This window comes from Gopherus evgoodei, chromosome 23 (genome assembly GCF_007399415.2).
Source record: "Gopherus evgoodei ecotype Sinaloan lineage chromosome 23, rGopEvg1_v1.p, whole genome shotgun sequence".
NCBI lineage: Eukaryota > Metazoa > Chordata > Testudines > Testudinidae > Gopherus > Gopherus evgoodei.
In genome coordinates this window covers 2672026-2732973 of record NC_044344.1, presented here as the reverse complement: position 1 = coordinate 2732973, position 60948 = coordinate 2672026, and the positions used below count along the sequence as shown (strand labels likewise).

At 58.0% G+C, this 60948-nt stretch overlaps 1 protein-coding gene across 2 annotated transcripts; it reads left to right on the top strand.

Moving 5' to 3' along the window:
• The first annotated feature begins 4113 nt into the window (after positions 1-4113).
• IGFBP4 (insulin like growth factor binding protein 4) lies at positions 4114-31533 on the top strand. 2 transcript variants are annotated; one of them, XM_030541664.1, is made up of 5 exons: positions 4114-4632; positions 27881-28044; positions 28651-28785; positions 29380-29521; positions 30935-31533. In XM_030541664.1, the coding sequence occupies exons 1-4, from the start codon at positions 4287-4289 to the stop codon at positions 29512-29514; spliced, it is 780 nt and encodes a 259-aa protein (XP_030397524.1). In that variant the 5' UTR covers positions 4114-4286; the 3' UTR covers positions 29515-29521; positions 30935-31533. The 2 variants fall into 2 exon arrangements, with proteins under 2 accessions (XP_030397524.1, XP_030397523.1); XM_030541663.1 differs by having other exon boundaries at positions 29380-31533.
• The last annotated feature ends 29415 nt before the right edge of the window (positions 31534-60948 follow it).

The window sequence follows — 60948 nt, the reverse complement described above, 5'->3', positions numbered from 1 at the left end:
TTCCTGTCTCAAATGGCTGCAGCAGAAGGGGGGTCCCTGTGATCTCAGTCTGGCTGCCAGCTTCCCCCAGCAAGCAGCTCCAAGCCCCTGTAGCCTGTGCTGATCCGGGGGAGGGACACAGAGCCAGGCCCCTGGTGTGCCCTGGGCCAGGCTCCGGGGGATTTTGTCGGCTTGGTCTCTACCTCCGCCCTGCTGAGCGCCCAGGAATGCAGGGAATCCTCTGCCTGGCAGGTGCCCAGTGCCCTGGGGCACGATGGGCATGGCGAGTGGGGGAGTCAGGGCCCTGTACCCCTCTTCCTGTGAGTCACCGTGACTCTCATCCAGCCAGCAAACCACAATGTTCATTAGATGACAGGAACACAGGCCCAAGCGGAGCGGGCAGGCACAGCCAGGACCCCTCAGTCAGGTCCTTCTGGGGGTTCAGGGGGCTTAGACCCCAGCTTGGGGTTCCCTGCGTTGCACCCCCCAGCCCAAGACTGAAAACAAACCCTCCCCCAGCAGCTCTCCCCCCACTCCCCCAGCTCCTCCTCCCCTTTGTTCAGTCTCCAGGCAGGTGTCACTTCTCCCAACCCCGCTCCTGACTCAGGTTACAGCTCAGGGAGCTTCCTTCAAGGGAAGTCCCCCATCCCCAGTGTAACTCCCCTGCGACATTCCCAGGTCAAATCCGCCTGCTCCCTGCTCCGTCCACGGGGCAGCTCCCTGGGCTACTCAGCAGGCCACACCCGGGTCGTTGGCACCATGCTGGGCTGGGCAGGGAGCGGGGCCCAGGCCCGGCTGCTGGACACGGACAGGCCTCTCTGAGCCCAGAGATGGGGCCTATCTGCCATCGGGCCTCTGGGGGCAGGTCGCTTTGCTGCTCCTAGCGCTCCCCCTGCTTGTCGGGGGGAGGCCTGGGAACTGGGGCGTGGAAGATGGGCCAGACGCCATGGTGAGGGGTGACCAGACTGCAGGGTGCTCGGGGTGGGGGTTCTCAGCGGGTGGGGAAGGTAGGGGCTCCCTCGCCATCTGTGCCTCCCATGGGTGCTTCACCCCTTGTTCCTGGGCAGCCCCCACCCCTCATGCAGTCCTGTTCTGTTGCTCTACGCTTCCCCCAGCAATTGGAATGGGACGTGGGGCTGCAGAGGGCTGGGGGGCACAAAGGGGGCGGCTGTGCTCTGTGATCTCCGTCAGCACTGGCACAATCACAGGGCTGTTGAAAATGCTGATAGTTTCCGACTCTCCTGACTGTGAAGAAACCCAGAGCTGGGCTGAGCCTGCCCCAGACTGGCTGCCAGGTCCCGTCTCCCTCCCCGAGATGGGTCCATGCAGCACTCAGGCCAGATTGGGCCAGAGAAGCTTCATTTTGCTTCTCAGGAAGGTTCGTTCCACCGGAATAAACAGGAGCAGCTGGCCTAATCCCCGAGGGCACCGCTTCCAGAGGGAGCGGGGAGGGACAGCACCTGGCATCAGGAGAGAGCCCTTGGCCCGGTATCCCCGCTCCGCTCTCACAGGGAACCTCTCGCCCTGTATAGGCCAAGAATGAAGTCAGTCTTGGCCCAGTGTCTGCTCCCAGCTCAGACTCAATTTAGAGATGAGGGGAATTTGGTTTATCTTTAGCCCTGCCCAGCTGCTGGACAGGAGCAGATGTTGGGGCCCTGTGACCTGGGGTTTGTTGGAGGAGAAATCAGTGATGCAGAGGCTGGGATATACTTAGTGTCACTGGTTTTGTTTACAGAAATGCGCCAATCCCTGAACAGAGGTGGTTACAAACAGCATGCAGGGAATTCCTGTCCTCCAGGAATCTCAGCCCAACGCCACTGTCTGATTCCCAAGGAGCGTCTCTGCCTCCAGTATTGACTGTTATTAGCAAGATGAGGGCAAAGAGCAAACTCTCCTGCTACTCACCACAGCTCCCCCAACAAAGAACCCACAAGAACCAAACAATGCTACCAGCAACACTGCATTTCTTCAATGGCTAAAAACTTGCTCGCACACCGAGAAAAGAACTTGTAAGACTATGTGTAACAGCGCCACCTGGTGATCCCTGCTGTAACGATATATCATTATCCTGGGCTGGGTTATGGGAGCTAGTCTCCAGCATGAGCACCTGGATTTGAAGCTCTGCCTGGGAGTGGGCCGTGGCTCCGTGGCCAGGGGCAAGCAGAGCAGGGGGGCGTGTGCATGTGTCTGGGGGCATAGCAGGCAGTGACTCGCCTCTGGACCCCAGAGAGCAGGTCCCCGCTCTGGTCACAGGCAAAGCGACACTGGTGGAGCTCAGTGTTTTACTGAGTCACCTCAGACACTTTGCAAAACCCTTCCCGATTCCTGACTCCACTTGAAGAGTGGGGGCAGGGGGCTGCGAGTCAGGAGTGAGGGGCACCGGCAGACCTGGGTGCAGAGCTCAGGGCTGACAGCAGGGGGCTGCGAGTTGGGAGTGAGGGGCACCAGCAGAGTTGCAGGGGGGAGGTCAGTGCTGGGATAGCGGGGGGTTGCAGGTCGGGAGTGAGGGGCACTGGAAAGGCTAGGGGGAGCCCAGGCTGGGCTAGCAGGGGGCTGTGGGTCAGGAGTGAGAGGCACCAGCAGGACTGGGGGGAGCCCAGAGCTGGGCTAGCAGGGGCTGTGAGTCGGGAGTGAGGGGCACCAGCAGAGCTGGGGGAGCCCAGGCTGGGCTAGCAGGGGGCTGTGGGTCAGGAGTGAGGGTCACCAGCAGAGCTGTGGGGAGGGGGGGGAGCCCAGGGCTGGGCTAGCGGGGGACTGCGAGTCGGGAGTGAGGAGCACCGGCAGAGCTGGAGGGAGTCGGAGCCCAGGGCTGGGCTAGCAGGGGCTGCGAGTCGGGAGTGAGGGGCACCAGCAGAGTTGGGGGTGGGTAGCCCAGGGCTGGGGTAGTGGGGGACTGCGAGTCGGGAGTGAGGGGCACCGGCAGAGCTGGAGGGAGTCGGAGCCCAGGGCTGGGCTAGCAGGGGGCTGTGAGTCAGGAGTGAGGGGCACCAGCAGAGTTGGGGGTGGGTAGCCCAGGGCTGGGGTAGCGGGGGACTGCGAGTCGGGAGTGAGGGGCACCGGCAGAGCTGGAGGGAGTCGGAGCCCAGGGCTGGGCTAGCAGGGGGCTGTGAGTCAGGAGTGAGGGGCACCAGCAGAGTTGGGGGTGGGTAGCCCAGGGCTGGGGTAGCAGGGGGCTGTGAGTCGGGAGTGAGGGGCACTGGCAGAGCTGGAGGGAGTCGGAGCCCAGGGCTGGGCTAGCAGGGGGCTGTGAGTCGGGAGTGAGGGGCACCAGCAGAGCTGGAGGGAGTCGGAGCCCAGGGCTGGGCTAGCAGGGGGCTGCGAGTCGGGAGTGAGGGGCACTGGCAGAGCTGGAGGGAGTCGGAGCCCAGGGCTGGGCTAGCAGGGGGCTGTGAGTCGGGAGTGAGGGGCACCGGCAGAGCTGGAGGGAGTCGGAGCCCAGGGCTGGGCTAGCAGGGGGCTGCGAGTCGGGAGTGAGGGGCACTGGCAGAGCTGGAGGGAGTCGGAGCCCAGGGCTGGGGTAGCAGGGGGCTGTGAGTCGGGAGTGAGGGGCACTGGCAGAGCTGGAGGGAGTCGGAGCCCAGGGCTGGGCTAGCAGGGGGCTGTGAGTCGGGAATGAGGGGCACCGGCAGAGCTGGAGGGAGTCGGAGCCCAGGGCTGGGCTAGCAGGGGGCTGTGAGTCGGGAGTGAGGGGCACCGGCAGAGCTGGAGGGAGTCGGAGCCCAGGGCTGGGCTAGCAGGGGGCTGTGAGTTGGGAGTGAGGGGCACTGGCAGAGCTGTGGGGTGGGGGAGCCCAGGGCTGGGCTAGCAGGGGCCTGCGAGTCGGGAGTGAGGGGCACCGGCAGAGCTGGGGGTGGGGAGCTCAGGACGGGAATGGCAGGAGTGGGGATCAGAGCTGCAGCTTCTCTCTGGAGCCTGGGCCCCTCCCAGCCCCTCCCTGGGGGCTCAGAGCAGCCCCTAGCCGCTGTCTCTGGGCTGCTTCCAGCCCTGGGTGTTCTCTGCCCCGGGCACTGGGCTGGCCCGGTGGGGAGGGACCGGCCTGGTGACAGCTCCGGCAGGCGGGGAGCCGGGGGAGTGGCTAGGGGCCGGTATAAAGTCCAGAGCCTCCCGGCTTGCACAGGCAGTGCGAGTCTGGATGGCTGCTGGCCAGGCTGAGGGCGGGCTGTGAAGCCCTCTCCTCTCTGCAAGTCCAGGAGGCCACCCACCTGGGACCCTGCTGCCTTCCTTGGCCTGCGCGCTCCCTCTCCCCCCTGCCCTGGGCTGGCTGGTCCATTATTCGCCATAGTGCCCGGTCCGTACGCCCGCCCACCATGTCCTCAGGCGGCCTCTCTGCGGTGCTGCTGCTGGCCACCATGGGCCTGTGTGTCAGCGACGAAGCCATCCACTGCCCGCCCTGCTCGGAGGAGAAGCTGAGCCGCTGCAAGGCGCCAGTGGGCTGCGAGGAGCTGGTGCGAGAGCCGGGCTGTGGGTGCTGTGCCACCTGTGCCCTGAGCAAGGGGACGCCCTGCGGGGTTTACACTGCTCGCTGCGGCTCCGGGCTGCGCTGCTACCCGCCCCGGGGGGTGGAGAAACCCCTGCACACGCTGATGCACGGACAGGGTGTCTGCATTGAACTGGCTGAGATCGAGGCCCTGCAAGAGAGCCTCCAGCCAGCAGGTAAGGGGGCTGGGCCTGTGAGGGAGTGGGGGGGAGCGTGGGAAGGGAACCCCTGATGGGTCAAAGCCCCACAGGCTGGCACCGAGGGGCAGGTATGTGTGGGAGGGGAGGGGTTGGCCGGTCTGCAGGAACTCGCTCTCTGGCATCGCTGCCCAGGGGTGCTGCAGGGAGGGGAGCTGTAGCTAAGGCTGGTCCTTTAACACCCACCTGTGCAGAGGTGCCCCCCCAACTGCGCCAGCGATGGGGGCATGGCAGCCGGAAAGGGCCACTGTGGGAAGATGCTAATGGCCAGACTCAGCTGCAAGGCAAAGCGGGATGGTTTGGGAGGGAGGGGGTTAATGCCAGTGGCCGGTGCTCAGGAGGGGGCGGTTCTCTGGGTACGCTGGGCATAAAGGGGGACTCAGAGGAGCCCGGCAGATCCCCTGCGCCATCCCAGGGGGGCAGAGCTGGGCTGGTTCCCTGCAACAACCGGCATGAGGATCCCGGCACCTAATGTCCAGCTTGCCCAGCCCATGCCAGGTGCCTGCATTTCCCCCAGTGCCAACCGTGGCGGGTTCCTTACCAAGTGAGGAAATCCACCGATTCCCTTGCCCGTCCTTGCCCTTCCCACGGTGCCCAGAATCTGGCCAAGAGGCGGAGCGAATTAACTGGCCCAGCACCGGCCGAGTGCAGCCTGGGCTACGGGCTGTGGGGGCTCCAGGCCTCTGAGCCAGCCCTGTGCCCTAAGCCGGGGGGGCTCCAGGAACGAGACAGCCCCAGGCTGTCTTAGCTTTCCCCATCCATCGCCACAGGGTCAGATTTGCATCCTCTGGCCCTGCCACGGCCCCTCAGACTCCACCTCCTTCCCCAGTGACACACTGGGGGGGTAAGAGACGGGGGCTGTGTCATGCAGCTGGCCGAGACCCTGTTCCTCGGGGCACCCCGTGTCCTCATACCCCTCTCCCCAGGGCAGGCGCTCGGCAGGTCGGCTGGGGGTTACAGATCAGAGGAGCCCATTAAGTTCGTTCCCCTTACTCAGAGGGACACGCTCCCTCCTCCTGTTCCCTGGCGCCCCCACCCCATGCCCCCTTCCTCTGCTGGGCCACCCAGCACCACCCAGCAGCTCGGGCATAAAGAGCCTCCAGGCACAGGCTGCCCTCTGGAACCCGGGTCTGGCCTTGGCCCTGGGGCTGGGAGTCAGGGAGGGGCTGACACCTGGTCCCCACCCCAGCCAAGAGCCTGGGAGTGAAGGATGGACTCCGGCAGCTCGGGCTAGGGACAGCTGCAGGGTGGCACCCAGGGTGAGTGGAATAGGAATATCGGGCATCCACCCACCCATCTGGCCATCCATCCACCCATCCATCCGTCCACCCGTCTATCCATCCATTTGTCTGTCCATCCACCCGTCCGTCCATCCGTCCATCCACCCGTCTGTCTATCAACCTGTTCGTCTGTCCGTCCATCCACCCATCTGTCCGTCCATCCATCCACCCGTCCGTCCATCCGTCCATCCACCCGTCTGTCTATCAACCTGTTCATCTGTCCGTCCATCCACCCATCTGTCCGTCCATCCACCCGTCTGTCCATCCACCCATCTGTCCATCCACCCATCTGTCCGTCCACCTGTCTGTCCACCCACCCGTCCGTCCGTCCGTCCACCCGTCTATCCATCCACCCATCCATCCGTCCACCCGTCTGTCCATCCACCCACCCTTCCGTCCGTCCATCCACCTGTCCATCCGTCCACGGGCTGCTCCTCCAGGCATTCTGTCTCTGCTGCCTCCTCCCCCTCCTGTACTGTCCCCTCTCTCTTCCGCTCCAGTGGACTTGGGCTGGGGACACCGGGGTCCCTCGGGAGGCCGGCTATGTCGGGGCAGTGGTGCCTTGGGGCGTCCTACTGAAGGCTGGGCTGGGAACGATCCCCAGGCCTGACCCTGCTGCATTCGGATCTGGCTGGGCCAGGCTGCAGAGGCCTTGGGAGGATTTCCCGAAGGGACCCGCGGGAGCTCGGCAGGTGCCCAATTCCCATTGCACCCAGGCACCAAACCCTCTTATGCATCTTTGGAAAATCCCTCCCTTGATGCTTTTCCCTGCTGGTGAACTGGACTCCAACGTCAGTGTGACGAACTGGGAATGTTCTTAATGTTTGCTCTGAATACTGTGTTCGTGCCTCAGTGTCCCCATAGCAGTTCTTAAGTATCTAGGTGGTGGAATAAGGGTGTGTGATTGCTGCAGAGCAAAGGGCCAGTGCCCCTAAATACCTGGCACTCTGTCTCCTGGCAACTGATGGCCTGGGCCCCTCCCCTGCAAAGGTGCCAGCTAAAGGTGTTGGAGACTAAAGGATCAGGTGACCTCCTGGCCCGGGAAAGGGGTTGAACAGAGAGGAGGGGCTGGAGGGGTTGTTAGTCTGGAGCTGGCTGGGGACGAGGAGTGAAGGGCAGATGTGGGGTCTGGCTCACTGCCCCCCAGAATGGACCCGGCCGAGGGGTCCGGTTTGCGGTACCTACAAAGTTTGTTTTAGACCATGATCCTGCCATCTAATAAACCTCTGTTTTACTGGCTGGCTGAGAGTCACGTCTGACTGCAAAGTGGGGGTGCAGGACCCTGTGACTTCCCCAGGACCCTGCTGGGGTGGACTCGCTGTGGGAAGCACACTGAGGGGCAGAGGATGCTGAATGCTCCAAGGAGAGACCCAGGAGGTGAAGCCATGTGAGCTTCTTGCCCTGAACAAGTCTGCTCCAAGGGAGAGGAGGCTCCCCAAAGTCCTGCCTGGCTTGGTGGGGAGCAGTTCCAGAGCATCACCTGGGGACTCCGTGACAGCCAGCTCTTCCCCACGACTCTGCCCTGCCTGTTCCAGCCCCCGCTCCTCCTCCGACACCATGGCATTGGCACTCCCTGCCCAGCAAGCCTCTGGCCTCTGCCCTGCCTGGCTGCTGGAGGGTGGGAGTCGGGTGCAGGGGCACAAGAGTGATGATTGCTAGGAAGCCTGCAGGGCTGATGGCATGTTCAGCTGTTGTCCTCTGTCCAGCCCCCGCCCTGGGGCAAGGCTTTGCCCTGCATAATTCAGAATCCCCCCCCCCCACCAAGTCTTTAGAAAACAGCCTTGCACTGTCCGCCGTCTCCTCCAGCATCGCAGGCTCTGGCTGCGGGGAGAGGCCAGGATGTGGGACCGGGGATCTCCAGCCAGCTCCGCGGGTCTCCGGATGAGTCTGGGCATGGAGAGCAGGTGCACTGTTCCCCAGGGAGCGCGCCGAAGCTGGACCCGCCTGGGCTCAGGGCAGCCCCATCAGCACAGTGCAGGTCACGGGACAGTTGGGATCCTTCCGCTGCCCTCCTCTAAGCCCAACCTTCTCCCGGTCATATTGCCTTTGCCACCAGCTTCCCTTCTCTCTCTCAGTGAGCTCACACCTTCTGGTAGGGATCCCCGAGGCAGCCTGGGCCACTGGTAGGTGGCCCTTGGCCAGCTTGTGACTGGTCTGGCCAGCTTTTCTGGTGCCCTGCTGGTCGCCACTCTGAAGCTGTTTGCTGTGCCCACGTGTGGCCATGTGCATAGCAATCTTAACTACTGGCCATGCCCGTCATGGCTGGGAGTGTGCAGAGGCCACCTGGCCACATGCATGCGGCATGGGTGCCAGGACGGATGCCAGCCAGTGGGGAAGTGGTGCCCTCATCCCACCTCCAAATGTCCCATGTAACTTTCTGAGAGCTGAGACCCTTCCTGGACCTGCCCTCAAACTGGCCCGGCCTGGAATCTGGACCTGCCCACAGACTGGCTGGTTCTTGTGTGCCTCAGAGGTGGCAGCCCTGCCCATTGTGTAGAGCTCAGGGCTGGGGGGCAGTAGAGGGGCGCTTAGGTTCTGTTACTGACTCGGATGAACTCTGGCAAGTTCCTGATTCTCTCTGTGCCCCAAGTCCCAACCTGTAACATGGGTGTAGCAGGCGCTAGACTGGGCTTGTGTCACCAGTGGCCTCTACTGGCTAGAGTAAGAACTGCTCGCCTGTGTGTCACATGCCCAGTACCGACAGCAAGCGTGGTTGTTATTCATTATCCATATTACTGCCATGCCTATGGGCCCTAGGCACAGACCAAACCCCTCTGCGCTAGGGGCTGTACAACACAGTCCAAAGAGCTGACAAGCTCCGGAAAGAGAAACCAGCTGGCTACAGCCAGACCAATGGGGGAGTCCCAGGGTGTGAGCCAATGTTATGGGACCAGATGAGCCAGCCACAGGGCGGGCGCCGGGGCAGCACGTGCAGCAGGAAGAAGGCAGTGGGTGGAAGGAAGGTTGTTATGTGGCAGGGAGCGGGTGCCGTTGGAGCTGGATGAGATGAGCATATGTTACTCCCCCTGTGCTTTATTGCCAGGGGGGTCTCTGGGAATTCGGTGACATTCCCTGCCTGCACTGGGGATCTCTGGACTTTCTGTGAGAACTGAGTAGCCCACAAGCCGTAGTCAATAGCAGGTGTCGGCACCGCCCGGCTGAGATCCCAGGGGCAAAGCCCCCTGTTGATGCTGCAAGCTGGGGGGGGGGCACCGGGGCAGCTGGTGGCACCCCGGAAGGGGGGATGGCGGGTGGCCTGGGTGGGTTCAGGGAAATTGAGGGCCATGGCGAGGGAGGTTGAAGTGCTCAGCCTGGCCCTGCAGAACGTCCCGCTGAGCCGCTGCTTGTGTCCTCAGGCAGACGTGACGGGGAGATGTTAATGTGTAGCTAGGACAGTAAACATGGGTCCCTAGTACCAGGAATTGCGCATCCCAGGAACAGGTTTTTCCCCTGAAATCCCTGACGGGGGGCAGAGGGAGGGGGGTTGGATTGCTCTTGAGATGGTAGCCCAGGCCTGGCAATCTTTGCCCTTGACCACAGGGCCTGCGGTGTGACGGGCCGGCACCCGCTGGAGCCGCACCCCTTGCTAGGGGAGCAGACGGCTCCTCCGCTGCCCTGTCCCTGCCCTGATGTGCAGAGGGGGCCCTGCCGTTCTGAGTCTGGGGTGGGAAACCCGGCTGCCTGCCCCAGGCTTGACAGCTCACCAGTGGGGCTGAGGGAGCCCCCAGCCCTGCCCCACGGTAGCACCACCCCGGCTGTCAATGGAGCGGTGTTGGGAGGCAGCTCTTGCAGCTGGGCGGCTGAGCACCAGCCAATGGGCAAGGAAGGAAATGCAGCGTGGGGCACAGGACCCTTCCCACCCATGCTTCCCTCCCCCTCGGGTCCTGACTCCCCTGGGCTTTCCTGCACTTCAGGATCCAGACCCCCGAGTTGGAGGTTCAGGCCTGGTAAAGGGAAGCCAGACACAGCTCCCCAAGGGAGTGGCTCATCTCTCTGGGGGAATCGCTCAGCCCAGCCTGGGAAGGGGGAGAAAAGCCAGTGGGACACTTGCTTTGACCGGTACCTCCACTTGGGCTGCCCCAGGGGGAGCTCACTGGCCCCCCTAGACTCCCGCCGGAGGGCTCCAGGGGTCAGTGGGGCAGGAGGGGGCTGTGGACAGGTGCCACGTGATGAGGCCCTGTGTGGGGCTGGGCCTGGCTTGCGATTGTCCTCCCACTCTCCCGGCTGTGTTTGCGGACGAGATTGGTGGCTGATAACCAGGTGGCTCCCAGCAATACAAATACAGAGATGTAGCCAGGCGGGTGTGTGCCTGCCCAACAGAGCCCTGGGGACGGGCTGGGAGAACATACGCCCACCCACCCGGACCCCGATGGGAGCCTGGCTGGAACTGGGGCAAAGAGGAAGGGAAACCAAGAGGAATCAGCTGGCTGCAGGGTTCAGTGTCCCTGGGAACCCCACAAATTCACTGTTCCATCCCATGAAAACGACATTGCAATCTCTTCTGGGGAGGAGTGGAACTGGATTAAGAGAGGCACAACAGGCCTATGGGCCCTGGCTTCTCGCCTTATATCATGAGATTGGAATATCAGCTTTTAAAAACCAAATGAAAAACAAACGCTCCTGGCTCTCATGGATGACAGAAAAGCTTGAAAATATGACCAGAGCGTAACTGGTGTCTGCCTGAGGGCCTGGAACAAGAGCTCAAAGGAGTGCGATCCCATTCCACTTAACTCAGAAACCTGTTGCCTCTCCAGAAAGGAGAAGGGTGACAACTTGGTGGAGGGCCATGGCTTGGGGCAGGCCCATGGGATGTGTGTTTAGGGTCCTGGATTGGCTTAATTTGGTGACGGAGGAGGATCCCTGTCTGTGCTGGAGGCACTTGGGAAACAAAAATCCAGTCAGGTTTGGATTTGAAAAGATGCACCAGGCAGCTAAAATCTCAAATTTGGCTTCTTTCAACCAACAGCCGGGGCTTCTCCAAAAGCAGCCCCTGGCTGGGTTTGCTCAGCTGCCGGCATGAGAATGATTAAACCCAGCTGCAAGGCCAGGCCATGGCACCCCATGGACTCCTGGGCCGTTCTCAGGAAGTGCAGGTAATTAACCCTATTTCTGCTGCCACCCCCAATTACCAGGCAGGCTCCAGAAATCATGACATTGAAACATAAATAAATAAAAGTCGGGTTCTTTTATTCGCTGTCTGGGTTGTGAGCCTTTAGGGTTAGTGGCTTTAATCTTTTCTCCACAGTCACAAGAGCTAGCAACTTACTGGGTTTCGTTAATGACAGCCAAGATTCTCCTCAGATCACAGGGCTCCAGGAGCTGGGAATATCATGACAATTGCCATAAGCCTGAGAGTTTGCAGCATGGCTGCATTAAGCTAGCGGTGCAAAGTCCGTATGGAGCCAAAGAACGTTTGGTTTGTCAGAGCACAGGAACTGCTGGACTGCACCAGATCCGAGCTCCATCCAGTCCAGCGTCTCATCTCTCTGCCAGTGGGCACCACCAGACGTCTCAGAGGAAGGTGTCAGAACCCCATAGTCAGCATAGGTGGGCTAATCTACTGCCACGTTAGCTGTCATCCTGATCTCTAATAGAGAGAAGTTTAAACCTTGCAGTAGAAGGCTAAATCTCCCTTCCCAAATGGATTGTCATTAAAGAGAAGTCTGGGTGTTCTTGTTATCCAGATGTCTAGCTCCTTGAATCGTGCAAAATTCTTGGCCCCTGCGACTTCCTGTGGCAATGAGTTCCTCTGTCTAATTCTGTGGGTTTCTGTCTCGTAGCATCCAGCAGCAGTTGCTGCTCTTGAGCGTGTGTGTGGCATTTAGGAAATGGCAAAGGAGGTGCCCCCCCGAACACTTGGCCACTAGTTAGTAATGATTTAGTGCTGGATAAATCTGTCGGGGGGAAATCTGACCCTGTGGGAGCTCCATATATGTTGGTTGGCTGCTACGGACATGGTGGGGGATGGAACCTCTTTCCCCCCACTCCACAGGGCCACGTGGGCACCAATGAACATGCCAGCCCCTTGGTAGCCGCCTGATCTGCATATGGTTCCCATGGCACCTTGCTCCCCGCTGTGTCTTTCAGTTTTTCCAGCTGCTTTAATTTAAATCTAGCTTGTCTCCACGCTGGCAGAGTCCCCGCCCCCCATGGTGTGGCGGGGGAGCCGAGATCATGCTGGCGACGGGCCATGTGCGGCTGGTTTTAAGTTTGTTTATGGGACAGGCTAAAAATAGCAGCTAGGCAGAATGGAGATAGCAGCCAGCTGGGTGAGCCTGACCAAGGGCACAGGACCAGCCCAGCGTGGTCTGGTCATTTCTGCCGGGGACACGCAGCGTGGATCCTGCTTCCTGCTCTTCTCGTGTCAGGGGCATCCCAAGTCTTAAATCTGAAGCTCTCCAGGAGCCGAGGCTCTGGGCATAATTGTTCTGTGCTGGCTTTGCGCTAGTCCCTTCGGATATGCTTTGGGGACCCATGAGGCGATTTCTTTCCTTTGATCCCCAGGGTCGACTTGGCCGGTGTGTCCAGCCGAGGGGCCCTCTCCTCCGCTGGGCCCAGGGAGTGGCAGAAACGCCGGGCTGGTTCCCGAGTACCGGGGCTTCAGGAAAATGGGGCTGGCCCGGGGGTGATGCGACCGTCTGGACCCCGCTGCCAGGGGCAGTGGCTGCTGAGAGGAGGGTGGTGGGGTAATGGCTCAGCACCTGCTCTGCTCCGGCAACTTCCCAGCTTGTTCTAGAATCATTATGTTGTAGCTGGCGGTGGTGCAGGGAGCAGCCGTTACCCAGCATTGCCTGGCACCGACCCGCAGCTCCCCGAGCCTTTCTGGAGTCTCGAGAGAGCGAAGCAGCTCCGCCGCGCCTGGGGACTAATGACATCTCTCTGCTCTAGAGCAATGTAATTCTGGGCCCCGTTTGTCACCAGGCTTAGCAGCACCGACACATGATTGCAGGGAGACGTTCTGCCTTTCCAGGGAGGAGCAGAGAGCCAGCGGGGTTATGGGAACGGAAAACCCAGATCAACCAGCATCAGAAAACAGAGCAGCGCTTCCCAGGGTACTCCATGTATTTTCGAGCTCCCTCCCTCTGGCCACCTCTGGCTCCAGGTGGATCTGTCCCTGTCTGTGGTTTTCCATCACACACGTCACCCTGGTAGCAGCACAGGTAACTCTGCCACTGCCACGCCCACCCCAAATTGTGGCCAGAGTTTGTGGGGTGCAGCCTTGTGCTGCCGTCTGTGCCTCAGACCCCAGGGAGGAGCAGCTTGGCAGGAGGTTTGGCAGGGGGTGTGTGAATCCAGTCTGTGCCCTCTGGTGGGGTGGGAGGGACGGGCGAGGAACGCACGGTTGGGGAAGACAGACCAGACACTCTCTGTTTCTCCAGGGCCCAGCCCCCATACCTCCTCCCCCAGGGCTTCCAGACTCAGCTGGCCTGGCCTGCAGCATCCAGGTGGGCGCCACGTCCTGGGACACGCGGTGTCCTGAGTGCAGACACGGGAGGGGGGGCCGTGCACACGCAGGTGTACATCCAGGTACGCAGATGTGCATCTAGCCATGCAGGTGGCCCAGCAATCCCCTTCTTCCTCCCCGCCGCTGGGGCCCATTCACGCTCCGGTGTGCCATGGCTTGGCTGGCACAGGCTCCAGCCAGGAGAGGAAGTGGTTTCCCTCCCTGCAGAGGTTCCAATAACAAACAGATGAGGAAGCAGCCCTGGGTCCCCCCTCCAGCTCCCTGCAGCCAGCTCCAGCCCTGGGCCCTTCCTTTCGCCTCCTGCCTGACCCGCTCCCCCTCCCCGCCTGACCCAGCCCTGCTCCAGGGCCAGTGCTGCCTTCCCCAGGCCGGCCCCTGGCAAGCAAGAGGGGCTCAGCAGCCAGAAAGGGTGTTTTACTCCTCCCGCTCGGCTGTGCCGGTGCCAGGACCACCCGCAGTCGGTTACCTTGGGTGCTAGGCTCCAGCCCGCACCTCTTTGGCCTGGGGGGCTGGGCTCTCATGCATGGTATTCGGTGCCTGCTCTCCAAACCTGGCCCTACTGGTCTCATCTCCGCAACGCCCCCCCCTCCCGCTTCCCCCGCATTCGCAGCCACCGGGCGAAGAAGCAGGTGAAACCCAGAGACAGCCGGGCCTTTTCTCTGGGGCAGGGGGACCACAACTGTGCAGCGGGGCAGGGGCGAGTGGCAGGGGCTGGTATAGGGACTAATGCTCCAGGATGGGGACATACACACACACTCTATAGCCTTGGCTGTGTTTGTGAGTGTATATTGCCCGCCCCCAACACACACACACACACACACACACACACACACACACACACACACACACACACACACACACACACACACACACACACACACACACACACACTTCCCTGGCTTGGAGAGAGTGTGGGTGATTCAGCAGGGGGCTTTCTTCCTTCCTCGGCATGACCCAGTGCTCGGGGCTGCAGTCCCTGGCAGGGCCGCTGTGCTACCCAGGCTGTGATCGCGCGCCCATCAGCGCTCGGCATCCAGTGCAGGGGGCGCGCACGGGTCCTGGCCAGGAAGGGGTTAAGGACAGAGAACGTGAGAAAGGAGGGAGCTCAGCATGGCAGCAGGGCAGGGGTTAACTGGGGGGTTTCATTCCCCCCCCACCTCAGCCCTGGCCCAGCCCCCCCAGTCTGCTCCCTGGCTGCACCCCGGCCTACAGAGTCATGGGAGTCTCCCAACAGGTTCACGCTGGGTTTGAGTCTCTCCCTGGGGCTGTGCTGGGCTTTGAGACGCTGGGACCAGGTGTCCCAGCGCGACCCCCCCAATCCCCAGCGTGTGACAAGGTACCAAAAGCCAAACAAATTCTGCCGGGAAGGCCAAGAGCACAAGGAGAAAAGGTCCCAGGGAAAGTGTTGGCTGGGAGGGGCCGGCCACAGAGGGGCAGAAGGACCCGTCCCCAGCGCATCACTGGTCCCTGGTGTTGGGGGGCTGCAGGGCTGGTGGGGAGCTGCTCCGTGCTGTGGGACTGCAAGGAAAAGGTGGGACGGGGGATTCAGCAGGAATAAGGGGGGATCTTGCCTTCTAGGGGCACCCACGGGGGACGGGAAATGTGAATTTCATGAGCCCTCTGCTGGGAGGAGCCGGGCAGCCGGTCTCAGCTGTGATCACCCTCCAGCTAATGCAACTGTCCTCCCACACTGACCCTTCTCCGGAGCCGAGTGGGCGGGCGGGTCAGGACCCAGCAGACTGGGCGAGAGCTGGTGTGTCCGGACCCAGCTCCACACTGAGACAGCCCAGGGGTCTGGCGTGGGCTGGGCCTGCAGCAGGTGCGTACGAGCAGGAGCTGTTTATGTCCAGCTTCAAAGCACCTTCTCTTGTGCTGAACCGTCAGGGTGTCCTCGACTATCCCATCCGTTAACCAATGGCGGCATCACGGCCCATGTTGCTGCAGCAGGTGGACCTCTCCAGGATGGCTCGAAACCCACAGTTTATGTAGGCCCAATATTTTGTGCCAGCCTAGCAGAGGAGGCAGATCTTCCCAGCACCGAGCTCCCAGGGCTGCCACCACAGGTGCATGAAGACAGGAGTGGGCTAGTGGCAGCTAGGCAGTCCCCCCAGCTGAATGAGCCCTGGAGCCGGAGCTCCCCTCTTCTGCCGGACGGGGCATGTTGGTGGGGCCGGGGGGCGGGCAGGGGTTGGCAGGCAGCTCGCACCGCCGCTGGCGTGTGAGGGGATGGTTCGAGGGATTTGCACATGCAGGGCGATGGGGCTGGTACCGTTCTCGGGCTAAGCCCGCGGTCATTTCGAGGGCACAGCCTCTCGCAGGGCTACTGCACTTCTGCTGGTGAGCTGGCCGGAGGCCGCGGGCTCCCCGCATGCTCACTGCAGTGTCATGTACCGGCTGGTGGCTAATAAAGATATTGAGGGACCAGTCCCAATACATGACTCAGACAAAACAAGCTAGTAAACTCCAAGCGATTTCTCATTGTGGCAGATTCTGCTCCAGGAATCCAGCTGATTCTTGGCTCTGCCCGGCCTCGTTCCTTCTTCCTTCAGCTTTTCTGTCTTCTGGGTCACGCTGCGCTCTGCTGCCTCCCCTTCCCAACGCAGCTTTTCCCACTCCCCTCCGAGGGGGAACAGAAAGGCCGACGCTCAAGCCACAGCTGGGCCGGGCGGAGGAGGCGGGTTTGCTGCACCTTGGGAATCTTTTGCATGGTTCCGGGTTACCATGGCAAGTGGCCCCTCCATGGAGTCATAGAAAAGTGGGGCTGGAAGGGACCCTGAGAAGTCAGCAAGTCCCGCTCCCATTTGTTCCCATCTTTCCCCAAGTGCGGTGCCCAGAACGGGACTCCAGCGGGGGTGTCCTCTGTGCCTTCCAGAGGGGGACAATCACCCAGGGCTGGCGCTTCCATTTAGGCGGCCTACGCAATTGCCTAGGGAGCCAGGATTATTGGGGGGCGGCATTTTGCCGGGGGGACAGCAGGCGGCTCCGGTTGACCTGCCGCAGGCGTTCCTGCGGACGGTCCACTGGTCCCATGGCTCCTGCGGATGGTCCGCTGATCCCGTGGCGCCACCCAAGCCATGGGAGCAGCGCGCAGGGCGGTGAAATGGCCGTGCGCCTAGGGCGCCAAAAACACTGGCGCCGGTCCTGCAATCACCATCCGTCTGTTACACCCGCACCCTGGAAGGAGATTAGCCGTCGATGCAGCAGCAGCCCATTGCTGAGGCCGAGTCTGCTTGGTTAAAAGAGGGGTCGGCTGAGGGAGCAGGCAGCCTGGGTCCCATGCAAAGCCCAGCAGAGGGGCTGGCAGGACGCACTGTGGGTTTGCCTTGCTCTGTGCACAGACCTGGACCTGTTGCAAGGCTGACTGGAGCCAGCGGTGGCACGTGTACTGGGCCTACATCTGGTGCTGACCCCAGGCATGGCGGTGTGAATCCAGAGCCACTCATCTGGATGTATCCCCTGGGCCTGGGATCCAAATCTATCCCTGTGGCCCTGGATTTCACTTCACTGCTGAGTCGAGGGCGACCTGGGGGCTAAGTAGCCAGGCCTCAAATGCACCCCAAGGGCTCCAGGGTCTTCAAACTGAGTGTGCGAGATGCACTCCCCTGCAGTCTGGGGAGAGGGGGGGGCACCCTGGCTGAGGCCCCCGCAGGTGGCAGTGCTGGTTGTGGAGAGCGCTGGCTGCATTCCTTCAGGCCAGGCGGACATCCCTTTCCTGTTTGTGTTCTGCACAGACCTGAGCCTGCCGGCTTGTTATCGTGAACTCTCCACTAGCCCTCCCCCAGGCGCGTTCAGCCTCACCGCTCTGCCAGCACCAAAACTGGCTCTAGCCCCATTGTTCTGCTGCCCCCTAAGCCGTCAAAGGTCAAGGCCTTTCTCCCATTTCCCAGTGGCCGCCAGCCAAGTGCAGCCATGCTGGGGAGCGATACAAGATTTTTGCATTAGGCAACATTATTAGCTGGCCTGAGAAAGAAATGGGGGAAGGTCGTTTCTAAGCAGGGCTGAGAACGTGGCCCAGCTCAGGCCGAGGGATCAGGCGGGTGCTCTCCAAGCGCGATCCCAGATGGGAAGGGAGCAGAGCCAAAGTAGCTAAGGAGAGATCAAAGTGCACCCCTTGAGACAAAGCCCAAAGCCTCCTGAAAGCTGGCCTGCACCCTCCTTCAGCTGCACTGGGGGCCCCTGTCCCTGCAGAAACGGAGCAGTGCGGCCTGGGACCTGCAGCCCTTCAGGACAGAGTTTGCCCAGCTCTGGACTCAGGCCCGGTGTTGGCTGATTTGAGTCAGCGAAACTCCCCAGGCCACGTTGAAGTTCTCAGACCTGGAGGCACTGAAACTGAATAGTGGGGACCTTAAACCTTCCCGTGCGTTGGGTGCTGCTGTGCCAACCGGGCGGTGGCTGGATGAGGCTGGTCAATGGGGGCTCCAGATTCATGGAAGACACTTTATTTTCCCCATATGCTTGGAGGAGTGGGGAAGAACTTCCTAGGTCCCAGCCCGGCGCATGCAAAAATGCCGAGATCAGCGTGAGAGCAACAGGCTTGGGGCCATTGTATGTGGACCTGCTCGGGAACCTGTAAAAGTCAGCCCAGGAGCAAATAGCTCCTGCCCCCAGCCCTGGGACCCTGACCTGCAGCCAGGAAAACCAGCCTGGGCATTTCCCAACAATCGTGTGTGTCGCAGCCTCAGGATGGATGATGGAACCTGCTCCTCCAAACTGTGTGAATCCTTTGCCTGTTCAAAGCACTTCCTGTTTCAGCTGATCTGACCAAAGGGTCTTTGCTTTGTTTAAATCACTTTTATCGGGCCCATTTAGATTCAACACCTCTATGCAGTGTGTGTGTGTGGCGGGGGGTAGACGGGGCTTGAAGTCCCCTGGTAAAACATTTCGCTCTGCTTCTCCCCAAATGTTCTGCTTCTCCCCAGGAATGACAGGGTCTTGCAAGGGGCAGTGACCTCAGATCTGCCTGCGCCACCACCGAGTGTGCCCCAGCTGGGCAAACAGCCCAGCTGGCACGGCAGGCGACCCATATACCACCTCGCCCTCCCAGACACATAGTGAGATCCCAGCCAGGACAACCACTGCAGGACTGGCTGCCAGCTCACAGCACGTGGCATGGCCATGCCATGGGGCAATCAGTGGCCAGCACAGAGCGTCGCCACGTCCCATCGGCACCAGCGCCACCCTGGTACAGGGTCTCCGGCCGCTGCCACCTTTGGGTTTACGTTTCACATTACAAGGACTTGTGCAGTTTCCTGGAAAAGGACAGATTACATGGAAAGCAAACAACAAACATCAAAATGGAGAAGTGTCGCACTGCGAACGTTGACCTGGTGCCTGGCAGCAAGTCCATAAATACCTCCCTGGGCCAGTACGGCAGGATTCTGCTGGGGAGCGCACGCCCCCGGGGTCCTGCCACAGATGGGCCTTGTGGCAGGGCACTGGTCTCTTCCCCTCTCTGGGCTCGTGTGTTCCCTTTGGCTTGTCCGACTGCACTGTCGGCTCTGTGTGCAGCTCCTAGCACAGCAGAGCCAATGATCCTTGCCGTGGCCTCGAGGGGCTAGCGTAATAAATAGAATACCAGCCACAGGCAACAGCTGCTTCCCTGCAGCCGGCCCAGCAGGTTTTGTTGGTATTCACTCTGATCGCTGGGGGAGTGGGAGCAGCACACATGCAGTCTGTAGCTCCCACCCAGCCTCGGGTGGGAGAGCCACTGTTGGCAGAGGTGGGGCAGATAGATGGGAACCCCGTGTCTCATGCTCCTGAGAGCTTTGGCCACTATCTGAAGCCACCTTCGTTCCAATCCAGGTGATTTACTCCTATCAATCGACATTTGCTGGGAAAAGAGTTCTTCACTTTAGCTTTGGCTTGTTCCTCTGTTAGAAGTTCAGGGCAGCAGGTTCTTGTTTTTAAAACCTTTCTCTGCCCTGACACCCTCTGTGATCTTGGGGTCAAGTGACTTGAGCCATTGCCCCGCTAAGTGCCTCAGTTTCCCCATCTGTAACAGGGGTTAATGATACTGACTCCTAGCAGGGAGGGCTGGGGCTGGCAAGTATGTGGCTTACCAGTGTCTGCAGAGGGCTTCCCAAGGCTGGGGTAGCAAAGGCTCTGCCGTGGGTTCCAGACCTGGAGCAAATGTTGCCCAATATTGTTGCATAGCCTGGGTAGCAGGGACTGTCTCCTTGCATCCAGCTCTCTCCCACGGGCACAGCGTCCACAGAATCCGAGCCCTGGTCCATCCCACCCATCTCTGGTGAAGCAGGCGGAATAGCCAGGTGCTGTCTGCAGCTGGTGGCATCCCTGCGGTGTGCTTTAAAGAGTTCCCTGTAGGATCCTCCGCGGGGAAAGTGGCTCCCTGCCCCCCGGGCCTTGTGAGGCACAGGCAGGGAGTCACACGGGGGGAGCAATGCCTGTGGCCTGAGTCTCCAAAGTGGAGGCCGGATCAGAGCCTGCAGGGGCTGTGACTAGCAGGAATTCGGGCGGTGGCACATGACCCCTCCTGTCTGCTCTCAGGCCGTGTCAATGCTGGCAGGGTTCTCACACAGCTCAGGCACCCCCCATCCCTCTGCGTTGTCACTGTGTCCCCTGGGCCCTGCAGCCACCCTGTCATCGCAGAGGAGCATCGAATCCAGGGCTGGGTTCCCGAGGCTGTTTTCATTGCAAAAAAGTGCGTTCTTACATCAAGCCAGTTCCCCCTGGTGGAGACGAGGCGCTGGCAATCTGAGCTCAACGTGCCCCCGTCTCTGGTGAGACCCTCCTTTGGGGCAGTGATGACGAAGCCTGAAAGCTCTCTCCTCCCCTGCTTGTGAAGGGAACTGCCCCAACGTCCAGCCCTGGCTCCTCCGAAGAGGAGAGCAAGGTCGTTGCTTGCCCTTGCCTTGAAAACGCTCCTCCCAGCATGGCTGGGTGAAGTTCACAGCTGGCTGGATTCCTGCAGCGGAGGCTACAGAGGGAGGGCGTCACAGCACAGGAAGGGCATTTGCAGTTTGCCACTTGACTGGTCTGTTTCGTGTCCCCTTGTTGTACTTTGCGTCTTGGCAGGTGGTGAGGAGTCAGTCCGCTCTGGCGAAGGGCAGGAGGAGATAACCTTCGCGGGGAGCATCCAGGCACTGAGCACCGCCAGCTCCAATTACCAGGCTGGCTTAGGCAGAGCTCAAGGCCAAGTTACCTGTAAAGCTCTGCTAGAGTTTGGCAAATCAGCAGAATTTCTCACCTGCTAGTGCCAGGAGCCGTCTCTGTGTATAAAGGGCTTTCAGTTAAGTCAGCACAGCTCATGTTTGCTTGTGCTGAAACCGAGGTGTTTGGTACAAAAATCTCCCTGAGCAGGTTAGATTTGGTGTTCTGATTAAAACCAAATCTTACCTCATTTCATGTTACCACTTCCGCCTGGGGCTTTTCCAAAGGACCTGGGGGAGCTGGACTTGTAAATCTGACTCCTGTGACAGGTCCCAGGCAATAGAGAGAGAAAACTGCAATTCTGCTGCATTTCTTAAAAATCAAGGGGGCTTTCTAGCGTATTGCACAGCGCCAGCATTTCACCACGTTTCTTTGGGCAAATGCTTCTTCCTCTGCACTATTGATTAGTTTAAGCTGTAACTGCACTTGGAAATGGACCGTGCTATAGCCTGTTACAAGCAGCGTGGGTTTCTGTATCCTTCCGCTCTCCGAAACTGGGCTAACAATGTCCAGGAGAGAACGGGGCCTGACCCAGCCCTGTTATAGCCCAAATCAGTCAGGATAAAATCCACTTCGGAATAGTTCGAAACCTCCGCAGAGCTGGGTTCCAAAACCAGGCAAATCTTGTGTGTGCGTGTGAGGATGTGTGTATATGTGCGTGTGTGTGTGCGTGTGAGGATATGTGTGTGTGTGAGAGAGAGAGGGGATGTGTGTGTATGTGTGTACGTGTGTGTGTGTGTGTATGTGAGGGTGTGTGGTGTGCATGTGTGGATGTGTCTCTGTGTGTGAGGGTGTGAGTGTGCGTGTGCGTGTGAGGTTGGGTGTGTGTGTATGTGGATGTGTGTGTGTGAGGGTGTATGAGTGTGCATGAGGTTGTGTCGCTCTGTGTCTGTGTGCCTGTGAGGGTCTGTGTGAGTGTAGTGTGCGCGCTTTCTTATTTCACCGGCACATCTTCAAAGCGTATGTGGCTGCAGCTGTGCTGTTCCCCTTTGCTGACAGCCTGAGCCCAGGCCGCGGCCACAACAAGCCGGAGACCTCGCTCGTGACATGGCAGCTCGGCCCTGCGGCTGTGGAAAAGGTTTGCATGGCAAAGACAGAAAACAAAATGCCGGGCACACGCAGTGGAAAAATGTTGTTTGAACCAAACATGGAGCTTTAAGGATCCTGAAATCAAAGGAACCTGCAGCTTTTAACAAATGCTGAGCTAACCAGCGCTGGTCCCATGACAGCGACTCCCAGCTGCCCGTGCCTGGTCTTGCAGTCCTGGAGCAGCGCTTCGCCCAGACGCTCTGGCTTGCAGAACTGGACTCTGCTTGAGGTTAACTTTTTTATTCCTAGAATTGTTTCCTGCTTTCCCCTTCGGTGTCTGTGAGTGACTGGTGGGTGCTGACTGCCCGGGCAGAGGGCTCGGCTCTCCCGCTTGGGCCCGGCCACACAAGCACGGGAAGGTCTGCAGGCTCAACCCCATTTCCAAGGCGTGCTGCGTCACTGGCCCTGGCTGCAGCCTTCTGTGCCCAGTTCCTTCCCCAGAGTCCCAGGGAAAGCCTCAAGTTCCTTTTGCAAGTGAGAGCTCGTAAATGAACATCAAACAAAACACACTGGGAACAGCAGAGAGCATCCTGGGAAAATCCTGCTTCCCACAATGTGCCCCGCTCAGCTGGGACATGCTGTCCTGTCTCAAAGGAGCAGAAACCTTTGCCCTCCAGGCCGGCGCATGCTCCCTTGCAAAGCCGCTGGGCCTGGGCTGTGCGGGGATGGGTTTCGGGGTGTCTGACTGAGGCTGCCCTGCTGCCGCCTGGGTCGTCTGGCAGGAAGGTGGGGAGGGCCAGTGGGAATGGCGCTGAGGTCAGACTCCCACCCCAGCCGATGTTCACTGAGTCTGGAGGACGCTGAGTGAACGGCAAATGGTTTAGGGGCGTTTCCCCCAAGGACGAGTGACTTCTGATGGCCTTGGTTTCCAAAGGCCTGTGCATGTATATGTGTGTGCACACATGTGTATCCGTGTGTGTGTGCACGCATTGTAAGCAGGCACGCAAAGCAATATCCAGAGATAATTGAGAACCTGCAGCTGGAACTCAGTGAGGGTCTGAGCCCCGGGGGCTGGGGGGCTTAGAACAGGCCCGTCCACTGTCACGCACAGCGGCGCAAGAGAATCTAAACTTCCCATCCCATCTGATAGGGCCGTATGTTCGCTCTCCTGGCTCAGGCCCGAGGCCCGTCCTGTGCAGGATCCCAGCTGGCCGTACCATGTGTGTCAGAGGAAGGTGCCAGAGACCTGCGGTCAGCAGCCTCTGTTTCTAACCCCTGTAGTTAGAGAGTAGCGCACACCCTGGAGCAGGTTTAATAGCCTTTCTAAAGCTCTTACGGGATTTACTACAATCACTCTCATTAGCTAGGTACGGGTCTAGTCCCTCGTAAAATCTTGCTAAGATCTTGGCTTCAATAACATCTTGTGGCAATGAGTTCCGCCGTCTAATTATGCAGTCTGTGAAGAATTTCCTTGCATTGGTTTGGAAAGGCCGACCTTTCCAGTTCATTGGACGGTCCCTTCTTCCTGTGTGGTGAGACCGGGAGAGTAGACGCTCCAGACCTCCCTTCTCTAAACTTACTGCCCGGTCCCCTCTGTGCCCTCCCTAAGGAAAATGATCCCAATGTTTTCAATCATGTTTCTAGGAGAGTCTTTTCCGGCCCTGATGATTCTCATTCCTCTTCCCCAAACCCCCTCGAACGCTGCAGTGTCCTGCCCGAGCTGGGGTGGCCAGTGCTGCGATGGCTCCGATCTCCTGGGATCAGAAGGGAAGCCCCTGGAGGTCCTACACTGACCAGCCAGGCTGTATTTTTTAAGGGGAAACATTAGTGGATCTGACTCCACTGTATCTGGAATCCCAGAGCAGGGAAGGTGAGGTTGGCAAGGGGGGTAGTTTAGCTGAACTTTTGTGACCCTCCCAAAAGTGTTGATGAAGGTTCGGGGCCAGTTTGTGGGCTGGTCGGTTGGTGCGCTGGAGCTGCCCTTTGCCCTCTGTGCTGCTGCAGGACATCAGTGGGGAAGGGCAGCCCGTTGGTGCCGCTGGAGCTCAGACAATGAAACTTGAGCTCGTTGGACACGGCGCATTTCCAGAGCGAAAGGAGCTGATGTGCAGGGCCTGGCAGAGCCCAGCGCCAGCTTTCCATGCCGCAGGGATAAAGTGCTAGAACGAAAGGGGAAACAAGTGGGGGAGGGGGGGAGTCTGAATCAGCCCATCACCGAGAGCCGTCTAGGCAAGCAGGGGGCCGGAGCTCATTACTGTGTAACGATGCCCGTTAGGCCTCCGGTTGGTGTCCTCGTTTTATCCCGGCTGCGAATGGCACAGAAACATCGCTCCAGGCACCCGCCCTGGCATGGATGGGCACGGTCTTGGGTCCGCCGAACGCCGCCCGTGGCTGGGAAGGTGGGTGATTTGCCACCTCCTGCCTCCTTAGTGCAGCCCAGCCGGAGGGTCTCATGGCCCTTCGGGCCTCACTTTTCTGAGGTGGCCCCTAATTTGGGGAAACTTGGGGGTTTCTAAAACTTCCAGCTCTGCAGGATTTGGGAGCCTGGCGGAAGAGCTCTGGGCTGCGTGTCTTTTCTCCTAGGAGTCGGTCCCTGTCTGGGACTTGAACCCATGAGCTCTGGATCGGGAAGCAGCCGCCGCGTGAGCTGAAGGAGGAGCAGCGTTCAGCGTTAGCAGCCGTCGCGCCGCTCTCTCCTTCACCAAGCTCCACCAATCTCGGGCCAGACCAGGCCGTGCGCCCGCCAACAAGCCTGCCCGCCGAGCTTGTCCCGCGCAGCCCGCATGCCGTGCGCCGACCGTGCCAGCATTCAGCGCAGGGTGGCAGCAGGCGGGACTCCACTAGTCAGTGGGGTTACCTAGGCAAGGGGGAAGCGCCCCGAGATCTGGCCCATCCGGATTCGGACCAGGGATGCAGGGACAGGATGAGCTGACGTTAAACCTTTTTCCCGGGGGGATCAGCCTCCCTTTGAGCTCCGGCCCTGCTGTTCTTGCCCCCAGCTGGGGCTGGCAGGTCTGGGCCCACCGAGACGCCCTGGCGAAGGTTATGCTATGAGACGGGGCCCCTGAGCGGACCCCTCTTTGGCTCCCCGGCCATTTGCTGGATGCACCCAGAGGAAGGTGAGGAAGGTGCAGCTGTCTCCTTGGCCTGCTGCCTGCTCGGGCCTAGCGGGTATAAATAGAAGTGGGGGGCCAGGGAGGGGAGGCGTTTGTTGTGGTTACCATCCCGGGTAGCGACAGATCTCCTGGGGAAACGCCAGCCGGAGGGACTATCACAGAGCTCTGGGGCCCAGCCGGCCTGAGGGAAAGGGGTCCTGGGGATGCACAGAGCTGCCGTGCCTTTCCTGTCAGACGGTACTGTGCCACGGGCCCCAGCCTCCATTAGCAAAGGGAGCCGCTGGTCCGTAGCTGCGGCCACATCGCCTGGCTCGTGAGCCCTCTGGAGCGGGGCTGGGGGGAGGGAGCCACATGCAGGATGTCAGCGCTGCTGCGGGATGTCGCACAGGTGACCCCAACACATGCTCTGGGTCCTCGTCCCTAGGGTGGGGCGGGGTGTGTGGGAGGACAGGGGTGGGGTCACTGGGACAGCCCCTGTTCGGGGGCCAGTTGAATGTGTGCAGCTCGGCTATCATCAGCCAATCAATCATAATAAAGCCAGGAGTGCAGCACAGCATGCGTCCTCGGAGACCCTACAGTAACAAACCGAGGTGCACAGCCTAGCATACCTGAGCAACTCTTCTCTAACGAAACCAGCCCCGGTGTGCAGCCCTACAACAACAAACCACTCGTCATGCGCCCCCCTACAGTAACCAGCCGGGCTGTAAAGCACTGTGTCTTCATCGGTTGTCATTTAAAAACAACAATCAATGCTGAAAAGCTGCTGGGCCGGGAAGTGAGAGGGACCCGGTGACGAAGTGTGGGGGTGGAGGTGTGGGGAGCCGGAGGAGGGGTGCAGATTGGGGGAGAAGACATTTTTAAACCAGGTGCTACAGCTAACTGCCCCCCCCACCCCACCCCATGGTCACACACCGGTGGCCTCGGGTGGGAAGGGGCAGGTTACGCTGAACTGCTAAGGCTGCTCCGGAGAGGGGCTGATGTGCGAACCCATTTGTATCCTATGTACGTTCCTGGGACCGAGGCCAACTTTTACATAACAGATGGAAACTTTTATTCAGCCCATTTGGAAAAGGGCTCAGGAGCAAAAGCGTTTTGGAGTCCCGGGGGGAGGGAGTGAACTGGGCACAGGAGAGGAGCCGGGAACTGGCCCAGAAGGGGGCGGTCAGTGGGCCAGCTTGGAGTTGGGCTAGGGGCCAAAGCTGGCTGTTGCCTATGGACCTGTCTCTTGGGGCTGCAGCCGGGATTGCTGGGGAGGTGCCCCTGCGCTGGGCGGAGGGGTCGTTCTGGAGAGACAGGCCAGGCAGCCGCTGGGCACCATGGCGGGTAGCTTGGGAAAATCCAGTGCTGATGAGCGGCACTAGAAAGATTTGCCTGCAAACAAACTCACTGGCGCCAAGCTCCTCGCAGGGGCCACAACGAAAACTAGGCAGGAGGGAAAAAGACATTTCCTGCGTCCATCTGTGGCTGCTGCCATCCTGGTGAATTTCCCTCCTGGCCAATGGCTAGAAGAAGGAAGAGGAGGAGGCCTCAGAGTTACGGAGAGGGAGAAAGGCCAGTGCCCGGGGCACTAGCCTGGCACTCACTGGTGTCAGTTCCCAGCTCTGCATATTCCTCCGGCGGCTGCTGCAGTTACAATGGGGATATGGGTACCGAGTCGCCATCCAGGATTGTGAGTTGTGTGGCTACCACGGTGATGGGGGGACAGAGACACACCCAGCCAAACGGGCCGACACACCCTGGCTATGTGCCATCGAGAGCTGTGGCCCTGCATGGGACCTCAAGAGACCTCAGTTCTAGTCCCAGCTCTACAGCTGTTTCACTGTATGGCCTTGGGTGTGGCCTTAATCTCACTGTGCTTCAGTTCCCCCATCTATGAAATGGGGAGAAGGAGCCTGGCTTTCTCCTGCCTCTTTGTCTGTTTAGACTTCAGCCTTCGTCTGTCCACACCTGGCGCGAATTTAATACAGATCAGTGAGACTTGTCAGAAAGGTGAGGAGGAAATGCCTGAAGTGCCATGAAAAGCAACCGAGGTTTCTGGACTTATTAAGCGGCTGGGTAACTTTTAGGCAAGAAACAGTGGTTTGGTGGAACTGGGCAAATCCCTTGTTTTGGCCGGTGACTGAGGACCCAGCGCAGTGCCGCTCTAGGGTCTGTAGGCAGCCGGGAGAGCAGCTCGCGTTGCCGGCTTCTCTTTCCCTGTTAATGCGCCGTACGCTCTAGGGTCTGTAGGCAGCCGGGAGAGCAGCTCGCGTTGCCGGCTTCTCTTTCCCTGTTAATGCGCCGTATTAGGGCTTGGTTTCGTGGGCTGGGCCCTCACCCCGGGGGAAGAGGGAATCGCCAGCCACAACCCCAGGTAACGATCTGAGTTAAAATCTCATGTTATTCTGTCCTGCTTTGACACGGCGTGTGAGCTGGTGGAGGCAGCGCCCCAGGCTGTCTGGAGCAATCTTCCAGTCTGGCCGCATCTCGGCCATCAAAAGGAGGTGGGAAGGTTGGTCCAGCCTGGCGCTGACATCCATGACAGTAGCACCTGCTTAAAGTGATCCCTGTACATCCGTGCTTGGCTGGATTCCCAGGACTCGTCCAACCTAGGGCACTTCCCAGGGTGGGGTTTTTGAGGGGGGCGTCCGTCACGTGGGAACTAGCTGTGGGACCAACGTGCAAATGGGGGTGTCTGTAGCAAAGGCGTCGCTTGGCGCTGGCCTGAGGCTTCGTTTCACACGGGTCACCAGTAGCTACCAGCACACAGCCGCAGACCGGAGCAAGCTCCACTGAACCAGGCTTGGCCCAGGCTTCCCTGGCGGTTACATGGCCCCTGCAGCTCTGCGTCGGGTGCAGCTCAGCGCCACTGGTCTCCCATGCTGCACGGCTGGTGCATTCTAGGAGAGTGAACAGCAGCGCTGCCCTAGCTAGCTAAACGCATATGATGTGCACGTCGGAGCCCCGGGCTGAGTCAATCCTGGAGCAAACTCCCTGCGGCTTTGCACCAGGGCCATCTGCAGCTTACCCGGCATCTCTGCGCAGTGGAGGGCAGGGAGGGGGAGCAGGCCGGGGCAGCACTGGCTACAGTTCCTGGATCTCGCTCTGCAAGGCTCCTGCTCCAGCCCGCCCAAAACGCTGCTCCCCGCTGACTGCTCCCCTCTCTCCCTGACCTTCCGATTTTACAGATAAGGAGGAGATCGACCACCCCAACAACAGCTTCAGCCCATGTAGCATCCAGGACCGGAAATGTCTCCTGAAGCAGCAGGCAAAAACCCGCGACCGGGTGAACAGCGGCGTGAAGATGAGGAGCAACGGGAACTCGCATCATCGGGAGGAGACAAGGCAGATAGTGAGATGCCCCTTTCACTCCCTGCGGCTTGGGGGCTGCTGCTGCCCGGGCCTGGGATCAACTCCCTTCACCCCTAATGCCCTGGCGCCTCTCAGTGCCCAGCAAGTGACTGGTGTTTGGGGCTGCAGAGGAGGCCCCAGCGGGCGGGTCTCTCGTGCAAGCAGCCAGCATGGGGTAGCTTTGGTTTGCCAGGGGTACGCTGTCCTGTTACCCAGTGTCCTCGCTCTTCACCCTCCCTGCGCCCCAGAGAAGGAAATTCCCCACTGGGGGCGGGCAGTGCAACCCCCAACACCGACACCGACGAAGGGGAAATGAGCAACATCCCCCCTGGTCCCCAGGCGTTGCAGGGGCTAAAGCAGAGAGTAGGGCTCTCCAAACACCCAGGGGGTATTGTACCCTCATGCCTGGGGGGGGCGGTTTGCAGCCATCCCCTCCCCCAGGGAATCCTTGGGAGGAAGCTCAAGGTGCCAGGTATTATTAGTGGCTGCCATGTGGTGGGTATCTGGCAATTGATAGGAGAGGGGGACTCCAGCCTGTCTGGGTGGAGGGAGGGAGGGGGTCTTCTTCCTCCCCCGAGTTGGGCTCCGATCAATGCTTTCTGTGCAGGCCCAGGGGTCGTGCCAGAGCGAGCTACACCGAGCACTGGAGAGGCTGGCCGCATCCCAGACCCGCACCCACGAGGACTTGTACATCATCCCCATCCCGAACTGCGATCGCAACGGGAACTTCCACCCCAAACAGGTACGGCCTGTGCCCCCATTGCCAGCAGCAGCCCTGGCCTAGGGGTCGGGGACAGGGACAGGCGGAGAGGGGCACACACCCACTGTACAGCTAAGGCTGTAGCCAGCCCAGGGCCGGATGTGTCTCTCTGCCAGCCCAGGGCCGGACGTGCCTCTCTGCCAGCCCAGGGCCGGACGTGCCTCTCTGCCAGCCCAGGGTTGGACGTGTCTCTCTGTCAGCCCAGGGCCGGGTGTGTCTCTCTGCCAGCCCAGGGTTGGACGTATCCCTCTGCCAGCCCAGGGCCGGACGTGTCTCTCTGTCAGCCCAGGGCCAGTTCTGTCTCTCTGCCAGCCCAGGGCCGGGTGTGTCTCTCTGCCAGCCCAGGGTTGGACGTATCCCTCTGCCAGCCCAGGGCCGGACGTGTCTCTCTGTCAGCCCAGGGCCAGGTCTGTCTCTCCGCCAGCCCAGGGCCGGGTGTGTCTCTCTGCCAGCCCAGGGCCGGACGTGTCCCTCTGTCAGCCCAGGGCCGGGTGTGTCTCTCTGCCAGCCCAGGGCTGGGCGTGCCCCACTGCCGGTGCAGGAAGGACTAACCAGAGCCTCCTGTCCCATGCGCAGTGTCACCCAGCCCTGGATGGGCAGCGTGGGAAGTGTTGGTGCGTGGACCGGAAAACTGGCATCAAGCTGTCGGGAAGCCTGGAGCTGAAGGGCGACTTGGATTGCCACCAGTCTGTGGACGGCGTTCGAGAGTGACTCGGTGGTAAACGGGGGACAGGGAGATTTCCTTGGCGACCGGCCGGGGCTGAGCCAACCCATTGGTGCTGTTTCTGAGTGGAAAGGAAGGGGACACGACCACAAACAAACCTCACTGGGTTCGGGGGATGCCAAGATGTGCTAATGCCCTCGGGGAACTGCTGTCGGGCCCCCTGTACCTAGAGCCGCTCTGCCCTGCACCCCTTGATTCGGACATTGCAATTCTACCCTGGGGTCTGTGCACGGACCGGGGCACGCCCTGGCTGAAAGTGGGGTGGGGTTAGGCCTCCAGGCCAACATGACCACTAGCAACGAGTAACTCTAGGGACGTCACACTCAGGGGTACGTTACCTCCCAGCCTCTCCGGCCCCGGCCCCTGGCCAGCCTCCCGGTGTGACCCCCTCCCCTAACTCCCCACTTTGCTCTCTCTCGCCCCGTCCAGCGGGGGCTCCCTAGAGGGCTGTCTCCGGGGCAGGCGTGGGGATGCGCTGCAGTGGCTGGAGGGAAGGAGGGGCTCGTTTGAGATCACTTTGCCAAAGTCCCATGACAGAGAGCAACAGACACAGGCCCCCAGGGTCGCCTCAGTGCTGCCACCGAGTATTTGCCTTATAAAAGACGCCTAGTCCTGGCCCCGCTCAAGGTAGCTGCAGGACTGTTGGAGTTGCAGCCCTGCCCCCCACTGCCCCCATTTTTTCCATATGGTTTCACCATAAGGTGTGCTAGGATTTCCCTGCAGTTCCATGCCCTTTCTCCCGCGCCTGCGTGGGGCTACAGGCTTGTATCTAGGGCCCCAGCACTGGGATCCATGTCATTGCATCCGAATCTCCGCTCTCATTTACCAAAAGAAGAAGTGAGTTGCTACCCTCGTGATGGCAGAGAAACGTGCAATGATATGACCCAAGTGCTACTTACGGCTGCAGTGAGATCTTCCTGAGTCTTCAGAGAGCCTGAAACAAGAGCTTGGAGAGGGGGGCCTGCTCTGCTCATTTCAATGGGGTGTTAACTCCAGGCTCTGCCAACCCCACCCCAGCAGAGGACTATGTATGGCAGGAAGAGACGCGTGCAGTGGGCTGGTTCCCCCAAACAGATACACCCCGGCAGGTCAGGTAAGTACTGGGGGGGAGGGGGGAGGATTGCTGCCATGCCTGCCTGTCAAGGGAGGAGGGGAGCCCCAGCCCTCCCCAAGAGGAAAACTAATGGGCTGCCCACCAGACAGTTCATGTGTGGGTGATTGGAGGGGCGAGCCAGGGGAAGCCCCTTGTTGCAATGTGCCTGGGATCCTGAATTGCGTTGATATGGCCTGTTGACACACTGGGCAGCATGTATCTGTGTCAGTGACATATGTGTGGGTGGGAGCAGGAGACATCTGAGAAGGTCTCAGGGAGGCAGGTAGCAATGGACACAAGATCTCTCTCTCCAGCGTTTCCTGACTCGTCGCTCGCACTTACTGTGACCCCCACAAGATCTGCCTCTCAGACTCCGTGCAGTCACGCGATTCGGGGAGAACTCTTCCGTGCTGTTACCAAGTGGGACATTTCTCGCCCTGCTGGCTGCAGGGACCAGCCTGAACGCGTGACCCAGGGGCACCCGAAAGGCTGCAAACCCAGAAGACAAATAAAACGAGACTCAAACTGATCGCTTTTAGATCACCCTTTTTTAAAGCCAGCCTCGCGGAGTTTTGAGGCCAGCTGCCTGGTGTTGGACTGCATGCAGCGAGGCCCCCGCGCTCAGCCATGAGAACGTGTGGGCCGGGGGGAGTCGCAGGCTTATTTCTCAGCACAGCCCAGGAACGCGGTTGCCACCTCACAATGGGACCTTCCTTCCTATTCAGAGCTAAGGCAACGTTTCCCCTGCAAAGCCCTGGTCTGCGGGAGCAGACGGACAGTGGGTGGTGGGGACTGGCCGCCTCGGAGCTCTCCCTCCCTCTCTATTGGCCAGGTGGACATGTGTTGTGTCTAGGGTGGCCAATTTTCTAGTCGCACAAAACTGAACACCCTAGCCCTGCCCCTTCCCCGAGGCCCCCCCACTCACTACATTCCCCCTCCCTTGGTGGCTCGCTCTCCCCCACTCTCAGTGACTTTCATTGGGCTGGGGCAGGAGGTTGGGGTGTGGGAGGGGGTGAGGGCTCTAAATCTAAATGGGGGTATGGGCTCTGGGGTGGGTCCAGAAGTGAGGGGTTCCGGGTGTGGGAGGGAGCTCTGGGTGGGGCAAGGAGTTGGGGTGTGGGAGGGGGTGAGGGCTCTGGGGTGGGGCCAAGGATGAGGGGTTTGGAGAGCAGGAGAGGGCTCTGGGTTTGGGGGGGATTAGGACTGGGGCAGGGGGTTGGAGCGCAGGCTTACCTCAGGCGGTGCAGCCGGGGGGCTAAGGCAGGCTGCCTGCCTGTCCTGGCACTGCGCTGTGCACGGCCCGAAAGCAGCAGCAGGTCCGGCTCCTAGGCATGGGGGCCAGGAGGCTCCATGCGCCACTGGCACCCGCAGGCACCCCCGCCCAGCTCCCATTGGCCGGGAAGTGGCCAATGGGAATGCGGAGCCGGTGCTCGGGGTGGGGGCAGCGTGCTGAGCTCTGTGACCCCCCTGCCTAGGAGCTGGGCCTGCTGCTGGCGCGGTGTGGTGCCAGGACAGGTAGGGACTGGCATGCCTTAGCCGGGCAGCACCGCCGACAGGACTTTTAACGGCCTGAGCTGCCAGGGTCCCTTTTCAACCCGGCGTTCTGGTCGACCGCCGGACACCTGGTCACCCCGGGTGTCGCTACAGATCCGCTGTGGCTCTGGCCAGGAGTCCCGGTCACACTGTCACAAGAAGGCCCCGTTTCCATGACATGCGGCTCCTTGGCCGGTAACTGTGACGTCTCCACCTGGGCTCGTAAAGCTGCACTGTGGGAATGTGGGGCTGGAAGGGGCCTCGAGAGGTCATGTAGCTCCCCCCACACCCCCGCTCTGAGCCAAGACCGTCCCTCCCAGGGGTTTGTCCAACCTGCTCTTACAAGCCTGGCAGATGGTCACCAGGGCGCGTGCTGAGCTCCCCTGAGAGCTAGGAAGTGGCTAGGGAGACTTGCCCACAAGGCAACGGCTGCTTGAGATCCCTTGGCGAGAGCTCATCCAAGCCCAGACTCGCCAGCCGGAGAGCCGGGCCCCGAAGCAGCGCCCCCGCCAGCCCTGATCCCCACATGCCCAGCCCCAGCCCCCTCCCAATTGAGCTGAGCTGAGCTCTCTGGCGTGGGGGCCCCGGTCCCTGCTCAGGAAGAGCTGGAAAGCAGGAGCAGCAGCCGATTTGTCTTGCGGGGGGAGTGATAGTTTTTCTTAGTCTCTATATTTCCCTCTTGCTCCTTTTGCCATTTAAGCCAGACACAGCAGCTGGTCAGGGCCAGTCACTGCTGTTCCCGCGCCCGCGTCAGAGGGTGAGTGAAGAATGAGCAGAAAAGGCCCCCACTGAAGCCAAGGTTTGCAGCCTCCATGTAGCTTTTTGCCTCGGACCCTCAGGGGGCGGAAACTGGCCCCCTGGGCACGGGGCTCTGCTCTCGGCCAGCTGTGGCCGTGTTAGCGTCTCCTCAGCACAGCGAGCTTGTTAGGAAGAGCAGACGAGGACTGAGGGCGAGAGACTTTGGGGCCAACTGGGGCCAATTCCGGGGGGATTCTATTTAAAAACGAGCTAAAATGGGTGAAAGCAGAACGAACTCTTTCAAATTTATCAAAACGAAACATTTTGATCAACCCAGAATTAAATTTTTTTCAGAATTTTGCTGCATGGGACATTTAATTTTTGGTTGGTTCTATTGCAGAACAGCAAAAATGCCAGAGTCATGGAATTTTCCATGAAATGGAAAATCCAGGCCTTGCCCAGCTCTGAATAACAGAGAGATTTTTCTGCCTTGCCTACTAGCGAGAAGTGACCTAGGTTTTTAAAAAGTGAAGATTATCTGTAGGAAAGCACAAGTGCTGCTGTGAATGGGGATCTATTGCAGAATGCTGGTCGGGGGGGGAGGAGAGGGCACTGGGTTTAGCTGTGAGTGTGACGAGGTGCAGTATCTTATATCCTGTGGCAGTGAGTTCCGGAGTCAAAGCAGCAGCTCAGGTCCTGGCTTAGAGCTTCCAGCTCTTCGCTGGAAGTTACATTGTTCTCGTGGAATACAGCTGCTGGGGAAGTTCAGGGTCGGGGTGGGGGGATCTCTCAGGTAGCCAGGACCAACCCCACGCAAAGCTTGGACTATCAGGCAAGGACCTTGAACTGGGCTCTGTATTTCAGTTTGTTGTTTGGCTTTCCCTGTTTGTGTAACAATGACTTGCAGTGTAAACAGCGTGCACACACACACCCCCTCCCCATTGCACCCCCACTGCACACACCCTTCAGGTGGTGGGATTTGAATTTGGTCAGCTTCCAGGGTGGGGCAAAGAAGCATTTACAAAGAGCTCTAAAGAGGCAGAACAAGCCAAACCCTGCGCCCTGACCCACCCCCGCCTCCCTCATTGTGGAGGCATTGACAGGCCTGTGAAATGTTCCCCGGAGCGGGCACGTTTCACGCTCATTTTGCACGGGTTATAGAAGAGGTGCAGTGTGTGTGTGGTGGGGGTGGGAGGGTATCAGACCCAGAGTTTGTTATTCTGTTTCTTTGTCAGTTCTCACCTGTCTGTCCACCCACCTTCCCATAACGATTAGCTCAGCCTGGGGGGGGTTGTTTTCCCACCTAACTCTGGAGTGAGAGACCGTCCTTTGCACCCCAGGAAAGGAGAGGGCTGCCGGGCGGCACCTCAGGAATGTGTGTGTAGGTGTGTATTTGTGAATGGAGCCGGGCTGGCTGAGTGTGTGTTATTGGGTATGTGGGGCGCAGGTCATTAGGTAAACATGCCCCCCCGCCCCCCATTCCAGAGCGGAATGAGTCTCTTCCTTCAGCCAGCCTATGGCTTTTCCCCATCACCCCCTTCAGGCTGCACCTGATTCCAAACACTTCCCCAGCCATCCCGCCTAGCGCCGGAAATCAGGGGCGAGTTCAGGCCAGGAGGCATCACTGGCTTAGTTCGCTTGTTGGCTCTGGTCAGAACAGCGATGCAGGAAGGGCCCTGCCGCGGGCAGCGTTTCTGAGGTCAGGCTGCTGCCCGGAGGCTTGTGCTCCTGCAGCCTTCCAGGGGCTCTGGGAAAACATCTGTTGTGCCTGGTTCGTTGGCATCTGAGCCCTCACTGCTGGTGGCCACAGAAGAGGCTGGACTCGCAGAGCCTGCAGGAGTCTGTGGTGCTGGCAGCCTTGAATTCTAAACTGAGCCACTTTGCTCAGGTAGCCCTCAAGTGGGACACGCAGGGGCCCCCGTGACCCCTCAGCCACCCCCTCGCTCAGGGCTCCCTCGAGCAAACCCAGGTGAACAGCGAGCCCCGGCCCTGGAGAATTCTGATCAGCAGCATACAATGGACTGTGGGGTGTAGCCGATCCCAGGCCAGCCACTGTGGGGTGACCTGGTCTCGCCAGCACACCATGAAACCACCACTGAAATGAGGACAGAATCAGGCTGCCTTTGGAGGGGAGGCGGGGGAGGGTGTATTTTCCAGGAGGTTCCTGTAACTCAGCCCAGATCCTGTCTCCCCATAACACTGGGACCTCGTTTCCCATCACACTCCAGAGTTCCCCATTGGCTCCGCCTGGATGTCCCTCGGCTCCAGACCCGAATGGCTCTGTGCTGCTGAGATCACAAGGGTAGGGAGCTACCTTCGCCCGCTGCATTATTGCTAGCCTTGAAATTCAGCCCTGGGCAGAGGGCCAGCACCAGGCCTCTGTACCACGCAGGTCTCCAGTGGGACTTACGTGCTGCTTAGAGCTTGGGCCTTCTGCGCTGGGGGGAGGCCACCCTCTGGGTGTCACAGGACCCACTCAATTGCACAAGGGCTAAATCTCTCTCTTTTCCACTTCTGGCATGTGGGGAGATTCTGCTGAGTTTCTCCTGCCATCCTTTCCTTTCCCTGCTTTCCTGGTGATCCTCTGAGTGACCTACTGGGCTGCAGTACATTTAGAAGCCTTCTATGGGACAGCACGCTCAGCAGCACAGTGGGTGACTCCTCCGTGGACTTAGCTGATACATTTAGCATCATAGCAGGTATCTTCTGCCTGGACACACCTGGTAGAGTTAGCTTCATAGCAGGTAAATCCTACCTGCTGCATTTAGCACCATAGCAGGTGTCTTCTGCCTGGACACACCTGGTACAGTTAGCTTCATAGCAGGTAAATCCTACCTGCTGCATTTAGCACCATAGCAGGTGTCTTCTGCCTGGACACACCTGGTACAGTTAGCTTCATACCTGGTAAATCCTACCTGCTGCATTTAGCACCATAGCAGGTGTCTTCTGCCTGGACACACCTGGTAGAGTTAGCTTCATAGCAGGTAAATCCTACCTGCTGCATTTAGCACCATAGCAGGTGTCTTCTGCCTGGACACACCTGGTACAGTTAGCTTCATACCTGGTAAATCCTACCTGCTGCATTTAGCACCATAGCAGGTGTCTTCTGCCTGGACACACCTGGTACAGTTAGCTTCATACCTGGTAAATCCTACCTGCTGCATTTAGCACCATAGCAGGTGTCTTCTGCCTGGACACACCTGGTACAGTTAGCTTCATAGCAGGTAAATCCTACCTGCTGCATTTAGCACCATAGCAGGTGTCTTCTGCCTGGACACACCTGGTACAGTTAGCTTCGTAGCAGGTGCATCATTGCTAGATGTGCTTAGTACACTCAATAGCGCAGCCGAGATGGACCTGCCATGCCTGGCCTCATGTATTTCCGCTGGATACACTCAGGACACTCTCCAGACCTAGAGTAAGAAAAGACTCTCCTAGCTGGTTTCCTGAGCAGAGGGAAGGCACCTTATAAAAGCAACAGGCTTTCCCATTTAATGGTAGCCTAGCCTAAAAACTGGTCTCTTTGGAAAAAAGGGAACCTGGCATCTTGTGAGGGCATTACGTTTTTGGTTCATTATAAAGCACCCTGGCATGAAGGACTCGACCCTTGTATCACATCTCTCTTTAGTTTCATGCTGTATTTACACATGCTCATTATACAAGGATAAGGCCAGCTAATCTCCTCCTCGGGTTCTGCACCCATGTGATTTCTTGTTTGCTCTTCTGACGGCTTCTTCAGCGCCTCGCTCTGAGCCCCTCTCCGTGGAGAGGCCATTGCTTCTTTACACAGTAAACTTGAAGCTTTATATTGTCAAAAAGACAAGCAGTAATTGCTCTATTTAATTGTCACAGCTATTTAATGTGTTTCTCTTAAATGTACTTTATCTTGACATCACTTCAAAAAGCAAAAACTAAATGACAAATGAACCCTACACAACTAATCCTGCGGATGCTGGGGTGTCAGCTGGGGCCTCTAAGCTGTGATTTTCTATGATATGATTTGTACGTTATATGAAAACCTATATGCTTTCTCAACCAGCCGAATTAAAACAAAAACCACACGTGACTTCATCTCTTCTCTGCCATGTTGTGTTGAAATGCCAGCAAGTGGATTATCCCCCCCAAAGAGGGAAACCATCTCAGAGCGTCTCCCCCTTCTCTCTAGGCCTTGAGCTGGCTCTCAGGAGGGATTTTAGCTTCACAACATGCCTGGAGGGGAGCGAAGGGCAGATGGGGAACAGGGGCTTGGCTTGCGTAAGGAATCCGGGGCACAGCTGGGAACTGAGCACAGGTCTCCTGCGGCCCAGCTGGCCTGCCCTCAGAGGGGATCTAGCAGCTCGTTGTCAGAAGGAATGCAACCCACAAAGGCAAAGTCCAATGGGGTTTCTAGTCCACCCCTTCAATTTCAGGGCTATCGCTGCCACCGCCTGGGGGCTAATTGGTCATACGAGGCCTGAGCCAGGACGTTTGAATCCAGACCTGATCGGCCTTAGAGGATATGCAGACCCAGGAGTTCATGTCAGAGCCATCCCAGCCGTCCTAACAGGACTGTGTATAAAGGCAAGTGTGGCAGTGCCGTAGTCTCAGAAAACGACTCTTGCTTGGTGCACAAAAGGGCCTGTGCCCAAATGCTGGCCAATGCCTCCTCGCAGGGGCGAAATCTGACTCCAGTCACAGCATCCAGCACTTAGCATTCGGCACAGGAGACATACGCAGACCGGCAGATGCTCTTTCCAAACGGCATCATGGACACGCTGCCTGCAACCGAACGAATCCAAAATCAGAGAATAAATGCAGGGCTGGACCAAATTCAGTGCAAAGCAATTGAATCCAGGTGCAACACAACCTCAGCTTTGCTGGCTGGCTACGGTTAGCAATGAGCTTTCTTCCTGTTGCCGATGGTCTCTGGGGCCATACGCAGACCTGCGCCACTGGCTCTGCGCTCAGACTGCTCAGGTTTGCTGCACTCCAGCCTGGCTCTGACGCATACGGTACCTTCAACCCTATTTCAGGTTTCGATACAAAGGAAAATAGCAGCAGCAAAGTCTCCCAACTGACAGTACTGACGCTGAAGGTGTGGGGGGAGGATCACAAAGGTCCACTCCCACCTAGAGGATTGGTGCGTCCTCTCCCCCAAGATTAAAACCAGATCCGATAATGCCCCCTGAGTGTCTCCAGTTTCTGCTGGTGAGGCAAAGGTCTCCAGGAGCCCAGCGTGAACAGCGATCTACCAAATATAGCTGTAGAGAGAGGGGTGTGTGTGTGTGTGTGTGTGTGTGTGTGTGTGTGTTTAGAAATCACAAGATTATGCAGTGTCCTATGCTAACAGTAAACACTTGTCTGATACCTGAGTGTGTGTGTGCGCGTGTGTGTGTGCGGTCAGTTGGGACAAGTGTGTTCACACGGTTTGTTGCCTAAAACTAGTGACAATTGCCCAGTTTAAAAAGACTTTCAACACGCTCCCGTCCCCACTTCAAACCAATTTCTGCCAGGCCATAGCAGGACTCTGAGCCTTAGCTGCCAGGCTGCTCTTCTCGTCAGGAGCTGCTCTTAGGAACAAACGTTCAGTCATTATGGGTCTGGGAAACGAAGGGCCAGATTCTGCCCCTTGGCAGACACGCTCCTGTTCATTCCAGTGGGCGTCTCCTGCACCTTCTGTGTCCCAACACCAGGTAGGGAGCATCAACAGGCTACAAGACCAGTGCCTTGAGCAGTCGCACCATAAGGAGAGACCGACATTAACATCTCATGTGTCCGTTGGCAACGTTACCTTTTGTATGGTACCCCAGTGACGCGGGCAGAGAGGAAATCAGCCCTGGCAATGAAGTAGAGCCTTCTTGAGAGGAGAATCGCTTTCCCCTGCCAAACCCCGAGTCATTGACATACGAAATGAGCTGCAGCCCGCCTGCTGGGGAGGAGAAAAGACGAGGGCTCAGATGGGGCGGAGGAGAACGGGGAGATCTCATTTATTGTGCCGGTCTCTTTGTGCTTATTGTGTAAACCCCAAAGACAGAGGAATTTGGCGGAGCCGTTAAACCGCTGCATGTGGAAGCAGGAAATGGAGTAAAGACTATGTCGGGATAAGGGCAACGGGCCGCTTTGGAGTTTAATAAGTTCTTACGCGCTTCAAAAGTATCTCCGGACATGTATTATTTCCTGTCCGTGCTCTGAAACTGGATAAGCCACTTAACCTGGGCGTGCCGCATGCGCCACATAACAGCGCCGCCAACTCGCATGATTTGATTGTCTTTGGGGTTGTACTAAGAGCCAGAGCTCTGGGTTATGGGATAATCTCAGCTTTCGTCTCAGAGGCAAGTTTCTAGTCCTGGTCGCAGACAAAAGCTGGAAAATGTGACCCCTGAAGGCTTAGGCCCAGAAGGCAAACAAACAGAACCTGCCGTTTGTTAGCCCTTTGGAAACATCGCAAGATTTTTTAAGACAATCTCACGATTATTTTGGGAGGGGCCGACCCATGAGTTTTGAACACCCGGTGTTTGAATATTGGTAAATCTGATGCTACTTACAGCTGCTTTGTAAAGCGCGCTGAGCTCTCTAAGGGTGTGTCTGCAGTGCCATGGGACGTGTGACACATGGAGCTACCGGAGCTACCAGCACGGCCAAGGACGCCCAGGTCTGGCCCCAGGCTCCCTGACAGGCATGTCAAATGTTCACCCAAATGGAAACGTGCAAAAGCCCTGATCCTGTGGTGACAGCTGGCTGCAGCCCTTCATTTCCAAACTCGTCTACAAAAATAGCGTTGAAAATAACATGACACTCGATTATTAAGAATTTATTGTCTGAGATTTATTAACGGTAGAAAAGATCCCACCCTGATGGCCTCGCTAGGAGAACATGATCTAATCAAGTCATTCTAAACGAGCTAAACGCTGGCTGATTATTAGAAGCATATTTTGCTGCCAGGCTTATCACTGATACAGGGGTAAGTGGTCCCACTGCCAACCCTCAGAAAACATGCCTGTAGCCTTCCCGGGTCAGTTCATCCCTAATAAAACCAGCCCTTTCCATCCAAATGAAACACTTCATGGGGAAGTTGAAATTGATGTGTGACAAAGAAGGTGCCATGTTTGCCACAGGGGGAGCATAGCCTCCTGATAATAGGGTAACACGCTCCTGGATGGTCTTTCTAGGGAAGTGTGCCCACCTCAAACGACTGGAGTGTCCAAAGGGCGGGGCATCTCTTTGAGAAATTACGGTATGCTCTTGTTTTCCAGAGGCTCAAACCGCAGAAGGTTTTGCAGAGTTCAGACAGGCAGCCAAAGCAATTCCATACTCCTCCCGTGAGCTGTAAAAACGCAGCGCGGAGCCCTCATCTGACCTGCTCTGTGGGGCTCAGCTTGCCGAAGAGGAGGATTTGGCTGGGACATAACCCACCCGGCTGCCTGCCTGCAGCTCATGGGCACGAAGCAACCTACCTGCCCCATCTCCGACATGAACCGTTTGGTCTGTTGGAAGTCGATCCAGGGCTGAGACACTTGGCCCTGGCCCAGAGCGGAGCTGACAGCGTGTGAGCTCAGGATGGTAAATCCAGCTCCAGGGACAGGGGAGAGAACTTGGAAACAGGACGACTAATTCCCCTCCCCAGCCCCAATCTGGGCAACAGCTTGTCTTGGGGGTGGGGGAGGGGACTGTTTCCTCCTTTGATTTCTTTTAGCTCCGATTTTTTTTTTTAAACAAAATTTCCTGTGACTAAAACTAATGCCAAGAACGTCTGCAGCGAACCGCTCCAGTGCCTGGCTGTGCAACTAGGAGGCATTCAGAAAAGCCATCCCCAGAGCCCTGGGCAGCCAGGCGTGGCTTTCACACTGAGCGCCAAGGGGCAGCTTTCCCTGCTGGCATCTAGCACTGAGGCTTCCATGGCCAAAAGTGGCTAGTGATTTTTGGGGGCCCAAGGAGAGACTCTTCCAAAAGGGCCTGACTGTCCCAGGGTGGGTGCCCAGCACTTTCTGAAAGGCAGCCCCTCCCCCTGCTCCTGGCCCCTTGAAGGCCTCTCAAATCCCCCTCCCCACAACAGCCAGGCTTCTCCTATCGCCACCCACCCACCATTGAAGCTCAGTCTCTTCTGGGCGGTTGCACCGCAGCTGTTTAACCACCCGGCAGTTCAGGCCGCGCTGCGAAGGTGAACGGGATTGTAGGGAGGCAGCGTGTTGGTGCACAGAGAGCCAGGGATCACTAGGGACCACGAGCTGCCCGGCCTGGGCTTTCAAACAGCCGCTGGGGCACCACGCATGCTACTGACGCCCCAGGGAAGAGTACCTCCCTGAACGACCCACTTCCTTTCCTGCAGCCCCTCGGCAGGCTCCCCTCTGAGCAAGGACTCAGCTTCCTTTAGGAGCTCGGGCGGGACTAGTTCTATCCCGCATGCAGCATGGCCAGGGTCCTGCGAGTGGAGGGGGAATGTGGCAAATCTCGCACTCGTCTCCTTCCCCAGTGCTCGTCCCTCCAGCTGCAATTCTGCTCTGAGGCCAGCAATGGGCAAGAGAGGCTCGGGGACAGGGGCACTGCGGGTGACTGAGGTGATGGGCGGCAGCAGAGGCAGCCCCACAGAGGCCGCCCGTAAATCTCTTCTCCTTTATTTCGGGAGGAGGAGCTCTACAGTGTGTGCAGAGCCCCAGGAGTCAGACGGGACTCCCCGGGAGCTGCCAAGCAGCGGGTCCTTTTGCTTTCATTCAAATACCCAGCTCCGTCCCTGCCTCTCGGTGTGCCTGGGCTAATGAGCTGGCGGGAAGGATGATGAGTGTCAGGCACCTCGCTGGAGAAGATGAGGACAAGGACACACACCTGCTGGGCAAAGCGACCACAGGTCTGAGTGTGACGGGAGGGGGCTACAGGGAAACGCCTGGATGAACAAGTGGAGGAGTTGGTGATGTGGCCAGACCAGGAGAATTCGTGGGCTGTGTTCACAGGAGGCAGGGGAGGACTCCACACCCCGAGGAGGGGTTCAACTGCTGCTTTGTTCTCGACCAGAGAAGTCAAGTGGGTGAGAACATCCTGCCCCTTTCAAGGCCACATACAATAGGGCTTCTTCCCTCAGCCCACATCCAAAGCAGCGTGCTAACTGTGGCTCCCTACTGCCAAGCTAAGGGGCAGTCGAGGAAGGCCAACGACCTCTCTAGGTCAGAAACAGCAGCCGTCACTGGGGCACGTGGCACAATGGACATGCCCGTCGATTTCTGTCTATCGTCTCCAGGCAGCTGCGGCTGGAGATCTGTCCCTGCCCTGACTCTCACGGCCACCCCAGTTACAGTGTGCAAAGAGCCCCTAACTCGTTTCCCAGGGTGAGCTCGCCCTGCAAATCCCCACAGCATCAAGCTGGATACGCCCATCAACCACACAGGCCAACCGGCCTCTCCGCAGGGTTCGGGGCAGAAAGCCAGGCTTCCTCTGCCGATGCCAGGTGGGACGGGTGAACCCAGCCACGCTCGGCGATGGCATCGGGAGCTGCTTCGTGGCAGGGTGGAGTTTGCAATGGGCCGATTCCCGGGGTCTGTGAAGAGGGCCGACAAGTCAGGGAAACAGCCTGGGCCAAGGGGGTCCTGAGCAAAAGGGGCTGCAGCAGCCGTTCCCCTCCTTGGAGGCGGCCCAGGGATGGCCTCCAGCCGACAGGGACTTGCACTGCAGGGCGTGGGGCAGAGGAATAGAAGGGGCCATGCCCCCTGCCCCACAGAAGAGAAGTAGTAACTCCAGTGGGCAGGCCACTCTTCTGGGAATGCACCATGTCTTTTGCTCAAGGGGCCAAGTTCTGAGCAGAAATCGGTGTGAACTGGCCCAGCTCTGTTGGGCTAAAGGAGCCGGATGCACCAGCTGGGAGTCCAGCCCGTGCTGAGCGCCAGTGGCATTGCTGAACTTAGCACACGTGCCCCTGGCCAGTGCTGGCTTTGGGACGGAGCCTGTGGCCAGAGCAGGACCAGGCACTGAGTAGGTCAATTAAGCAGGATTTATGGGGTGCATAGGCCTGAGGCCTTGCTCTCTACAGGGGGGATTGCGGTAGAGCCCAAGATCCTAAGCCTATTAGGCTGCGGTTTGTCTCTCCACAACACTAGCTCCACCTTTTGCTGTCTCGTCTCCAAGGCTTTACCCAGCCCAGTTGTCAACCCATGGGATGAGGCTGCCACCCCTTTCCGGGGACAACTATGCCAGACCCTAAGCAGCCCTCTGGTCACCAGTCCTGGGCTCTAACCACTGGACCACACTGTCACATTTAGTGACCTTCAGTTTCCTGGCACTGGAGACTCCAGGCCAAATGGCTCCCTATTACAACCCCCATCGGCTCAACTGCCCCCCAAATCTCCTGCACCAGACAACCCCCTGCCCCACACTATGGCATACGGATGAGAAACCGGGCCCACGCACATGTTGGCTCTGTGGGGGATGCACGGGGAGGTCTAGCTAAGCTGGTCCCGATGGATAAACCTTTTATCTCAAGGTGGATCAAGGTGTTTCATCTGGCAAGCCTCACTGGGGGCCTGTTTGCTGTAGTTCCAGGGGGCTGGCAGCTGAGAAGCTGCAGCTGGCTTGGTTGCTGGAGACGCCAGCACAAATATTTTACGATTTATTTCCATTTGATGACTATCTGTGCTGGCGAGAGCTGCAGCCCGCAGAGGAGTCCTGCACATGTGCATGCAATCAGGGGCTGTAATATCCTGCAGATGGAGCGGCGCTGCGTGGGGGAGGGGAGGGACATCTTTCATAGGACTTGTTCTCTTCCATACAAGATTTGCCGCCTGTTGCTCTCAGAAGTTTGGGGCCAGGGCTTCATTGATGCAGGGGACGGGCTGGGGCCCAACCGACAGATCCAGCAGGCCCCAGTTCTGCCCAGGAACCCAGGTCAGCGTCTCAGCTTTGCCGCTCCGATTTTGGTCGCAACTTTTGTCTCAACATCGCCATGTGCGAATGGGCCAGATACCTCCGAAACCCCCCACAGCAAGGGGCCTGGCCCCAGACGTTGAGAGCAGACGGCAGGAATGCTTTGCAAAACCCAAAGCCAAGCAGTGCCCCTGTTTTTTGCCCGTCAGTGTCTCCAAGCGCTTGGACGAGGGTTAATTAACGAAGCCACACAGGTATCCTCCGGGAGAAGAGTCAGCATCCTGAGCCCTGTTTTAATGGTGGGGAAACTGAGGCATTGAGTGGACAAAGGAATTGTCCAAGGCCAAGTGGCAAGTCTGTGGCAGAGATAGGAAGCGAAGTAGGTTCTAACCATTAGACTCCAGCCACTTCCTTTTCAGGGGCTAATGCTGACAAGGAGTTATTCAAACAATCCCTGAAGAAATCCCATGGCACCAGCGATCCTTCTTCACTTCCATTGGTGTAGATATTCACAACAGCGCTGCGAGAGGGTCTCCGTTGGGCTGGTTACTCCACCTCCCTGAGAGGCAGGAGCCAGGATGAGGGAAGAATCCGTCCCTCGACCTAGCACTGTCTACACCGGGGTCAGGTTGGCTTACCTGCACTGCTTGGGGGTGTGTGTGTGTATTTTTCACCCCGCTGAGCCACCTAGCTGGGTTGACGTGACTTTTGCATGTAGACCTGGTCCAGAGACCTGCAGCCCTGTTCAGCCACATCCTCAGAGCTGGCCTGGCTCATCATGCTTTGTTCGCAGAGGTTTTACCGGATGTGTTTGGAATAATCCCCTGGGGCAAGGCTCTGACCCCGTTCCTGAGGTCACTATGCAAGAGCCTGATACCTCTCCCTGCCCCAGAGCTCCTCCAACACCCAGCCTCAATGTCCCCTTTGTTCATTTCCTCCATATTCCTCCCAGCCCCGCACCCCACACAGCACCCCAAGGAATTCCTTTGTCCCCCCCGACACTTGCAAGCACTGATCCTACCCGCTTCCCCCATCCTGCCCATAGAGAGGGTCCTGGAACTCATGCAGGGGCAGCACTGAAGCTAGGGCGGTTTTAGAGCCCTCCTCCAGCCCTCTTTAAAGTCTCACCCGGACATGGAATGGGGCGTGTCAGGGGTTAGGGCCTCCCAGAGAGCAAAGGGTTAAACCTACAGTGCCCTGAAGGGAGCTGAGACCCAGATGAGCCTGCGTCAGCCCCTCCCAGACTGGGGGATTTGTGGACCCAGAGGAGCTCCCCTGGGGTCCAAGTAACAGGCTGTCCTGTTCAGTGATGGGGAACCTCTGGCTGGCCCCTGCTACCAGAAGCTGCGGCTGGAGCCCTGCGCTACCCTAGGCCTCTGCCTGCTCTCACTGCAGAGAAAACGGGGGGTCCCGTGGGCTGCCCGCCGGCCTCCTGGGCGCTGCTACTTGCCGATGCTGCTCTTGCCCCTGGGGGGAACATGTGGGGCCACCGGGGAGTGGGAGGGAGGCGAGCCCTGTGGATGGGCAAGGCTGGGGTGGGCGCATGTTCTCTGTCCCTTGCACACTGCAAGCTCCCAGCCACTGGGCCCACATCACAGCACCGTAGCAGGCAGGGCTCGGCCGGGGTGAGGGATAAGTGATGACAGAGGGGAGCCGGCTCAAGGTAGCTTAGGAGTGGAAAAAATGCTTGAAATGAAAAATTGTCTGGTGTGTAGATCCTGGATTGGGCTGCAGGGAGCTGGCCCCGGGCCGGCCTTTGTCTGCGCACAGGCCGGTGTCTGAAATGCTGCGGGTCAGCCTGCACCAGCAGAACCCGCTCTGCGGGCAGGAGTTGGATCAACCACTGGGGCGTTGCCCCCCCCTTGAGTCACGGTTGTGGCACAGGCTCCCTCCCTCGCTGTTCAACAAGCCAGTCTCCTCTCCCTGCAGCCAGCGCGACTCCGTTACATGCGAACGGCCAGCCTGGGTCAGACCGATGGTCCAGCCAGCCTGGGTCCTGGCTTCCTCCACTGGCTGGTGCCAGATGCTTCAAAGTGAATGACCAGTGCAGGGCAGTTACTGGATGATCCATCCCATCATCTAGTCCCAGCTTCTACAAGGTGAACTTATCCCCTTCCTTTTTGAGCCCTGTTATATTTTTGGCCTTCACAACGTCCCCCGGCAGTGAGTTCCACAGGTTGTTTCCCTTTTGTTTGTTTTAAATTTGCTGCCTGTTGATTTCATTGGGTGACCCCTGATTCTTCTGTTATGTGAAGGGGTAAATAACATTGCCCTAGTCACTGCCCCCACATCATGCATGGTTTTATAGACCTCTCTCATATCCCCCCTTAGCTGTGTGTTCTCTAAGCTGAGCAGTCCCAGGCATTTTAATCTCTCCTCATCCGGAAGCTGTTCTAGACCCTCAGTCATTTCTCTTGCCCTTCTCTGCACCATTTCCAATCCGAATCTCTCTCGTCTGAGATGGGAACGACCAGACTTGCACGCAGCTGTGGGCGTAGCATGGATTTACGTAGCGGCGTTGGGATACTTTCTGGTTATCGATCCCTTTCTTAATGGGGCCTAACATTCTGTTCGCCTTTTCGACTGCTGTGTCACTTGGAGTGGATGTTTTCAGAGAACGCTCCGCAACGACTCCAAGATCTCGCTCTTGAGTGCTAACAGCTAATGTAGACCCATCATTTGGTGTGTACAGCTGGGATTATTTGTGCATTGCTTGACACTTATCAACACTGAATTTCGCCTGCCCTGTTGTCGCCCAGTCCCCCAGGTTCGTGGGATCCCTTTGTAACTTGTTGCAGTCCACTTGTCTTGAGTCAGTTCATATTGTCGTATTCCTACCCTGTTTCCTATATTTCAAACAGTCTCTGATCCAGCAGAGGACCTGCCCTCTTAGCCCGTGACAGCTCATTTTGCTTAGGAGCTTTCTGTGAGGGACCTTGGCAAAGGCTTTCAGAAGTCTGAGTGACGCCCAGTTCACCTGGGGGTGAGCCAGAGGAGAGTCAGCTTCAGGGTCTATTTCCATCCATACACATGGGGAGTAAGAGGACGATACGTTAGCCGGGGCTACAGATTCCATCCCGAGCCAGCCTTGCAAACAGAGTCAATCCCAGAGCAGAATGGCCACCAGGAAAGTGCGTGAGGGGCCTTCTTGCCAGAGAATAGAGAACTAGTGAATATCCAGCCAGGCCTGGCCGGAGGGGACGTTGCTCTCTTGGCCAACACCAAGGACTGAGTTAAAAGCCCCAGGCTGCATAACCGCGGCTCTGCCAGCCCCTCTCCTCCTCTGCAGCTGGGGGCATGTCGCTCGCATTGAGCACGGAGCTACACGGGCACGAGGAGGGAGATGGGCCTTGCCATCTCTAGTGTCTCGTGGTCAGGCTGAGTCAAGGGGCCTGTTAGCTTTAGCTATGGTTGCTGAGGTGGAGAGAGATCCCCCAGCCCAGAACAAGAGTGCTGTCTGCTGACAGAGAACTTCCCGGGCCCCGGCACTTGGCAAACATTGCCGCAGCTGGGAAAGTGGAGGCAGAGACACGACTCATCTCAGGTCCCACAGTGAGTCAGGTACAAAGCCAGGCTTAGGATCCTGACTCCAAGAGCCCTGCGCTGACTGCTAGAGCACACTGCCATCCTAGGGAATAGAACCCAGGAGTCCTGACGCCCAGCCCCCACCCACCGACCCACCCACCGGCTCACAATCCCTTCGCAGTGCTGGGAACAGAACCAATGTGTCCCCACTCTCTGCTCTGACCTTGCACGGCCTTGACTGAGATCTCCAGAAATGGGCCGTTCTGCTGCGAGGTTACCAGGTCAATGTAAAGGGGGATGTGGAGGAAAAAGGGGCGTCCGCTGACTGACGCTGGCTTTATGCCCATTCGAGTTCTTGCAGCAGTGAGAGGACGGTGATACAGACGAGGGCCGAACGGAAAAGCACGACAAAGTTAAAATAAACCACCCAGCCAGGATGGCAGGAATGTTAAAGCCCCAGCAAACTGTTGCCAACCTGCAGCCCGGACCTTTGAACTTAGAGCGGCCCAAAGCCAAGAAAGAAATGGGAAGGGTGATGGGAGCAGGGAAAGAAAAACTAACAATAAAACCCGCACAGACAAAAATCCTGTCCCTCCAGCCTGGGAGATTAGAGTCAAAGAGACATGAGTAACTGTAGATTTCCTGCAGATGTTGTTTGCAGAAGAGTTTACCCAGGGCTGGCTGCATTTGAATTGGAGCACTCGGAGCTCCTGGGAGCTCTGCAGAGGCAGGCCCATTGCTCCTGGGTCTCAGGCTTCGCCGCTTTTGTACCTACCTGCGGATTCGTTACAGAGACATTCAACCCCACATGAGTGATGCAGGAATCAGTCAGGAGCTCCGAGCTCTTGGGCTTTGCTCTGTTTTGATACGAAGATGAAGTCAGACGAGGTATTGTGGCCATACTAGCAAGAACTATCGCTTGCTCTCCTGGCTACCTGGCTACGGAGGGAATCTGTGCACGTCTCTCAGACCATGCCATTCTCATTAGCAACAACGGGGCTCAGACGTGCCAACAACCGCCAGACTCGGCGGGCATGCACTGGCTTGGCCCCCTGAATTGGACTGACTAAGACAGGCCCTGAGCCCAACTGCTCAGCTGGTGCAGTGCCACTGAAGTTGACCCTCCGTGACCTGGTTTTCAGAGATCTGCGGAGCATTTGCAACTCCCATTAAACTCCGGACTGGAGGAATTCGAAGGGAGAGGGACGAAGGGTTAAACATCTTTGCCCAATAGCTGCAAAGTGTTCTGCTCTGGTACTGGGCCACCAGCAGAGAGCGCGCAGCTTAACTGATGCACCTCTGCTCCTTGACCTGAGCCCTGAACACTTTTGACACTGATGACGTCTGCAGAAGAGAAGAATGGGGGGGGATTTGATAGCTGCATTCAACTACCTGAAGGGGGTTCCAAAGAGGATGGATCTAGACTGTTCTCAGTGCTACCTGATGACAGAACAAGGAGTAATGGTCTCAAGTTACAGTAGGGGAGGTTTAGGTTGGATATCAGGAAAAACTTTTTCACTAGGAGGATGGTGAAGCACCGGAATGGGTTACCTAGGGAGGTGGTGGAATCTCTTTCCTTAGGGGTTTTTAAGGCCCGGCTTGACAAAGCCCTGGCTGGGATGATTTAGTTGGGAATTGGTCCTGCTTTGAGCAGGGGGTTGGACTAGATAACCTCCTGAGGTCCCTTCCAACCCTGATATTCTATGACTCTATGATGTAACCAGTGATGTCATTGACCAAGGACACGTTCCAAAGCCCATTGAACTTCCAGGGCTTCGGATCATACCAAAGCCATGATCGTTTGAGTCCAGGAAGCAAACCCCATGTTCGTCAAGGGGTAAGAGACAGCACTGGACAGAGAAAGGAAGTGGGGAGCTTTGAGAACCATTTAGAAATGGGTTTGGCAAGTTTCTGTCCTAGCTTCACGTAATGCCACATCATTTCAAACAAAGCATGTGACCCAAAACACTGACACAGCAACAGGCTGTGAAATGTGAACTTCTGAACGGAGATGGTTCCAAGCTGGGAAAAGACACCGACCCAGGCTTCAGAAGTTCAGGTGAGGACAGACAGAGGGAGGTGTGAGGCGGTAGCCAAGGTAAATTATTCAGGGCCGGCCAGAGGGCTGTTCTGCGGCTCATAGGAGCATGTCATGCGTATGTGTGAGCGTGTGCGCACTTCCGGAAGAGTGTCAGGCTGGATTTGGGGTCAGAAAAGATGTTTTTGAAGCATCCACTTTTGAGAAGAGGGGCTGATGGTGAGCTGCTCTGAGCTCGGTTACACTGTACTGGCCACACATCAGAGGGGAAAAGACCCGGAGGAGCTGCTAGTGCGAGAAACTGCCCCCCAGCTCTGTCGAGAGTAATAACAACTCAGCGGTCAGTAAATCAGAGTACATCCTGGCTCTGGGGCTGTCAAATGCGAGGAGGAAGCCAGGTGCAGGGGTTAGGGCACTAAGCTAGGATTCGGAAGGCCAGTGTTTGGGTTGCTGCTTTGCTCAAGGTCAGGCTAGATCCCTTCCGGCCTGAGAAGGTGTGAACTGGCTAATGGCTTGGATGTGCTTTGAGATCCTTGAGCAGAGGAGGCCAGAGTCGTTCTGTCTGACTTGGCTTCTAGGTTTCATTCCTTACGGCTTTGTCTTTTTTTGAATGTAAAGTCCTGCGGGCAGGGGTTGTGCCTTCCTACATGGTATGACCAGGCACAGGTTTCTGCATGGGCCATTTCAATGAATCGTCTGTTCATGGCTTTTCATGCAGCCCACTTCTTTGCTATGGGTAAACTGGGGACCCGCATTCTGCATGGAGCTAGCCCAGGTGACAGGATCTTCCCATGAGCCACTGGAGAAATAATACCCCACAGTGACACTAGGGGGCATCATTCTGCTACCGGTGCCACCTTTTGGGTGAGAGACGGTCCTGACCTCACGAGCGAGAGGGTTGGGGTGTTCCCGTCCTGGCCTGCCCAGCTGTGTAGCGTTGCTATGAGGCTGTCAACAGCTGCTGTGCTTCACCTCAGAGATGGCTGCATTTCCCTGGGGGCTACAGAGATCCCGGTGAAAGCTGCATCTCAGACTGTAGATGACACATTGATTAAAGAGGTCAAACAAAGGTCAGTTGTTATCACTGGGGGACCATTTTGGCTTCCGCCTCCCGTTTCTCATTCCCATCGCTCTGGGCAATTAACATGTGTGGAGATGAATTAGCATTTGATTAAAGAAGACAGGTCCTGACATTCCTCCGCTGCTAGATTCTAGGGAGGTCCTTCCTCCCCTGTTGCTGCTGCCTAGACTGTAACCTCTTTGCAAAAGGAAACTGTCTTTATCCGGGCGTCCGCAAATCACCAATGCCAAAGAAATACAATGACTCCCCAATTCTCTCTCTGTCTTAGATGGCTCCATTACCAGAGTATCTGAGCCCCTCACTGTCTTTGCTGAATGTCTCCTCCTGACCCTTCTGGCACTAGGGCCAGGCTATTGGTCCCATTTTACAGATCGGCGTCTGAGGCCCAGATGGGCTCATAGATTTGCCCACGGGGACTCAGGAAGCCTGTGACAGAGCAAGAAATGTTACCCAGGTCTCCCCAGTCCTAGATTAGCCCCCAAACCATGGCACCATCCCATTCTTCCTGTCTAACTAGCAACCATTACTCAATGCGGAGTAATGGAAATGGCCCTATAGGGACATAGCAGCATCTTGTGCTTAGACAGTCAGGCATTTCTCTCAGTCGGGGAAACTGGCAACTCTCAATATAGCTTTGCCAATGGATAGCTTATGGCTGGGGAGCCACTGAGTCAGCACTAACCTCCAGAACCGCCTAGACAACAATCTGCCAAGCCAGGAGGTCTCTCCCCCTTTGATGAGTCCAGATCCTTGCCGAGTGAGTCAAGCGGCTCCCGGAGTGCAACAGCTGCAGGCGACTTCCCTTGTCTGTCCCCCACACATCGCACCAGCTGGATGGCCAAAGTCAGAGCACCTGTGGCCCAGACGTGCACAACAGCAAACTGTGCCACTGTGAAGCTGTAGCCGCTGATGGGCCACATGCAGCACATGCCAGCGGCTCTGCGGGGGAGGCCTGGGAAGGGAAATGCTGCTTGGGAGCAGATGGGAATTTGCAGCCTGTTGGTGCATTCATGGACATGGCTGTCCAGGGAAGAATCTGCACCTTCAGATGCGAGTGGCCAGCTCCCAGATTGAGTGGCACGGGCTCCCTTAAGCTCTAGGCACAGACAGCTTCGCTGCTCCCATTTCAGGAGACCCTGGAGGTCATCAGAAGAACAGTTTGCCACATCATCTCTCGTGGGCTGCGCGTGTACACATGGGTCTGCAAAACATCCAATAGGCCAGGTCCCTTGCCCCAAAGATCTTGCAACACAACTTGGTCAAAACCAATCCTCAGACAGGCCTCCTCCCACTACAGGGTCTCAACATACTGTGCAAATGTTCAGGAAGGAGGCCTGCAAATGTCTCGAGGAGTCTGGCAGTATTACCCCCATTTTACAGAATGGAAGACTGAGGCACGGAGAGGCGGGACACCAACTTTTTTCCTAAAGTGATCACTGATTTGGGGCAGCTTGAGCCTGATTTCCAGAGGTGCTGCTCACCCTGCTGCTGTGGGTCGAGAAATCAAGCCCTCTTATGCTAATTGGTCCTCAGTGGATGCTTCCCACAATGGCACTTTTAAATCATAGAATCATAGACTAGCAGGATTGGCAGGGACCTCAGGAGGTAGCTAGTCCAACCCTCTTCCCCCAGAATGCTGGGGGACTGGCCAACCTGGGGTTACTCCTCCAATCTCCAGATATGGAGGCCGCTGCGCAGCTGTCCCAGAATGCACCGGGGTGGGGCAGGGTTGTCCGAAGTGTTGGCTTGCCAGCATGGCACTTTCTCCTGCTCCTGAAGAGCTGGTTCTTTGCGAGATGGCCCAAGGCTGGGGCCTAACTGGCTGGCGATGCAATGGCATCTTGTGGACAGGGCTGGGTTCATGGACGCCACCGGGTGAAAGACCTTGGCTCTGAGCCTGAGGAAAATTTCACTTCTGCCTCCACTCCATGGGTGGACGCTGCGGATCAAGCCCCCTGCGTTGGTTTAGATTCCTCTGCTCTGGCGTTGTTATTAAAAGAAACAGAGCGAATTTATTTACACAAGGCCGAGTGCTCGGGGCGGAGAGGCTGCCAGGGGGATTGGAACGGCACGGCACGGCCTTCTCCCCACATGGCTATTGGCTACTCTGAGGACAGCATCCCTTGGCCCAGTCCAGGCCTGGAGCTTGACCCCAAGCTAGCGGCCATCACCCCAGCCTCTGGCCGGTTCCTGCGTGGAGCCCCCTGCAGCTGCAGTGCTTCCGTGGTATCACGTCCAACCCCACACCCAGCGTGTCCCCGACGCGCTAAGGTCTTGGGAGCAGCTGGCCACGGGGCGGGGAGGGGTGACATCTGGCCCGCCAGCCGGCATCCCGGTCTCTGTTAACAAACCGCTCGGCCCTTTGTGTCGCGGCCTTCCCTTTTCGCTGGGCTTGCCAATGGACCAGGCCCAGCGCTGCGGCGTTCCAGGTGCCATTGTTTTGGGGGCTTGTTGGCTCGTTTGGCCCTGATCCACGATATGTCACTCCACTTGGTTTGGTTAAAAGACAGAAACCCGCCCTGCTGGAACGCTCCTCCCATCCCTCTCGCTGACCAGTCAGCTCACTTCGCTCCTTGGGCAACCCCAGAGAACCTCCAGGTGTTTCCTATTAGTCCCTGGACGATCCATCAGCTTCAGGGGTGTCGTTTGGGTGCCAGGAATAACCCACGTTTTTGTGCTGCATCCCGAGCAGCCCTTGGGCAAGTGAGTCGTGCCATAGGCGGGAATGGGACGAATTGCCCGAGCGAAGGTCGTCCAGCTGGGCTGGCAGTTGTGGACCGTGTGCTTTGCTGCAGGGCTAGTGAGCTGACATCAGTGTGGGCTCCCAAAAGCGATGCTGGTCTGGAATGTGTCCTGTGCGCTGTCTGGCCTGGCCGGCACACGGGAATGCAAGAAAGACTTTACTGCCACGCTGCTAATCAGCAGCAGCCTGGTACGTTCCAATACCATAACCCAAGCTCCAATCAAAGCAGCTGCCAATAGTTTTACACAGGTTCGGTGCTGATTCCTGCCAATCTTCACAGCCCAGCAGGGGACAGATTAACGTGGCGAATAATTCCAGAGAAGGCAATGGAGGGACAGGTCCCCAAGTGCTTTAAAGAGATTAATTAACTGACCCCAGAGGGGGAAACTAAGGTACAGAGGGGAAAAAAGAGACTTGCCTCAGGCCACACAGTGAGCCCTCTGCTGAACCAGTCATAGAACCCAGGCGTCCTGGCGTCCAGCCTCCCTGCTCTAACCACTAGACCTCACTCTACTCCCACAGTCAGGGACAAAACCCAGGAGTCCTAATTCCGAGCCCAACCCCCATTGTAACCTTCAGCCCATAGGACTGGCTGTTAGGCTTGTTCTGAAATTTTCCCCACCCTGCACTGCCCGCTTTCCCCCCTGTTGTTACAGAATGACACACACGTCTCTGATTTCCATCTGGAGCTCCCTCAGCCTGTTACTCGAGGCATGCAGCAGCCAGGGCCCTGGGCAGGCAATCTGTGGAGAAGCCATGTGCCAAGCCAGCTGGCATAGCCCTTGGCCTGGCACAGCGCTGAGCTGGACTCTGCTGGGCACCACTGTGCAAAGACAACCATCTAGTCTAGTGGGATGGTGTTTTCATCTCCGAATGCCCCAGAGACGTCCCTGGGGAGGGACAATGAATGGGGGGGGTCTCCCAAAAGGTCGCCAGTCACACGCCTTGTGCCATGTGCACTGGAAGGGAGGCAGCCCCAGCTCAACGTGTGCAGCCCGCCTGCTTGGTGGCAGGAGGGCTCGTATTGCAAGACGCTTGACGCTGACTGTTTTCGGTGGACGGACTCTCTTCAGGACCTGAGGAAGTCACTCTAGCAATGAGCAGCACCTCTGGGAGGCTGGGCCCACGGGACCCACAGTACCTGACACGTGCTGGGTCCCTTGGTATCTGTGTCACCTGCTGGGTATTTCGGGAAGGGGTCTCCATGGTCAGCCAGCCCAGGAGCGTTCCCATTGCTAGCATCACCGTGGGGCCTAAAAATGGACTTTAGGCACCCATGTGTGGCCCCTTTGGCGAGGGTGTTGTAGAAACAGCTCAGCCCAGCTGGCCTGGAGGGCTCAGCTGCTGGCAAAGGCTGCGTCACCCGTGTGTGCCTAGCCTGGGGAATTGCCTGAGGCTGCTTTAAAAACCACAGAGCACGGAGGCTGGTAAGATCGTAACTACCCGTCAACGTATTCCATAGCCTCTGTACTGCAGGGAATCTCCTTTGGCACCATGGTGCCTGAGTGCCCTTGCTTGGCACAGGCTTGCCGAGGAATGCATGCATTGCCTCGTATGCAATTCCCGTGCTACCCCACAGCTTCCATCGCTGGGGGGGGGGAATGGGAATCTGGCCCAGATCCGAATCCCCCAGTGAAGGAACAAAAGACTGGGGGTCTGACTCCACAGCAGCTTAATTCCCATAGCAATGGCAGCCAGACAAGGCGCTTGCTGCTGAGTGGGTGAAAAGGCCAGGTGAGGGAAGTGCGGCTTCTTGCCTGGCAGGATCTCCCCAGTACCAGCTTGGTCAGTTAACCCCGTGGGGCTCCTATCAGCTGGGGGAACACGGAGTCCTGGCAGGCGAGAAGGGAGCGAGGCAGGTGGGAAGCTGGGAAGGTGCTCAGTGGTCAGCACTAACAGCGACCAGATCCTACCGCAATCCCACTGCTGGGGCTCTATGAAGGCAAGAGAAAGGGGGAGAAAAGCACAGATCTGCCCACCCACCCACCCCCCCGGGCATTTGAGGTGTCCTGGACTGCAGCGTTCACTCTTCTGGTCCTTCGGCAGCCAAGAACCCAACGCAGACCCAAGCCAGCGGCGTGGGGAGAGCAGGACAGCTGGGCCAGCCCAAGCAGAAACACACCCGCCCACAGAACAAACCAGACACGTCCTTCCCCGGCTCCTTGAGGCCCAGTCCTAGGAGTCAGTCTGTGATTCACAGCCAAGAACCGCAAGAGCCGCCGCTGCTCCCCTGCAGGTTCCGGAGGCAGCTGAAACAACCGGAGCTTCCAAATGTAGGTGACGCGTCCTGGGGGCGGAGGGCTGATGCCACATGAGGCCCCTCAGCCTGAGCCTGTTGCTTGTGGGCGTTTGTCTCCCAGCTACCCTGCTAGGTCAGTGGGTCTGTTCACCTCTCACCCACCACGAAACTCTCCCACAGCCACTGGAGCAGCGTCACGTGCTCACTTTGGGCCAAGCACCCGGCTGGTTGGACCTGGGATTCTGGTCCAGCCCATTATAAGGGGCAGTAGGGGCCAGCTGCAAAGTTTGGCCCCAGCCCCACTAAAATCTGGGGTTTGTTTGGTGCTGATCTGGACCACGCTGTGGTGGCGAACATGCTTTAGCCCCAATCTCCATGAGCTTTGGGTGAGCACCCAAATGCCTGGTGCTGGGCAGGGAGACGTGGAGGCGCCTTACGAGGTTAATCAGATTGCAGCCTCCTCTCAGGGTAATGGGCCGGGCACTGCTCTGTGGACAATGGGCAGAGGAAATGCCCACAGAATCTCCTTTGTTTCATGGGAGGCTGCTGGCTCTTTATTGACAGAACTAGTTACCAAGGCGCGGCTGCTGCAGCCACCATTCCAGCCATGTGCACACAGACTGGCTGCTGGGCGCCCCCTCCAGACCCTTTCCTCCGGAAACTTGTGCACCTGCCTCCAAGTTCCAGGCCGGTCACTACGCCCCCCATCAGCACAGACAGCGAGTGCTCCCCATAGACCATGCATCTGCCCCCTTCCTCCCCCGCCCTAGACTCTCAGCACTGAGAACAAAACAGCCCAGCTGGATTTGGGCAGCCCAGGAACTAGGGAGAGGGACGCACAGGTGGGGAGACCAGGCAGGGGACTGGGCAATAGCTTTTGCCTCCTGCATGTGGCCCCCGGGCATGCATCACCCATGGCTAGTGACCCCATCTTTAGGGGCTGTGGTTCTCTGCCCAAAGAACAGCCCTTGGGGAGGGGTGTGCTGAGTCCTAGCCCAGCACAGGAATGCTGCGGCCCTGAAGATGGCTTGCTCCTCCCCACTCACTGCCCCGTCCGCAGGGACTCTAGTGTGTTAATCGTCACCCCCCCCCCCCAAACGCTTCATTTCTATGTTCACAGGGGTGTGAGAAGACGCCCCACGGCAGGCAGCAGGGGAAGTTTATGCAGCTCCGAACCCAGCCCCCTGCCCTGTTTCCCACCCCTCCGGTCTGGCCCCCACTAGAGTCGAACGCGCTGGAGCGCAGGGATGGGGGAAAAGCTCCGGGAAGTTTGTTCCGTGGCTCATTGCCCTGGGCGGTCACTCCAAGAGACCTGCAATTAAATCAGGCCGAGCTTGTAAATTGAAGTGAGTCTGAGCCCAGGCAGTTATTTCACAATAATATCACGTAAGCTACCGGGACTGGAGCGAGGGGGGGTGAGAGTGGGTCAGGAGTGAGCTGTCTGCGAGATGCGGGGGATGGGAACAGCAGCTGGGCACAGGGGGAGCTGTGTGGGGAGCCTGAGGGGCACCAGCAGAATGGGGGTGGCAGGAGCATGGGACTGGGGCAGCAGGGCAGAGGCTGGCAGGGTGCCCACGTAACAGGACTAGCTGGGATTCTTGCCAGGGAAGAGTGGTGGGGGCAGAGCTAGGGGGTGACCTGGCTTGACCTGAATTCCAGAGGATCCCCCAGGGAGTGTTTCCAACCCCCCACCTCACCAAAAACACGTTTGGACACAGAAAACCCATGCACCCACCCACTCCCAGTGCACTGCACTCCTGGGCTTCCCCTGCTGGGACCTCGGATACGCAGCGTGGCTGGGTGGGGGGTCGTCAGCATTTGGTGAGGGACGTGAGCCCCAAAACAGCCACCCTCATCAGCCCCCATGACACGTAGCCACGGGTGGAGCTGATGTCTGTGCAGAGCGCTACCTCCCGCCCCAACTCCCCACGCTGGAGCTGGGCCGGCACTGGAGGGTAGATTTCACCCAGGGAAAGGCTGGAGCCACCTCAGCCCCTGGTGCAAAATGTATCTGGCCACAGTTCCGATCCACTTTGAAATGTCGCTGGCTCCAGTGGGATTATTATCCATCATCGATTGGTACTGCGGTGCCTACACGCCTGAGCCATGGACCCTGGGCCAGGCACTGCAGAGACACCAACAGACGGCCAGGCCTTCCCCCAAATGGCTGCCTAGCTAAGTGCAAATACGGGGCTCACTTCTAAGCTGCGCCCGGAGCAGAAGCCAACCCCAGCAGCAGAATTGCACCAGGGACGAATCTGGCTTCCCAGAAAGCTTAGCCAAATGGAAAAGGATAAAACCAGTGTGTGTGGGGGGGGACATGAGGGATATTTCTGTAAGCTTCTAAAAGGTTTTAATAAACAATAAACCCCCCCAGAAAAGGGCAATAAAAGCGAGTGTCTGAACTAGAAACGCAGCCCTCGCAAGCAGCGCCGGGTAACCAGATACGCTAGCGCTGCAATCTCCCCTCTCAGGGCATTTCATGACTGTTTGCAGAGCAAGCTTTTGCGCCGAGCGATAATGGATTGGGACCTCCCTGCTCCTGCCATTTGCCAGCAGTTCCAGCTCGAAATCCATTTGAAGCTGTTTTCCTTGCACTGAAAAACTTGTTTCAAACAATTAAAGGGGGGGAAAGAAAACATTCCAGCCCGAGAACCCTTGGACTTTTGGTAAGAATCAAAAGCTGACGAGGCTTTGTCATCATTTTTAAATTAAACTCCAAGCATGAAGGAGCCCCCGCTTGAGTGAGCCTTGGCACAGAGCCCCCCGTCTCCATTTCCATCGGATGAGGATGTTGCTGTGAAATAAATCTCCCTTGGCACTGCTGCTCCACTCCCTTCCCCTCGGCTTTTGTAGAAACATCCGCAGCCAGTGCAACTAGTGGGGTGCATGTGTGTTCGTGTGTCTCTGTGTGCATGTGTGTGTGCTGAAGGACAGCCGTGCTTGTGTATTTGGTGCATGTATGTGTCCATGTCTTTGCATGCGTGTGCGCCCACATTTCAAAGCAGAACTGTTAAGGGCTTCTCAGCCTGGTTTGCTGTTGGGTCCATCGTTATCGGTTAGGGTGAGAGAAGCCACCTCCTGCTTTGGGGTCCTGCTCGGTCACGTCCCCAGAAGGCCTGGCCTTGCTAGCTTAGCTTAGCTTGGCAACTCACTGAGTGGCTCCTCTCCCTGTGCCTGTTGACCTCTGCGCCCTGAACTTAGCCCATTCTTCATGGAACCCAGTTACACTTTTGGCCTCCACAACATCTCCTGGCAGTGAGTTCCACAGGTTGACTGTGCATCATGTGAAGAAGTCCTCCCTTATGTTTGATTTAAACCTGCTGCCTATGAATTTTATTGGGTGACCCTGGTTATTCTGTTATGTGGAGGGGTAAATAGCACTTCCCTGTTCACTTTCTCCACACGAGTCATGGCTTTATGGACCTCTCTGATATCCCCCCTTCAATTGTCTCTTTTCCAAGCTGAACAGCCCCAGTCTTTTTAATCTCTCCCCCTAAGGAAGCTGTTCCAGAACCTTCATCATTTTTGTTCCCTTCTCTGTACTTTTTCCAATTCTAATCTCTCTTTTTTGAGACAGGATGACCACGTCTGCACATAGTATTCGAGCTGTGGGTGTACCATGGATTTCTACAGAGGCGATATGATCTTTTCTGTCTCATTATCTATCCCTTTCCTAACGATTCCTGACATGCTGTTTGCTGTTTTGACTGACGCTGCACATTGAGCGGCTGTTTTCAGCGAACTATCCACAGTGACTCCAAGATCTCGTTCTTGAGTGGGAGCAGCTAATTGAGACCCTGTCATTTGGGATGCAGAATTGTGACGATGTCTTCCAACGTGCATTGCTTCTCACGTATCAACACTGGATTTCACCTGCCATTTTGTGGCCCAGGCCCCCAGGTTTGTGAGGTCCCTGTGTAACATCACAGCAGTGACTATGGGATTTCAGCTGACCCCTAGTTGTGGCGCAGTGAGGCTGGCCCCTAATAATGTCCACCGGTCTCCCTGTTGCAGACGGGGCTCTTTCCCCACTCTCTGGCCCCAAGACCTAACAGGAGGTACCATGGGCATTTCCACTGGAGCCTTGTGCGGGGATTTCAGAAGGGATCCTTCCCCTGGAGGGAATGAGTTGAGTTGATGGGTCGTCTTTTTGGCCACCTACCAACTTGCCTGGAGCTTGGCTTCTCAGCACAGGCCTCCTTCAGATGTCTCCAGAGAGGTGGCACCCCTGAGGTAACATTTGGGGCATTGACCCTCCTAGCTCCCCCTGGCAGAGAGACCCACCTGCTCTACAGAGACGGGCATGAGCCAGACACACCCTGGACACTCCCAGATGTGGCTCCTGCTGCATATCGTGAGCCCATGGTTCCTGCAGATCTGCAAGGCCTTGGGCTGTTATTAAAGGCATTGTGGCAACAGTCCTGGACCAGGCCCCCATGGCACGAGGTGCCGTACAGATAGTTGCTGCCCCAGAGACAGCAGGTGGCTGCAGACAGACGGGAGCGCGCGAGATGGATAATGGTCAAAGCGCATCTCTTGCCTCCCTGCTGTCAGGTTATCGGTGGGCACCATGGCATAGGAGAGCAGCTGGTCTGTTTCCCAGCTAGAAGAGGACAGTGAATTTACATCCGTGGTGCCGGGACTTGCCTCACTTCCTTTCCTTGGCCCCCTCCTGAGGCAACGAGGGTGAAGCTAGAGCAGCCCTTGAGCATCAGCCCTTGAGCATCAGCCCCAGAAACATCTGCATGAGACCAACGGCCTCTGCCCGAGGCCAGTGGGAGGCCACGACCTGGGTGCGAGCATCGGCAGGGGTATAACGGCCGAAGGAGCAGAGGGCGTCTGCTAGGGGAAGGAAGGAGCTGTGCCCCGGAGCTGTAAGCTCAGCCCGTGCCAGGCGGCTGTTTGTTGGCTTTGGGGAAGGGGTGCTGAGCGTGGGTGAGGGGCAGCTGGTTCACACACAAGGGAAGGGAGATTTGCAGCTGTTGGGCCTTCAGCACCATCTGCAGAGAGGTGTCCAGCTGAGGCCGGCTCAGCCTGGGGAGGAGATTCCCAGCATGGCTCTCACCCACTCAGCCCGGGGGCAGGGGGGGGCGGCTTTTCAGTGCCTACCAGAGGTGCCCCCCAGTGACACCAGTTCAGTGCAGCGCCTGCCCACTTAGGAACACTCCCTCGTGACTCACGTGTTAAGCGGCTTCCCACTGAGAGCCCCTGTGGGGGTAACGCACAGGGGGGGTCTCCAGCCCGTCGTGTCCAGGCACCCAACAAGAACCTTCCACTGCAGCTCCCAGGGGCCGGTTGCGCCAGGCTCCGTCTTGTCCAGCCAGGTTAATGTCACTCAGTGGAGAGGTCTCTGTCTGCACGGGCAGCGCTGCCCCAGTGTAGCCGCACCCGTCTAGCACTTAGCAAAGGTGCAGCCTACGCCGACAGGCGAGCGACTCCCATGGGCGCAGGGACTCCGCCTCCCCGTGCGCTGGGCTACGCTACCCCCATGTGTCGGTGTAACTACGTGTGGAAAATCCAACCCCCCAGAGACGCCATTGTGCTGACCCAGACAGCGACCGCCCCTCTACAGCTCTCCCCTTGACACAGCACCAGCGACAGCGG

What these genes read in the sequence shown, in the direction of transcription:
- IGFBP4 (XM_030541664.1), top strand. Translation starts at nt 4,287, where the DNA reads ATGTCCTCAGGCGGCCTCTCTGCGGTGCTGCTGCTGGCCACCATGGGC. An exon ending in AGAGAGCCTCCAGCCAGCAG is followed by an intron (nt 4,633 to 27,880) that starts GTAAGGGGGCTG and finishes CCGATTTTACAG; the next exon opens with ATAAGGAGGAGATCGACCAC. An exon ending in GGAACTTCCACCCCAAACAG is followed by an intron (nt 28,786 to 29,379) that starts GTACGGCCTGTG and finishes TCCCATGCGCAG; the next exon opens with TGTCACCCAGCCCTGGATGG.